The sequence below is a fragment of the Prenolepis imparis genome, unplaced genomic scaffold (genome assembly GCF_030444845.1).
Source record: "Prenolepis imparis isolate NDT839.2.m4 unplaced genomic scaffold, iyPreImpa1.0 SCAF_9, whole genome shotgun sequence".
Taxonomy (NCBI): Eukaryota; Metazoa; Arthropoda; class Insecta; order Hymenoptera; family Formicidae; genus Prenolepis; species Prenolepis imparis.
In genome coordinates this window covers 16,321,404-16,393,492 of record NW_028141167.1, presented here as the reverse complement: position 1 = coordinate 16,393,492, position 72,089 = coordinate 16,321,404, and the positions used below count along the sequence as shown (strand labels likewise).

General features: G+C 38.8%; 2 protein-coding genes and 1 pseudogene across 3 annotated transcripts; 1 reads left to right on the top strand and 2 right to left on the bottom strand.

The window, feature by feature from the left end:
* Positions 1-6,334: 6,334 nt before the first annotated feature.
* LOC145940183 (uncharacterized) lies at positions 6,335-6,877 on the bottom strand. Its single transcript, XM_083045099.1, has one exon. It carries the CDS (start codon positions 6,875-6,877, stop codon positions 6,335-6,337), a length of 543 nt encoding a protein of 180 aa, XP_082901225.1.
* A 28,595-nt stretch (positions 6,878-35,472) lies between these two features.
* Positions 35,473-71,141, bottom strand: LOC145940282 (alpha-tocopherol transfer protein-like). 2 transcript variants are annotated; one of them, XM_083045205.1, is made up of 7 exons: positions 70,935-71,140; positions 68,163-68,328; positions 67,709-67,813; positions 43,265-43,406; positions 43,068-43,178; positions 42,840-42,945; positions 35,473-37,098 (listed from the first exon to the last, which is right to left on the bottom strand). In XM_083045205.1, the coding sequence occupies exons 1-7, from the start codon at positions 71,059-71,061 to the stop codon at positions 36,947-36,949; spliced, it is 909 nt and encodes a 302-aa protein (XP_082901331.1). In that variant the 5' UTR covers positions 71,062-71,140; the 3' UTR covers positions 35,473-36,946. The 2 variants fall into 2 exon arrangements, with proteins under 2 accessions (XP_082901331.1, XP_082901332.1); XM_083045206.1 differs by lacking the exon at positions 67,709-67,813 and having other exon boundaries at positions 70,935-71,141.
* On the top strand, positions 63,897-64,759 carry LOC145940877 (uncharacterized; annotated as a pseudogene).
* Positions 71,142-72,089: the final 948 nt, after the last annotated feature.

The window sequence follows — 72,089 nt, the reverse complement described above, 5'->3', positions numbered from 1 at the left end:
TTCTATAAAATACATTGTTAAAGAGATATTTAAGTTGATCTTTTAAAATGGTACACCCTATATATTATATTATTATTATATTATATATTGCATTATATATAATTTTACATTATTGTTACTATTATTATTCATTATTATTTTATTATTATTTAGGACGTACTAATACGTTGAGTAGTGTTCAAAATTTCATCCAATTTAATCGGAAGGGGTTTTTCTTCAAATGTTTGTTGTGGTTCATATTTGCCTAAATTTGAGATAATTGTATTATTTCTAATTAATAATTCGTACGATATATTTCCTTTATTAAAACTGGTCATTTTACGGTTCACGTGCTTGTACACCATCAAGATGAATAATCTATATTAAAATATAAAGAATAAAATATTATTTGATTAGTTATATTGATGAAAATTTTAAATAATTATAAAAGTGTCAAAAATTGTAGAAAAATATATATATTTTATATATATATATATATATATTTATTTAAAGAGAAATTTAATAAAATTTATATCGAAAAGATTTTCATTATTATAAAATAAGATTGATTTTTATGAATAATAAGAAATATTTACATGATTTGGAATTAAATGATGTATTACGCTGTCAATAACATCATTCCATGCAATAATTTGTATTTTCCTTCCTGTTCCGTTATTTAAATAGAATTTTAATACTTTATATTGCTGCTTATTGCCAATAATTCGTGGTGATTCTATACCATCAATATAACCAACAACTTCACTATAAGAATAATAAAAAGTACATTAATATAATTTTATAATTATTTTATATTTCTTAGTTTTTCTAAAACTTTTAACAAACCTAATTTATTAAATGTTTCTAAATATTCTAATAACTATAATAGACCTTAAGAGTCAAACGCGGATTGTGATGCGTGAGTTACAAATTAATTTTTCGTTTTTTGAAAGTGTGCACAAAGCACGAATTTTTATTTCGTATATCACCAAGATTTTAAAAGAATAAATAAATCTCAATTCGAGATTTTAATTCCTGTATTTCCCTGAAGAATTGTAGGCGATGAAAAATATTGGGCCGAAAGTCACTGAATAATAATTGTTGCATACTATTTTTTTAATATTATTAAAAAAAGATTTTTGAAGAAAATTAAAAGTAATTCAGTCAAAACACAAATTGTTTATAAAAAATTAAAATATCGGAATATGTATTGATATGATATTAAACCACCTATAAATCGATAAATATTGCAATCATATAATAGATAACATTTGCAATCTCTCTTTTTGTTCGATAAAAATAATGGTATTATATATTAATAAAAAGAGAAGAGTTAACTTATTTAAAAAAGGTTCTCCATATTTTTTCTAATAAATGAATATGATCAGAAAGAGCGCATATTTTTAATGAATTGGAATAGAGAATTATTCCTTGTAAAAATTTTTATTAAAAAGTGAAACCTCTCGTAAATATTTATACAGTAATAGAATTTAATGTGATGCCAATAACACACTTAAAATTTGAAGCTAATAAGTATTAGAAATAATATTTTATTGCTTAATTTCTTTTCTTTAATTTTAAATGAAAATCTTACTTCTCTTTTTTTTCTCTTCTCTCTCTATTATTAATATTATTCTTATTAATATTATTATTTTAAATATTATTTAAAACATTATACTTCTGAGCTTTAAAAATAATATAATAATTGTTCACGCACGGGCAGAATTTTGCCAGCACGCAAATTGTTTTGCCGGTTTCGCTCCGAGAGAACGATAGGCGATAAGACTGAAGAAGAGTGCGGGACGGAGCGTGAAAGAAAGAGTTGGAGAGTACTTTTAGAGAGAGAAGGAGAGAGTAAGCGAGAGAAAGCAGTATGTGAATTAGGAGGCAATGCTAGAAAAAATTGAGAGGAAAATCGCACAGGAATTAATATAAAAGATCACGAGAATTGATAGTTGATCAATGTATATATTTATAGTTAGCGATTCTAAAAACGCTTGGATAATTAAAGCGCGATCTTAACGCTCGACTTATTTCGCACTAAACGAAAATCAACAGAACCGAAGTCCGAACATCGATCTCCTTATATACCGCAAAGAATCTAGAAAGTTCGAAGAAATGAGACGGGGAGGACCGAGTCTGCGCGATATGTTGAATTTAAAAGAGTCGGTTTAACGGAGGACAATCCAGTGATCAGAGACAGAGAATAATAACAACTGAGCTAAATATCTCGAACTGACAATATTAGATATTTACCTTCCTTTTGTGTGATTCTTTAGAATCGTCTTCGTCGATCGCTCAAACAAAAACACTTAAACACAATATTCGAGAGTCGTGTATATAGAATAAGACATAAATTCACAAAAGGATAGAATTATAATATAAATTTTGATTACGCTTTAACAATAATAGTTTATTTATAAATGATGAATCTACTTTTGAAAACTTTTTTAATGGTATATCGTATATTTTCTTTTTTTTATTTTATTGTGACTTACTGTTCTATAATATAATGTCTAATACAGTGCTCATTTTTAAAATTTTAACAGAAAGAAAAATATGAATTTAATATTACTCACATGGTTGCATCGTACATCTGAAAGTTATCTATAATCTCGTTTGATGTGAGTAATTCTAATGGGTTAATTTTATCAATTTCTTCTGCGAAACTTTCAAAACCAATTTCGGAATCTTCCGACATCTTTTATTATTTTTTTTCTGTATTGTTTTGAAAATAAAAATAAATCATTAAAATTATAATCATAATTTCAAGAAAGATAGAGAGAGACAGGAAAGAAGTGAGGCAGAGTGTGAACAAGGGCGAGAGCTCTAAAGAATGGGAGAGAGAGAGAGAGAGAGAGAGAGAGAGAGAGAGAGAGAGAGAGAAGGAGGTTAAAATGAATGAGTAAATGGTAAAAAGATAAAATTGTTACGTACATTAATGAGACTCACGAAGATTTAACATACCTTTCTGAAAATATTATTGACTTTCCTTACTATTTATTATTATTTTTATTCTTAATTAATTTTTTAATATCTTCTTTCTTCTTTATTTTTAACTAAAATCGTTTTGACATAATCGTTTAACTTTTTCGTAATAACAAAAAAAATTTTAAATAAAAGAAATATATTTTGAATACAGCTGATTTATTAATTTCACATCGATAATTTAACTCTCGCGCTGATATTGCGCTTATTTCATTAATAACTGGCATTGTAGAGATCTGTCATCACGTATTTTGATAGCTCAATAAGAAAATAATATTCATAGTAAATTATACTATATATATACATATATATATATATATGTATATATGTGTGTGTGGAATACCTTCGTATGCGAAAGAAGTAAACGATTATGTCAAAACGATTTTAGTTAAAAATAAAGAAGAAAGAAGATATTAAAAAATTAATTAAGAATAAAAATAATAATAAATAGTAAGGAAAGTCAATAATATTTTCAGAAAGGTATGTTAAATCTTCGTGAGTCTCATTAATGTACGTAACAATTTTATCTTTTTACCATTTACTCATTCATTTTAACCTCCTTCTCTCTCTCTCTCTCTCTCTCTCTCTCTCTCTCTCTCTCTCTCTCTCTCTCTCTCTCTCTCCCTCTCCCTCTCCCTCTCCCTCTCCCTCTCTCCCTCTCCCTCTCTCCCTCTCTCCCTCTCTCCCTCTCTCCCTCTCTCCCTCTCTCCCTCTCTCCCTCTCTCCTCTCTCTCTCTCTCTCTCTCTCTCTCTCTCTCTCTCTCTCTCTCTCTCTCTCTCTCTCTCTCTATATCTCTGTTTTATATACTGTATATAATTTATGTTTTACATTTACAGTAAGAATAATTTTTATAACAATTTACAGCTATATACGAACAAATAATAAATTTCAGTAAAATCAATTTAAATCAAATATGTGTATGTTAGTAAAATCATTACTTCAACGAATTACTTCGACGTATGATGTAATGATAAGATTTACAAGTTTTTTTTACAAATATAGACAAGCTTTTTTTATAAAATGCATATACTTATTACCTATAAAATCATGTGCCAGAGTTATCTATGGTACATCGACGTGCTCGTTTACGATATGCATGCATTTATCAACACTGGACATTGAGACAGTGGACAAACGTATTGTTTACCGATGAATCGCGATTTTGTTTATTCAGTTCGGATCGAAGAATACGTGTTTGGCGTCGTCGAGGACATCGTTTTCATCAAAATACCATTGAGCCTGTTCGGGCATTTGGTGGTGGTTCCATCATGGTATGGGGTGGAATCTCAGTACATAGACGAACAAACCTCGTCACTATACCACCTCCTGGATTGACAGCGGTGCGCTATGTAGCGGAAATTTTGCGACCCCACGTAATTCGAATGCGTCGTCAAATGGGTCAAAATTTTATTTTAATGCAGGACAACGCTCGCCCACACACCGCTAGAGTTGCCTTAAATTTTTTGGAAGACAACAATATTGAGGTGCTGTCACATCCATCGATAAGCCCAGATTTGAATCCCATCGAACATGTGTGGGATATGATGGGAAGGGCGCTTAGGAATTTGGAGAGACAGCCAACCAATTTGGAGCAATTGGAAGCAGCATTAAATCAAATTTGGGCTCAAATTCCTCAAACAACAATTAGAGCATGCATTAATATGCGTGAACGAATGGAAGAAGTAATCCGAAGATGAGGCGGGAACACACAATTTTGAATGAGAACATTCCTACATTTCCCTCTCCTAACCATACGCACGCACGCACACACACGCACACATACACACACACAGCAGAGAGGGTTTGGAGTCATTAAATACCGCGGAAATGACGAACCGTGGGGTCCTTATCTCTGCTGGCGCACACACACACACACACACACGATGCGCTAAATCCGACCAGCAACCTCCTCGTGGTGCGCGTCGGGTAATGCTAATGCCTGGCGGTAAATGGAAAAAATGTATGGGTAACTTTCATATGTAATAACTCCGCGAAAAAAAATCGTACGGACTTTGCTTTTTTTTTAAATTATAGTAAAAAGTCCACATTTTACGATAATTATCATAAGATTTGCGAAAAAAATTTATTACTCCCCGTGGAGTGCGTTAAAGTACGCAATTTTTTAGAAACGAAACACGTCCTTACTTTTGAAGCAGTGGCGTACGGGGGGGGAGGATAAATTAAAAATCTGACGAATGGTTTTTAAAGTAGAGACTTCAACCTTGACAGTCAAAAAAAATTTTTTCAAATACGATCATTTTTAGCGGAGTTACGCTTATTTGAATTTATACGAAATTTTGACTTAAAATACATATGCGTTAATTTTGTTGACGAGTGTATATACAGGGTGATTCAAAACAACCTGATGTCCTTGAAATGTCATATTCTTGAACATATTCTGAGACGATTTTTCCTTTTGCAAAATTTTGTCCGAAGCTTAGTTTTTGAGTTATAATTGAAAAAAGTTAGCGAATTACGAGTCCGATACAACGGACAGGCAAGGACGGCGCAACGCGTCGCGAGACTAATATGGCCTCACACTTCCCTAGACAGTCAATATTATTGACACAATATATTTGATATTGATTTTTTGAAGTTTATTGAATTATTATTGCAGTTTCTAAACAATATTTTACGATATTTTACAATATTATTTATCATCTAAGAGAGCTATAACATAACGCTTTAGACTAAAATATTCAAACGCGAGTTTTACATTAAGTAGCAAATAAACTAGAAATAGACGAATGAAAAACGAAGTAGTAATCGTAATTTGATTAAATATTCTTATCTTTAAGAAAATCGACGCATTTTTATTCCTTTATGCAGATCGTTCATCACGTAATACAAATGCTACCATTTTTTTAAAGATAAGAATATTTAATCAAATTACGATTACTACTTCGTTTTTCATTCGTCTATTTCTAATTTATTTTCCACTTAATGTAAAATTCGCATTTAAATATTTTAGTCTCAAGCGTTACGTTATAGCTCTCCTAGATAATGAATAATATTGTAAAAAATTGTTTAGAAACTGCAATAATAATTCAATAAACTTCAGAAAATTAATATCAAATATTGTCAATAATATTGACTGTCTAGGGAAGTGTGGGGCTATATTAGTCTCGCGACGCGTTGCGCCGTCCCTGCCTGCCCGTTGTATCGGACTCGTAATTCGCTAACTTTTTTCAATTATAACTCAAAAACTAAGCTTCGGACAAAATTTTGCAAAAGGAAAAATCGTCTCAGAATTCGTTCATGAATATGACATTTCAAGGACATCAGGTTGTTTTGAATCACCCTGTATATATATATATATATATATATACAGAAAAAATTTTGATGTATTATTTATGATGTATTACATCATACGCGAATGTAATTGGCGCGTCTCACGAGAGCGGTATTGCCTTTCGATTCCAGCGATTCGTCCATGCGACTCGGTGTATCCGCGTCCCATAGACATGACGTTAGATGGGAAGTTTTTGCGGGTGAAGAATAATTTAACAATGCCTCGATGTACGCGCGGTACGCGTAAGCGTTGTTTGGAGGCGACACGAGCTTTTGATTGAAATACACGTCGACCTGTTTGAAGATGGAATGAAGAAAATGATTTACGGGACTTACAGCGGTATCTGCTGTTGTGCTGCTTGTTCCTGAAGCTCGAGCCGCTGATTCGTCGCCCGATTTCACGCGTACGCGAAGACTCAGCAGAGTATGCGTGAGATCTAGATATTCTTCTCCGTGACCGGGGACGACGAATTCTATCGGTGAATCGTCCGAGAGAGAGGTCACGGGCTTGTAATGAATCCATTGTGAACTCTCGATACTAGTTTGTGTGGGCGGCAGGGAAAAGAGATCGAGTTTAATCTTTAAACACTCGCTCGAATGTGTGTGAAGAAAAGACATACTTATTCTCCGACAATTGTTTCGTTGTCGCTGTCCTCGTCGCGGTTAAATGCGTGTAAATTAAAATAGATTAAGAAAATATATCGGATACGGTACGTTTCTTGCCGATTTTACGTCGTTTCGTGGACGTCTTTAGTCTTTTTACCGACGTACGGGTTTTCTTCCTCTTATTCTTCGATGATTTTGTATTCGTCTTCTTTTTCGTCTTGCTTTTCGATAAACTTTTCTTACTCGAGCGACGGCGTTTAACGATGCGCGTGTCAAGCCCGGCAAAGGAAAAATGAGCTACGTGCATTTTCGCATCCGATTTATATCCCGAATCTTTCATGAGGCTAGTTATTTTTTCTTTAGCTTGTCTTTTAAGATTGTTATGCGATTCTTTAAAGCGATGTTTGGCCGCTACCTTAAACGGAGTATTGTTTTCTATGTCATCGATTATATTAACGCCCGCGCGTAAAGCTTCTTTACCCACAGCCCGCGCAGCAGTACCTAAAAAAAGGCAGCACGCGGCTGAATAATCCTCCGAGAAAACTCCCGATACAGTGCCCGCGTTGATAAGGCGATTCGACGAAAATTCGTAGAATTCCACCACCGCGAGCTCCTCCGTTCTGTAATTCGTCGTAATACGTCGAGGAATAATCCATCAACAGAGAACGAACGAACGAATTTTTTTTCTTTTCTTTTCTTTTTCTCGTTTCCTCTGTCATAGACACCGAGTATTCTTACGATATCTATTCGATACGTCTAAAGTGCAATGTCACCGTCAGCGTCCCGAATTCGAATGGTATACTTTGGCCCAGCTGATCTCTTATATCTATTTCGATCGTACGGAAACACGTTTGACGAAGCGTGATGTATTGAGCGGGCGAGAAATGTCTTATCTGAGTTGATGCGAACGCGTAATCATTTCGCGACTCAAATGCGACTATTCGAAGAAGGGGAGATTGTACAGCGCCCTCGTGGGTCACGGCCTTGGCGTGGCGAGGGGGCTCAGCCTAATGCAGAGGATAGTCTGCATAGGGTTGCTAATGTGACCCGTACGGCTTTTAGCCGTACATAAAGACCACCCACGCCTGGGGTGGCTCCTCCCTATTTGGGGGGACGGGGCCCACTTCCCCGATAAAGGGCCTCTCCTCCTTTTTCCCGAGGAGATGGACCATAGGTGGTAAGGGACGGCGACCCGGAATTCAAACGCCCGGTTCCGTGGCACCGTTAGAAGGGAACTTGCACGGCGCTGTTGCGCCAGTTCCCTCCGCCATGCGAGAGGTGGTTTTTGGCCAGAGGCATTGCACGGTGCTGCTGCACCAGCCTCCTGGTCAAGTATCATCACTTCGGTGGTGATGCGGGGGGACATGGGTGCCGGTCGCGTCGGTGTCTGGGGTTGGGGTGTCGGGCAGTCTCCCGGCACTCGTGTCCTGGCATCGGTGCGAAGCGGCGTCCCACAATGGGAGATGATCCCTTCTGGCGAGGCGAGCGGTGGGGAAGAAGTGGTCTCTCCCCCCACTGGCGCCCCATCCCAGGGGGATCGGGACGGCGAGGAGATATGCCTGGAGATATCCGGGCATCAGGAAGTCTCCGGACTCGCCGTCCCGTGCCCCCCTCGAGCCGCCTGGAAGTATCACAGGTATGGTTCGAGGGGAGCGGAGATTTACGACCGGAAGTTCGGGACAAGGGAATCCTTGGACTCCGGAGGCCCCTTATTCCGGTCGGTCGCCGGGGCCGCTCGGACGTATTCTGAGGCAGGAACGGCGACGAGAAAAGGACTTCCGGCCGGTCGGGACCGTTTCCCCTTCCGAACCGGCTGGCCGGAAGAGGCGCCTGCCCATCGATGGCCTTCGTCCCCCATCGGTGGGCGTGCTGGTCGCCACGGCGGGCAAGACTGGGTCGGGGAGCGGCGGCCCAGTCCCAACCGTCCGTGGGGCCCCCCGGGTGGCGCCGCCTGGCAGGGTGCCCGCATTGTCGGAGGTGCGGGACCCCCGAAACGGTTGCGGGGGCGTCAAAACCCTCCACACCGGAGTAAGGGGCTGTGACCCGGGGGTGGGGGCTCTTGGTCCTCACCCTTTGGGTGTATGCTGCCCCCCTGGAGTTACCCCGGGCCCCGGCTTGGTGTGTGGCCGGTCATGTTTCGGGGCACACCTGGCCGGGTGGGAGATACACCGGGCAGCGGAGCCCTGCCAGGACAGTGGGATTTAACAAAAAAAAATGAAGAGCACAAATCAAAATACAAATACGGCAGAAAACAAGGAGGTGGAGAGAAGGGTAACGAGATCGTCGAGCAGGGCGTCCATCATAGAAATGGAGGATGCAGGCTCCGAGAGCACGTACACATCAACGCGAAGAGGGGACCTAACGACAACTGGAGCGTTAATCCCGGTTATCAGGCTCCAGCGAGTCAGCCCAGCAGGGAGTCTTGCGTCCTTAAACGCAGAAGAGTACGAGGAAAGGGGATCTCGTAAGGGAGATACCAGTGGGACACGGCAGGCGGATGAAGACGGCCTAGAAAAGGGCTTGCCCAACAAAGCCCGCGAAAACGCGACCCACAGGGACATAACGAAGGAAAGGGAAGGAGAGGAAGAGGAAATTCTGGCGATCCCGAGTAAAAAGAAACGGGGAAGACTGGTAACCACGGGGGAGTTCGAAAAGGAAAAAGAAAGGGTGGAAAACGAAAGGACAGAAGAGGAGGAAAGGAGAGAGAGGGAAATACTGGACCCTCAAGTGAAGCCTGATATGAAAAAATCATATAGGGACTTCCTGAGGGATATCAGGGAAAGAGAGGAGGAATATCGGCACCAACCTATCCCAGACTTGGAGGCAATGGCGGCAGATCAGGCCACCAATCTTTATAAGATAGCCACTAAGTCTGGACAGATGAAGGGGACCTTCAGCAAAGGGGCAAAGGAAGCTGCAGCAATAATGTGTGCAGCGACCTCTGTCCTGGCATTACGGGCGCAAAACCACTCCGATATCCCAGTTAACCAACAACTGAAGGAGATAAGGGTCCAGCTAGACAGGCTAAGGTAAAAAACAGGACTCTGGAAATCCTCTTACAAAAGGCGAAGAGGGACGGGAAGAAGAAAGAAATTGTCGGCAAGGAACAGGAAGGCGATCAATGGGAGGACTCAGGAGTCTCCCAACCGTCGATTGATGGGGAAACGTATGAGTCCTGAGAAGAGGAAATATCGTTATCCCCCCGACCTAGGCGGGAAGGAACCCAGGAAAGGAGAAGGAAGGAAATATGTGAGGAAGCCTCACTTCTGTCAGGAAACAGGGAGGCCTCCCCATACCGGGAAGAATCCGGAATCCCATTTCCGCACATAGGCGGGGAGATCCTGGGCCCCTCGTGGAGAGAGGAGGAAGAATGCATGGAAGTGGAGGAAAGGAACGAACCAGCCATCGAGGATGATACCCCCGTGGCAAGCAATGTGTTCCAAGGGACGAATAAACCTGCAGAGGAAAAGGAAGGAAAGCAGGAGAGATTCGTGGCTCTGTTGGAGGGAATAATGGAGCGCTTACTTGATAAGCGCTTCGGAACCCCTCCAACAAGCCACGATGAGTGGAAGAAGGGGAAACTGAGGGGATACCAAGCGCCACAACAAATCAGCGCTAAGGAAAACCCCCAGTGAAGAAGAAGGGGAATGATAAGAAGGAGAAGGAAGGCGACAGGGCAAAGGCAGCTACCACGCTTAATCCACCGGCCAACTCGGGAAAAAGTATAGCCGCCAAAGTCACAAAGAAGAAGGAGAAGACGAAGGAGCAAGGGAAGGAGAGAGCTACTGGAAAAAGGACACAGCAGCAACAGCAACAGGCTCCAAAGGCCAGACAACAGCCGCAGGCTCCCAAGCCACAGGCGGTAAAACCTGGCCCAAGGAACATGGAGGAGCAGCAAGGAACATGGGCAACGGTAGTGGGGAGTAGAGACGCACGGAAGGAGAAGCAGGCGGCGCAGGATTCCGCTCAATCCAAAGCCGCCCAAAACAAGGAGAAAGGACAGACTCCTCCCAAGTCTACAGAGGCTAAGACAAGGAAGGAGCCAAGGACAGCGGTGGTTACGGTTACGCGTCCACCGAATCGATACGAGGAGGTGATGAAGGAGGCACGAGCCAAGGTAAACCCTATCGCCTTGGGTATCAATGGGGGATGAAGATAAAGAGGGTCGTTACCGGGGCCCTCATATTTGAGGTTCCCGGCAAGGAGAGTGGCAAGTTGGCGGACATATTAGCCGTCAACTTGAAACGGGCCCTTGCAGGGAGGAAAGAGGTGAGAGTGGATAGACCCATTAAGATGGCGTAGATCCGCCTTAGGGGCCTAGAAGAATCAATCACCCCCCTTGAGATAACCACTGCAGTGGCGCAGCAAGGGGGGTGCGAGGTGGAGGAGATAAAGGTGGGGGATATAAGGATGTCCCCCAATGGGGTGAGCACTGCCTGGCTTAGATGCCCCCTCTCTGCGGCAAACAAAATAGTCGCTGCGGAGAGGATACAGATAGGGTGGGCTGCTGTCGGGGTGCAGCTGTTGGAAAATAGACCCCTCCAGTGCTTCAAATGCCTGGAGGGAGGCCACGTCCGACAGCGATGCCCAAACACAGCGGACAGGAGCGGGCAGTGCTACCGCTGTGGATTGGAGGGACACGAGGCACGGAATTGCCGAGAGAAAGTCCAGTGCCCCGTGTGCAGAGATAAAAATCTCCCGGCAGGACATAGGTCCGGAGGAAAGGCGTGCACTTCAGTGCAAAAAGGAACGAGGGGGCTGGCCCTTAACCAAATAAGGAAGAGCCAGACTTCCCCTCAGGAAGTGGTAAGGGATGAAGTGAGGGAGGAAGCAAGGAGGCCCTCCCCTTCCATCAGCAGAGCCTCTACTCCTATCTCGGTAGGAAGGAGAAAGGCAGAAGAGGAGGGCAATCCACCAAAAGGTGGAAGTAAAAAGAGAAGGTCGAGGAGGGATATTGGTGATAGGAACTCTGCCTCCAAAATGGAGACGGAGCGAGATGAGGAAACCGAGGAAGAGGATGACCTGTAGGATAATACAGGCTAACCTGTACAATTCGGGAGGGGCGCAGGACCTCCTGCTCCAAACCATGGCGCAGGAGGATTGCGGATTAGGGATCCTCTCGGAGCCACACAACGTCCGAGAGGATCCCAAATGGGCTGTGAGCCTAGATGACAAAGCAGCCATTACTTGGAGGGGAGCCACGAACTCCCCCCCCCCCATGGAACTACATACCAAGGGGAGGAGATTCGTGGCGGTACTTTGGGGGCCCATCGCGGTAGTGTCAGTCTACCTCCCTCCCAGCCTGCAGCATGGTGAATATGCAAAAAGGCTATGGAGGGTAGGTAGACTTACCAGGCGGCTCTCTCCACGTCCAGTTATTGTCGCGGGTGACTTCAACGCCAAATCTGGCACTTGAGAGTCCCCGCGACAGAACTGGAGGGGAGCCAAGGTCCTGGAATGGGCGGCGGACTTTGGTCTTGGTATTGAAAACACTGGCGCACAAAATACGTGTCTCAGGATGTGGAGGCTCCATCATTGATCTGACATGGACAAACCCCTCTGCATCAAGGTTAATAAGGGATTGGAGGGTGGCGGCGGAGAGAGAAACACTTTCGGATCACGAATATGTGGAATTCTCCGTTGCCACCATCTCTAGGGAGACCAAAGTCCGCCGCAAGGAGAAAGAACTCTAACAAAAGCGATGGGCCCTCAAAAAATTGGACGAAGACGCCTTTAAGACGTCCATCCAGTGCGCCCTCATGAATAAGGGGGACGCACTGGATGAGAATTTGGAGGGAAAGCTCGGCTGGATCTTGGGAACCATGGAGGCAGCATGCGATGCCTCCATGCCAAGATCCAAATTCCGACCACCTAAAAGAGCATATTGGTGGTCGGAAGAAATAGCCGAGAAGCAGAAAGAGTTGGTCCGCGCCAAAAGGCGGGCCAACAAATACCGCGATAGGGATGGGAATGAAGAAAGGTGGGAGGTGTACAGGTCCCTCAGAGATGAACTACGGAGGATGATCCGGGTGGCGAAGGCAAGGTCATGGGGGGAGTTGCTCTCCTCTTTGGATAAAGATCCATGGGGACACCCCTACAAAATGGTGCTGGGAAAGCTCAAGCAGGCGGCGTCCCCAGTGACGGAAACATTGGATCCCCTCTTCGTCCAGAGAGTGATTGACACCCTGTTTCCCTCAATGGAAGACGGACTAAACAACCCGATTCCGGAGAGGGTAATAGATTGGGACGAGGAGGAGGACCACGTCACGAGAGGAGAGCTAAAGGACGTCGTCAGGAGAATCAAGAGTGCCAAGGCACCTGGCCCTGACGGCGACCCGGGAAGAACCTGGCGTCTCGCTCACCCGGAACTCCAAGAAGAAATGAGAGACCTGTACAACAGGTGCCTCCGAGAAGGGAAGTTCCCCTCAGTCTGGAAGAAGGCACCCATCGTCCTTCTTCCGAAAGAGTGCAAATCGCGGGACCAACCTTCCGCGTACCGGCCGATATGCCTGCTAGACGAGGCGGGCAAGATGCTGGAGAGGATTGTTTGTGACCACCTCGTCCGGCATCTGTCCCGGAAGGGCCCGGATCTTAATAAAGATCAATATGGATTCCGGGTCGGACGCTCCACGATCGATGCGATCAAGAGGGTTCGTTCGATCTCGGAGTCCGTTATGGAGGAGGGCGGGGTGTTGTTGACGGTATCGTTTGATATTTCCATCGCTTTCAACACCCTGCCCTGGCGGCGAGTGGGAGCGGCGTTGGAACACCATCGGGTGCCCTCCTATCTCGTCGCCATGATCCGGGACTACTTTAGGGACAGGAAATTAATATACTACAACCGGGACGCGGAAAGGCCAGAGAAAATCATGTCGGGTGGTGTTCCACAAGGCTCAGTATTGGGGCCACTCCTGTAGAACATCACATATGACACGGTCCTGCGGACAGCCCTCCCCTCCGGCAGCCATGTCATCTGCTATGCAGATGACACTTTAGTGCTGGCCGGAGGGAGAGACTGGGGGGATGCGATCAGGAGGGCTAACCTCGTGACAGCACGCGTGGTTAGCGCCATAAAAGCGGCGGGGCTCAAGGTGGCGCCCCACAAAACGGAAGCCACATTCTTCCATAATAGAAGATGCGGGTGTCACCAAGAACCAAAATCAGGGTGGCAGGCACCCCAATAGAGGTGGGGACCCACCTCAAATATCTGGGTCTCCACCTCGACAGTCGCTGGACATTCGGCGAACACTTTAAACAGATATCCCCCAGGGTGGAGAGGGCGGCCCCATGGTTTTGGGTCGCCTTCTTCCAAACCTTGGGGGTCCGATGGAGAGTGTTCGCCGACTTTACGCCGGTACCGTCCATGCCATGTTGCTGTACGGTGCCCCCGTTTGGGCGGAGAAAGTGGTGGCCACTCGGCGCTTGCGCGATGCGTTGCGACAATTACAGCGCCGAGTGGCAATCCGCATATGTAGGGGGTACCGTACAGTAAGCTGAGTGGCAGCGGGGGTACTCTCTGGAGTGCCCCCCATCGAACTTCTCGCCCGCATGTACTCGGAGGTGTACAACCGGGTACGAGAGTTACAGCGGGCGGGGATACTGATAACGGACGGTATTCGGCGTACGGTGAGGGGGCAAGCTCGACGCGTCCTCATCAACAGATGGCAGGGCATACTGGAGAATCCCAGGCTGCCGGACCAAAGGACCGTCGAGGCGGTAAGACCCCATCTAATCCAGTGGCTGGATGGGGAAAAAGGAGGGGTGACATACAGGATGACCCAGGTGTTCACCGGACATGGATGTTTCGGTGAATACCTGGGTCCCATCAGGAAGGAGAGCTCCAGGGTGTGCATGCACTGTAGGTACGAGTGCGACTCGGCGCAGCACACCCTGGAAAAGTGCCCCGCATGGGCGGGAGTGAGGGAGGAGCTTAGGACAGTGATTGGCAGGCACTGCCAAAAGTGGTGGAGAAAATGGTGGTGGGGGAAGCGGGGTGGAAGGCGGTCTCTCCTCCTTCTGTGAGGCAGTCATGCTCCGGAAGGAGGAGGCCGAGCGAGAAAGAGTGAGGAGCGGCAGAAGGGCGAGGGGCTCCCCGGAGCCACTCGACGGAGTCTTTGATGGTGGGTCCGGGCCCCCGTCTCCGCCGCCACCGATGGGTTCGCCCGTCGTGGGCGGGGGTCGGGGGGCGCGGCCCCATCATTCCCGCGTCAGATATAGACGCGGGATGAGGCCTTCGGGGGGGAGCGCTGGACGCTTAAGTCCGGTGTTCTACCCCCGGAGGTCACGCGGGAGGGATAAAGGCGGTTCCCCGTGACTATGGTCACGGGAAGCCGCCTGAACCTCGAGGAAGGCCCCTCGGTTGACGGCCGAATCCGCTGCCCCTTTGGGGGGCGGAAGGTGCCACAACCGGGGGGCAGGGGGGCCGGGGCTCGAGCGGGAACACTCGAGCCCCGACCTCGCCCCCATCTTCAATGGGAGGGCCTGATGTGTAGCCGGTGTCCGCTCTGCATCACGATCGGGAAGAATCCGTACGTTGACGGACAGGGAGAGGTCTCGGTCGCAAGGCCGAGGCACCCCCCCGCCGGAGAAGGCATGGCGGGGGGGCGCGAGGACGGCATGGGATACCAGCATCCCTTGCGCCCCTCACCAACGCCCGAGAAGGACACCCGCTGGGGTTTTAGTGCGGTAGGCTTGGGCCCCCTAGCCGAGCCATTCGTGGCTCGGTTAAGGGGAACAAGCAGTCCCACATAACCCATGACATCATCCCGGAGGCATGGGTATCTATAAAAGGTTTCCCCAGCGCATCAAAAAAAAAAATAATAAATAAAGTTACGGACTACTCCGCGGAAGGGTTCATAGCAGCGTATCGGCGGTTAACAGGACGGCGGGGCATCTGCCAAACTCTGCTCAGTGATTGTGGTACCAATTTCATCGGGGCAGATGTCAATCTACGGCGACTATTCACTTCAGGGTCCAAGAAATTCAATACTCTCTCTCATCTACTGATCAAGGACGAAACTATTTGGCGGTTCAACCCTCCAGCATCTCCACATTTTGGCGGCAAATGGAAAGCGGCAGTAAAGTCCGTTAAGTATCACCTTCGGCGGACGATCAATGAAACCATGTTGACCTATGAAGAACTTACAACTCTTCTAGTTCAGATCGAGGCGGTTCTCAACTCTAGACCTCTGTGTCCTCTCTCAGACGACCCTGAAGATTTGGCGGCTCTCACACCGGGGCATTTTCTGATCGGCGAAGCTCTAGCTACACTCCCGGAAGCTTCTCTCTCAACGGTGCCCACCTCAAAACTTTCTCGTTGGCAACTAATACAGCAACGGGTTCAATAGTTCTGGTCACGGTGGTCCTCTGAATGTCTGCAACGACACCTTTCAATCTCCAAGTGGGATCACCCATCCAATCAAATTCAGGTCGGATTGTTAGTAATCATCACGGACGGTTTCCACCATTAAAATGGCCTCTCGCACGGGTCTAAAACGACTCTGCAGCTAGGAACGGACGAACTCTGCAGGGTAGTAACTCTCAAGACGGCAACAACAGAACTTAAGCGGCCTATCACGAAGTTAGCACTTCTACCAGTGTCATCGGATCACCCAACGACTCCTGAGCACTAATCACCACCTTTTTTTTGTGTGAGGAGAATCTTTTATAAATACCCCCAGTGCCCGGGTAGGGCGCTGGGGGTTATGCGGGACTCCCCCCCAAAGGGGAGGTATACCCACTAAACTCCTCACGGGAGTTCTAGCTCGGGCGTTAGGTGGAGGGCGCCGAGGATGCTGGGATCCCATGCCGACTCGGCGCTTTCCCGCTTATTTTTCACAGGAGGAGATTGCCCAAAAGCAGCCCCCTCCACCCGCCATCATGCGGGCCGTCGCGGTTGTGTCGCGGGGGAACACCACCCCACGTCACGCCCTCCCATTGCGGTTGGGAGGCGGGGTCGGAGCTCGAGTTTTCCCGCTCGAGCCCCGGTCCCCCGGCCCCCGTCTTGGAGCTTCCTCCGCCCCGTAGTGTAGCGGATTCGGCCGTCAACACGGAGGCCCGCACGCGCGCGGTCCAGGAACCGGAGGGAGAAGAACACATCCCCCAAACCCCGTGCCGCCACCTTCCTCACGGCAGAGCCTCTCCGAAGCTTATGCTCCTAAGAGGTTCCTCCCGCGGGGGGCGAGTGTCCCTTCCGTTGGAGAGGGGGCCGGTCGGCAACTGGAAAGTGCGTACTGGCCGGCCCCCCTTCCTTTCGGATGACTCGCTGCACGCCTATCCGCGCGCAGCGTGCCCATCCCTAACCGAGGGATCGCGGGGGGAGGAGCCAGGACCTAGGTCCCGACTACACCCCCCGCCAGCCCTATCCCACATCTATATTTGACGCGGGAATGGACGGAGTTTGACTCACCCTCCTCCTCTGAGGGGGAGGGGGTCATCACCGTCATCTTCTTCTGTACTTGGAGACCGTGCACGTTTCCGTGCACGTCTCCCAGACCTCTCTCTTTCTTTCTCCTTCTCCTCCTTCTGCGACATCACAGTTTCGCAGAAGGAGGAGAATGCCTTCCATTTCTTCTCAGCGTCGATTATTGCGGCCACCACCGCTGGAAGGGACAAGTCCCTTCCAATTGTTGTCCTCAACTCCTCCCTTTCGTCTTGCCAGGCAGCGCACAGCTCTAAAGTGTGCTGTGCGCTGTCATCTCCATCTCCGCAGTGCCAACCGCGTCGTGCGCTCCTTACCAATTCGACTCAGATACCTACCGAAACACCCATGCCCGGTAAATATCTGAGTCATTCTAAAAGTGACCCCCCCCCTTAGCCCTGTTTATCCACTCTTGTAGACAGGGCCGGATGGCCTCGACGGTTCTTTGGCCCGGCAGCCTCGGATCGAGACTGCCAGCCCATTTCTCAATTAAGGACCGCCGAGCGTGAGCCCTCAACACATGCCGACCCCGCTCCGTGATAGCCACTCCTTGCCTTTTTAGCTGACATGTACGCCTGTAGACTTCGGCGTACATATCAGCCAACAGCTCTATTGGAGGTATGCTTGCGAGCACCCCCGCGGCCACCCAGCTTATTGTACGGTAGCCCCTGCACACCCGATTGGCCATTCGCCTCTGCAATTGGTGCAACGCATTTTTGATGTAGCAAGTGGTCATTACCTTTTTTGCCCATACAGGGACTCCGTACAAAAGCATGGCATGAACGGTGCCGGCATATAGACGGCGAACTCTTCCGTCCGGTCCCCCCAGGTTGGGCAGCAGTAGACGGCTAAGCGCCATTGCCATCTTTTCTACTCTGGGGGTCAGTCGACGGAAGTGTTCCCTAAAGGCCCACTTTCCATCCAAGTGAAGACCCAGATATTTAATCTGGGCCCCCACCAAGACGGGGTCCCTCCTACCTTCACGTGGATTACCGGGGGCGCCCCATGAGAGCTGTTGTGCATGAAGACGGCCTCGGTTTTCTGGGGCGCCACCTTCAGTCCCAGTTCCCAAATCGAGCGCACAACGCGGTTTACTGCTGTGTTAGCCCTCGCGGTTGCTTCCCCCCCGTTGTCTCCCCCGGCTATTATTAGCGTGTCGTCTGCATAGCAGACCACGCCACAGCCGGGGGGGGACTAATCACAACCTGGCTCACCATAATTATCACCTCTACGTCATTCGGCAACGCTGCTGCCGAAGGCGGGCAGAATGTTGGAAAAATCACAAAACCCCTAAGCGACCTCTTTTACATTCGTTCTCGCTCCCACTCATTCGCTCTCACTCGATCTCTCTTTCTCTCTCTCTTTTTGAACAGTACTGCCTTCTCACGCATTCTTTCTCCCCTTTCCCACGGCCGTGGCCCACAAATCACGGGCTATCTCCCTGAGGTAACTAGGCCAATCAAGGAGCAACACATCAATATTCATCGTGCGCACATGTCGCCTCGTAAAGGATCTCGCTAGCATCGGCCAGTGTTTCGTTTCCGGTTACCACGAGCAGTTCTCTCTCGGCTAAACGTAAATCTAAGTAAGCGAACGGACAAAGAGGGTGTGAAATCAGGAACTCTACAACGGATCAGTGCAATTCTCGGACTCGCTCTATCTCCAAGAAACGGATATCGGCTTTCTCAATTACAACTACGGACTACGACCAGTGCATTTCGTGGACAGATCAAGTGCGTGTGATATTCGGTGCGGCCATTACCGGTCCCGTTGATCGGCACGTGTCTTAACATTTGTTGGACTCCTCAATAAGCTTCATGTGATCTAGACCAACGACATTTTTCTTTTCCTTAGTTTATTGTCTCTTTTGTTAATTGGCCGAAAGCCAGTATTAATTTTTGCCTTACATTATAGTTTTAATAAATTAGACTTTTTTTGTGTTAAGTAAAACATCGCCTTTAACTCTTTTTTGTGGTTTCCATAAAATATTTCCGCCTCACTCCAAACACCAGAATTTTCACCGGACTTCGATTCAAACATAATGAATCAAATCAACACTATATATAAAAGACCTACGAACAAACGTTGAGGACTTGTAGATGGAATAGGTTCGATAGCGAAAACATTATTCGGGACCATGGACGCAAACGACAAAAAACGCATAAACGAACATCTAGAATTATTGGAAAATAATCGACAAGTAACCGAACACGCGATTCGAAACCAACTAAAAATAATAAATGCTATTATAGCGCATTAAGATAAATTAGAAAACATAATTAAACATAATAAAAAATTATTGCAAAAAACCATAATCGAATCCATTTCTTTAGAAAAAATACATGACTACTTCAGGGCCATACATGCAATTATAACCGAATTAATAAAGGACGCAGAAAACATAATATCTAACATACAAACGAAAAGGCGCAATACACCCTAAATTAAAGCCGATCGATGACATTGTAATCCATTTAAAAGAAGCGGCAGCGCAACTATCGGAAGGATTATATTTCCCCTTTAAAGTCCGCACAGACGACTGATTGGCGATAGAAAAAAATACCACGATGACAGCGTACTGTGATCCGACGACAATACACAGGGTGTTCCGTAAGTCGAGGTAAATCGCTCGGGAGATGAATGGGGAACCAAAAACAAGAAAGATAGTTGATACAAATTGTGACGTTGCCGTCACGACGCACGTCCCTCCAGCCGAACGCGCGGGGCAAGGGCCGAGCGGCCGCGCCACGCGAGAGAAAGAGCACGAGAGCCACCGATTTTCCCCGGAGAGACGGCTTGCGATATCGAGATCACATGTATTAATTCGCGTTTATTTTTATTTTTTTTGTCGTACACGGGGCGTGTCGAGAGGAAAGAGCGAAATAATACCGACAACTTCGAAAGGATGTAAAAACCATCCGAAACAACACTATTGACAAAAATTGGCATTTGGACGAATCAAAGGCACGGCCGTTACAGCGCAGATCGCGCAGATCCTTGAAACCGGGCAATGACGTACATCGCAAGGGCGAGGAAGTCACCCCGGATACACGAGGGCGGATCTTATCGTGCTGCAGTTCGGAGGGACCGAAAAGTAATCTCGGACCCCCCTCCGGAGATTACAAGGCTCGAGGACCGGCGAAGCCGCCAAAAACTCGGCGTAATTGACGCCGACAACAATTATCGCGAATTCTCGATAAGGGCGCTATTGCCCTAAGTACGGCCGTGCGTAAACTGCGCGACGGCAATAAGTCGTGCGATACGACAATTGGGTGGACGCCCACGCAACCCCGTTCGCGCAGGATTGAGTCCTGATATCGATTCGGGGCAGTAGATCCGACACTCTTGTGCTGCCTGTCCTGCGCGTCCGCTCCCGTCAGCTGGTATCGAGGCCAAAAAGATATCCCGAAGTACCGAGGACGAAGAGGTGCCCCGACAGAGAGAATTACCGTATCGGTGAGGCAACCCGTGTCGCAAGTATTAATTACGTTCTTGTATGTTCGGGCCTTAGCCACTCTAACGTCGCGAGCTTTTTGGTGTAACTTTAGATTAGAGGTGTTCGCGAGGGCTCTGCCCGACCTTTGGTGCTTTAGTGTTTGCGAGCGATCGACGTTAAGTGGCGAGAGCCTCCGAGACCGTCAGTCCGTGGATTAAAGTACGCGTTATTATCGTCTCTCCGGGATTCGGTCGGGTTTACGTATCGCGACTGTGCGTTGTCGCGTCTTAGTATAATTGTGTCGTGCGTTTGAATGAATGTCGTTGTAGCGTGAGGATTTCGTCGCGGAATTATTTATCGATCCGATTGAAAAGCGTATGGAAAGAGAATTCGCGTAACGTAGTTATGATAGCGAGAATAAATAATATTCACGACCATCGGCGAGAGAGCGTGAGCGTGAGAAAGATCACGCGAGAGCGCGAACGCGAGAGGAGAGAGAGAGCGAGATATCGGCCACGGGCCGTCGGAAGGATATCGGATGGCGCCGCGCGAGATTATCTCATGATTATTGTTAACCGTCCGAAGTTTCGTTAGCGATTATCGTCTTCTTATTGTTAGTTTGATTACGCGTTAATATTATTAGTCTATTATTTTCTTATTATGTTTTTGTAAATCGCCGTTACCGTTCGTACTACTCGAAGCGAGGACTTCGTATTCTTTTCGCATTGTAATACGCTATTTTCCTCTCATTTTTGTATTAATTTGTAATCCGTAGATTTCTTTATAATTCTTTATATTTCTTGATATTTCTTTATATTCCTTTATATTTCATTATATTCCTTTTTAATAATAAATTTCTGTTATCAATAGTATTAAGTATCTCAAGTCGTTTATTTCGTGTCTCGTCTCGTCCCGTAGATTGTAACACTTGCGTTTAACATTCGCGATTTTAATAGTCTCGAATTTATTGGTTTCGCTGCAACACCACCCTGCCCCTCTATCGTTAGGAGAGCTGATCGGCCTGTAGCGGGTTTTCGGCCAAGATTTCGCGTCGGATTATTTCGCGGATTGACGCGCGAAAGATCGCGTCTGGCGCCCTAAGCATCGTTAGTAGTAATTACGGCCCTTGTCTCCGCTGCGGTACGCGCGGAGCGACCGACACCTTAGCTCACACGCGCGAATTAATTACCAAAGATATCGGTCTCGTTTTTGTAGACGACTCGGCTCCATCCGTCCGGTTTGCCGCGCGCGAATCGGAAGGAAAAAGTCGTCGCAAAACATAGTTCCGAAAATGCGTTGTTTTCGAGTTATCGCCATTTTTATGTTAAAATTTGAAATTGCTTTGCTTTCGAATTTTTTGTCAAAATTGAAATATGAGATGGTTTTTGAGTTTCAAAACACAACTAAAGTCAAATAAAAGTTACGGGCTGCTTTAGCTCTACTCAGGATGCACCACGTGGAAGTACAGCCCACTTAGCATCCCTTGGCAGGACCCTACAGTTCGTCACTCCTGTGGTATTTAGTGACTCCAAACCCTCTCTGCCGTGTGTGTGTGTGTGTGTGTCCGCAGCGACAGCATTATCAGAGCAAATGTAATGTAAGACACTATGTCTCAACCCATATGTTATAGATAGCATTACACCAAGAGCACACTTGGTTATACTCGACGGACGTCGAACAAACGATAACCCTACAATGTGACGGTCAGCTAGAAAATAAAATAATAAAAAATCCCGGCGAAATTACACTAAACGGAAATTGTAAACTGACGACAACGGACACAACAATAGAAACAGAAGAAAAAACATACGAAACCGTTCTAGAACTTTTCTACCTAATATCAATATAACAATTCCACGAGACGGAAATATAACGACATAACGAGGGCACATTAAAAAATATCTCACAATATCGCTTAGAATTAACAAACCTCAAAGCCAAATTGAAAGATATAAATAACGACTTACAAAACAACGAACAAAATTTCTACGCAAAGAAACAATTTATCTATTCAATGATATCTAATGGAATAATAATATTAATTATAATATCCATTACAATATTCTGGATAATAATACGGCGAAGAAATAAAAACAAAAAACGACCATCAGTCAGGATAATCGATGACTTTGACATACCGAGATCAATATTAAAAAGAAGCCAAAGTACTAAATTTTAGGAATAAGAAACAATTATAATACTACATTGTAACCGGGAATTATAATTGTACGTAGCATTAAAAATAATTTTACCTAACGTAGAGTAAAATAAAAAGCGAAAAACGCACCTCCGTTTTTTTTTCAACGTGGAGGGATGTTATAGTCTGAATGACTATAACCAATATTAAAATAGTATTAGAAATAAGAATTTATTATAAAGTATTATAAAATATTTTTACTTATAAAAGAGCACTCTCGCCAAACGCTCGTCGCGCGAAAACGCTAACGCAGCGAGACACGCGCGAAGCACCGGAAACCGCGAGATGCAAGAGAAGACCCGCGACTGCGACCTGCTTCGCTTGCATTTAGAAGAAAAACGCGTGAATACTTTTAACCAATCCGGGGCCTGTTTCTAAGGGTCCCCTCCGAAGGAAATTCAAGAACCGAAAGATATAAAAGATCGAGAGTAAAATCGCGACGACAGTCGCCAGTTATAATTTGAATAAAAAAGGCTTGCTAACCAACCACCGAATACTACGTGTATATCTAACTGCAAAGAAGAACGAAAATAAAGACTAAACCCAAATAAATCAGAAATAAAAGTGTATTTCGAATTAAATAACAATCTTGATTCCTACGACATCCTGTGCGACTCGAGGATCCTCACACTTTGATTCGGCGCAACCTCAATGCCGTACAGCGGCACAACAAAAGTGTATAACAAGTTTATTGATTCAGAGTGAAGAGGAAAATGCTTACTTAGACGTTATAAAAAAATTTTCGTCATTATCGCGATTACAGCGAGTGATCGCTTATTGTTTGCGTTTTAGAAATAATGGATTAAAACATTTTTCACAAAAAACGAAATTGTTAACAGTAGAAGAAAAGGAACAAACCATAAAAGTACTCATCAAAGGTGGCCAGATTCACAGTTTTCCACAAGAATTGCGTAGTTTTCACAATCAAACACAATTGCATTCAAAAAGCAAATTATTAAATTGCACCCATTTTTAGACGAAGATGGAATAATTCGAGTCGGGGGAAGGTTGTGTAATGCGTCCTTAGAATATTTGCACAAGCACCCTATTATTTTGCCTAATAAGCATCATCTTACTAAATAATTAGAGATACACTATAAAAATTTACATGCTGGTCCTCAAGCCGTTTTGACAATGTTACGAAATAATTATTGGCCGATTTCAGGTAAAGAGGCAGTACGGTGAGTATTAAGATCTTGTATAGTATGTTTTCGAGCTAAACTGATAAGCGCAAATCAATTGATGGGTAATTTGCCAGCAGTAAGAGTAACTCAACAGCGTTTTTACATACAGGATTGGATTACGCAGGTCCATTTATAATAAAAATATCGCGTAACAAAAGAAGCAAAGCCTACCTATCTATTTTTATTTGTCTGGTAACAAAAGCTGTGCACTTCGAGCTAGTATTTGATCTAAGTACAGCAGCATTTCTTAATGCAATGAAACGGTTTATCGTCCGAAGAGGTAAATGTATAATTTTTTACTTGGATAATGGGACCACGTTTGTAGGTGCTAACAATCAACTTATAGAACTCAAAAACAATTGATTAAAAACAACGACTCAAGCATCGATATATAGTACTGGATGGAGCATACAGCAAGATTTCTTTGTTCTTTCGTATTGAGAGACCTAAAAAGAGAGAAGTAGATGTGTGGGCACGGATCTCTCTCTCTACTCTCTTTTCATTGGTTGAATTTTGTTTAAAGAGAAGGGGAACAGTACCGTATTCTACAACTTGGGACCATCATTCTAACCTTATTGCTATACGTGTGTAATGTGTATATAAACGTGTGCATGAACGAGTATAATAGCATAAAACTTTAAATATATTTTATGACTAGACTAATGAAAATATACCTATATGTTCATATAATAATACTATAATTTAATAATAATTTTGAAATATTCAGGTTTTGTTCCGATTAACATGAATTATAATGTTATTTACAAAACATCATAATTAATCATATTAATTTTCATTGTAAAGGTATAATTCCTTAAACATTACAAAACATGAAGATTTATAAACTTTTAATATTCATCTTATATTGAATATTCTATCATTTTAATGTGTTGCGTATTAATATTGGGGCGGAACGCTTGTGTGTATGTGTGTAAGTGTGTGTGTGTGCGCGATTATAAGCTGTAAAGAAATTTTCTTATTATATATCGCGTTTGAATAGCGCGCGAGAGAGCCGCGCTACTCGGCCTGCGCGCCAATCGCGCCCGTCCACGCTCTCTCGATCGCGCGCTCCGGCGAGAGGCGCGCTCGACACGATAGACTCGAACGGTCGCTGCCGTTCGAACGCTCGCGCACAAAACAATCATGACAACAATGTTGCCCTCCAACCGTTCCAAAATTGTCACCGCCTTTGTCTTGAGGCTAACATCGTCTTGTTTTTCTCTCGCCGAATCTTCGAGAAGGTCAGCGAGATAAAGCCGCGTGTCCGGGGCTCCCGACTCTCACTACCAGTTTTGCCATCATACGCGTTTGATTAGTAGTTTCGTTGCACACTGGAAAATCTTGTCTCGTACTTCCTTCGAGTCACGGATTAGTTGTAACGCCGCTTATAACCGAACGTCGCGCTCAAATCCAGAGTCCGGTGTAAAATTATTGAAATTATAAGAATAAAGTTGTTATTGCTATCCTGTGTGTAAGACAAGTGCAAGCCAAACTCCCACACTCACTAACGCGCACCACACCGCGAATCGCGATCCCGTGATTGCACATAATGAAAGAAAGAAAAACATTAATACTGTTTTATAATTAAAAATAACGGATGCGTTTTTAAAATTTGTACTTCATTATTTAATTGAGAAACATATATAAAATTTTGAAATGCCTCATGGCCCCGTAGCTCCATGAGCCGCTACTACGTACACATCGTCTTGTCTCTTTCTACGTCTATCACGGTTTTGGTTACATGCTCCATCCAGTACTATATATCGATGGACTCAAGATCAGATACATGAATATTTAGCGGAAGAGTTCATTGATTAAAAGTTTATTCCTCCGTATTTACCCCACATGGGAGGATTGTGGGAAGCAGCAGTTAAGTAAGCAAAAAACGCACGTGCGAAAGGTTATCGGAATTACAGCGTTAAATTTTGAAGAGCTATATACCATACTAACGTTAATTGAAGCCTGTTTAAATTCAAGGCCGATTACGCCATTGTCTAATAATCCGATAGACCTGCAACCTTTGACTCCTGGTCATTTTTTGATAGGAGAAGCTATGACCAATTTCCAAACATAATCTTATTGATGAATCGATGAATCGCTTGACACGTTTTCAACTACTCATTCAAATGAAACAACACTTTTAGAATACATGGTCAAAAGAATATATCGTACAATTACAACAACGTGTTAAGTGGAAACAAATGAATTCTGTAAACATAAGCCCCGAAACTATGATAATTTTAAAAAACAAAAATACATTTCTAATGATATGGCCATTAGGACGAGTTGTAGAAGTACATCTAGAAGAAAATGGAATGGTTAGAGTCACAATAAAAACTAGTCGGGGAATATGTAAGTGAGCAATAACTAAGATATGCATGTTGTCGATTAAAGACAACAATGTAGTTTAAGTTTAGAATAAGCGTTAAGTTTTATTAATATATAAGTTATCTTTGTGTGCACTTATTTCATGAATACATATATAGTTTATTTTAGTTTTGTGTACATTTATTACATGAATATGTATTTTTTGTTTTTTCTCCTTTTATGCATTTGTTTGTATTAAAAGGTTATAGCTTTTAAGAAGGGCAGGATGTTAAGTTTGTTATGTAGCCATAACATTAAATGATTTATTGCACCGATAGCGACATCTGCGCGCGATCCTTCCACTAAACTATAAAAAAAGGAGAGATTTAATATGGCTGCAAGCAAGTAGTATGTAAGACTGATATTGAGTACTGTGTTAATTGTATTATGTATATACCAAGAAATACAGTCAAATTGTTATATACTCAAGTTGTGTCATATAAGGCTTCTACCACACTACCTCCTCTTCCTGTGACAGCTAAACAATCGTTCAAAATTAAATAATAATAGGCTCGTATAAATTAACAAATTATTTGAGGAGTGAAATATTTAGGCCAACTAAACGAGCATTTAAATTTTAGGTTGTTATTATTTATTATTATGAATTTGTATTATTAAAAAATCTTTGTAAACGTTTCGACTGTACTCAGTCTTCTTCAATACCAAAATAACAAGAGTCACATTAAAATCAATAATTTACATAATAAAAAACGTATAAATCTGCGTAAATAGGAACAGCAAAATAACAAAAATAGTAACGAGGTGTCTTTTCGCAATTATAAGACATTATATAATTGTGAGCAACGGACTGTAGCCCGAGAATAATTTAAATCACAAAATACTATTTTAGAATACAGTCAAGATACAAAACAGTCGCTGGACAATGAGTTTGAATGAACAATTGTTAACAAAATTCATCGTTAGTAGGCGAAGAATGTGTTGGTCAATTTTCTTATCTCGTCAATTTGTTATTATGAATCTTATATAATTCTATGGGTCCAAAGTTGACAACTGCACAGCTAGTTAACAATTGTGCTGTGAAATTGTTTAATGTTCTTTATATAATAGGAATTAAAACAGTCAAATTATATATATATAATTACTTACAGATTATTGAAATTATAAATGTTCGTTTTATTTAGCGGTGTTGTATGTATGGTTGAACGTCAGACATGGAAGTGATAAAACAGCCAGCGTTAGAATGTTTATATTTATCCAAGTATTGTTTCTCGATGTTTCCATGGACTATGACTCAGACAATTTTTCAAGAATGTCAAAATAACTCTCGTCGAGCAACTCAGTGTCTTTGTTTGAGTTAATGCTATTTTTTTGTTCTTTAATGTGTATGATTTCGGATATTAACCTTTTATGATAATTTTTCTCACAATCTATAATTTTCGTATTGTCCCAATCAAAAGTGTGTCCTTCGTTTAAAATGTGTTCTGAAACGACTGAATGTCTCGCAGAGTCTAATCTGATATTATTCTTGTGTTCTTTCAATCTGGTCCCCAATTGTCTTTTTGTCTGTCCAATATAGGATGCATCGCAATCATTGCAATTTATTTTATAAATAACATTTGAGTTCTTAGGACAATCATTTTTATCTTTTTGAACTCTTATAATACTATTTAGCTTCCTAATGCAGCGGTATCCCACTTTCATGTCTGGCTTTTTTATTGCTGATGCAACTATTTCGGAAATTGTTTCTATGTATGGTATTACGAAAAATTTTTTATTATTATTATCCTCCGCGACGGTACGGACATTATCTGTATTATTACTAACTATTGTATTTAGTTTATTAATTATAAGGTGTTTTAACCTACGATTTGTTTCTATAAAAATGAGGTCAAGAGAATAACCGTTAGACAATAATATATTTATGGCCATCTCCAAATTCTTTTTGTGAAATCGGGGATGTGACAACAATATAGCTCTATCTATTAAATTGTATATTGTTCCTATTTTATGACAAATAGGATGATTTGAAAAAAATGAAAGTAATCTGCCTGAAAATGTATTTTTGTGAAACCAGTCTAAATGTATCATATTGTCTATTATTATGATGGATATGTCTAAAAAGCTTATACAGCGGTTAACCTCTCGTTCCAATGTGAACTTTAGTCTATCATGGTAGTTATTAAATTTATCCATGATATACGACAGATTGCTTACAGAAGTGCACAGAATAATGTCATCAACATAACGGTAATAAAATGTTAAATGTAGATCAAGCTTATCAATTATTGACGTCTCTAAATCCTGCATAACTATATCAGCAATAATCGGACAGAGTGGGGAACCCATAGGAGCCCCATAAATTTGTTTGTAGATTGTGTTGTTAGAGATAAAACATGTAGATGTTAATAAATATTTTATCACACTAATAAACTCGTTTTTTGGAATTTTTGTGTGTGGTTCTATGAAATGCCATCTATTGCTGATAACGCTCAGTGCAAGATCCACAGGGACATTCGTAAACAACGACACCACATCAAGTGACACCACCATATCAGAATCTTTAATCATTTTTCCAGACAGAATGTTGCACAAATCAAAACTATTGTTGATAAAACTTTCAGCTTTGGGGAGGCTATCCATTAAAATTTTATGAAGAAAAGATGATAAGTTATATAATGCTGTGTTTATCGATGAAACTATTATTCTGAAAGGTATATTTTCCTTGTGTATTTTAGGAAGCCCGTACGCTTTAGGCAGGAGAGAATCGCTGGAATGTAGGTGGTAATATTCCTTCTTACTAATAATGTCGTTTTTCAACCATTTTTTAAAATAATTGTTTAGTTCCCTTTCTATTTTCGCCGACGGATTGTTTTTAACGACAGCATAGGTGGCTTTATCTCTCAACAAATCCTCAACTCCTTCTATATAAAATTCTTTATTCATAATAAATATATAATAAATCATAATAAATAATAAATAATAACAACCTAAAATTTAAATGCTCGTTTAGTTGGCCTAAATATTTCAATCGTTCAAAATATTCTGAGCTGCCCGTTCGATCCTGACAATAACAATGATATGGCACAAAAACAGTAATTACATAAGATACAAAGTCACTATCTGTTTGTATCACAACAGCGGGGAAACACTCAGTATCACACGTTAATAGTTATAATTTGCAAAAGATACAAAGATATTTTCGTCTTAATGTCAAATCACGAAGAGCACAAAGCTCAAGATGATAATCAATTCGGCGACCATTAACAATTTCAATAATTAACACGCGACAATAGTAAGAAATTTTCTTACACGAGAAAGTCGTTAGATCATTAAATAAAGCCGACACACGAAAAACTAATCCGTTCACCACCGTCAACAAATATTGCGATCACGCGCGTCAAATTTTTTTTTTAATAAGGCGCGGACCAATTCCTACCTGCAGGCACGAAAATATTTACTCCGCGAAGACGTAGCTTCGCTGTCCAATCACACTTATGTTGTAGGGAAAGGAGGATGTTTAAAAGTCGTTGATTTTTACCCCCAGCCGGCAAGTAAAATTTGTATGTTTTTTTTTAGTTTTTCGGCTGTAGAATCATGTGATGCAATTAGTTTTCCATAAACATGATGAGAACATACATAAAAATGTGAAAGAAGTGAGTAAATAAGCACGCGGATCTCTCGTTTTACATTCTTCGAGTTTGCGTAGGTTTATTTCTTTTTATATCCGAACTCTATTACAACAAAATGTCATACATTTCATAATTTTTAAGGATTAAAACATTCCGTAAAAAAAATCATTATGTATCTCATTCTTATGGAACATCTGCGTGCTTATTTACTCACTTCTTTCACATTTTTACGTATGTTCCCATCATGTTTACGGAAAACTAATTGCACCACGTGATTCTATAACCGAAAAACTATAAAAAAACATACAAATTTTACTTGCCGGCTGGGTGCAAAAATCGACGACTTTTACACATCCTCCTTTAATTAAAAAAAATATTTTATGTATTTTATTTATCTCACTCTTGAAAATTGTCAGAATAAAGGATGTAATTGTGGGCAAATAAAGTATAATTAAATAGAATGATAAAACGGAGATTTAATGTCTGGGTGGCAAATAATTGTAGTTCGATACGGAATATAATAATTTTTTTCAAAAATCACGGTCATTATAATACTCGAGATAAGATAGGTATGTCAAAGAAATATAAACACGTGTGTCACGGTCGGCTGATCTAACACGACTCTCCGACGGTTTGACTCATGGTCGCGAAAACAAAATCGACCGATCATGCGCAAATGATCTTACGTATGGCAATCAAAACACGCGTGCCCAAATTAATATAAAATACATAATTGCCTACAGAATAAATTGTTATTTTGATAATAGTAAGAAATTCTAAGAGAAATACTGCATCGATGATTTATTTATAATAAATAAATACTATTTGTATATATTGTATGTAAAAAATAATGTGATGTTATGCGATTATTTTATTTTACTTCAATATGTATAATACAAACAAATGTGTGAATAAAAATCAAACATTTCTTGTACGTGATCGTGTATTTATTACATATCAAAGAGATATACCTTTCTAAAAGAGGCATGTTATTGACATTGTTGTCGCTTTTCCACGATTGATTGGCTGTCTCGATTCGCATTGAGCGTTATAATCATAGCATCGAACAACTGTCATCAGCTAAGGGTTAACAATTTGATAGTTCAAAATAAAATTAAATAAAATTACAATTATTAAAAATTTAAATCATTACAAAAAATTGGATAATGGCGCGCGCTAACTACGCGCTTATGCTGTCTAATATTTATAAACAAAATTAATAATATATGGCTCTTTAAATCTAAACTTAAATGAAAAAATAAATGGCAATATGAGCCTGGCGCTGTTGGTATATATATATATATATATATATATATATATATATATATATACCAACAGCGCCAGGCTCATATTGCCATTTATTTTTTCATTTAAGTTTAGATTTAAAGAGCCATATATTATTAATTTTGTTATTATTAATTTAACAAGCGTTAATTAGTTTCCTAAGAATTTTAGAATAAATTTCACAATGTTTTTTCAATGTGTTGTATTATATTAAATTCTGCGCCCTATATATATATATATATATATATATATATATATATATATATATAGGGCGCAGAATTTAATATAATACAACACATTGAAAAAACATTGTGAAATTTATTCTAAAATTCTTAGGAAACTAATTAACGCTTGTTAAATTAAATATTAACAATATCGCGGACGTTTCGGACCCCTCTTAGGGCCATCTTCAGCGCATATTTAATAATATTTACAATATAAATTAGGAATCCAGGTTTTAAACAAATGTACAATATCGTGTCCGAAGGAAATTCTAATGTATTGAAAAAACTTATTAAAACGCATTTTTTCAGCCTGCGTGTAAATAAACAAAATTAATAATATATGGCTCTTTAAATCTGAAATTAAATGAAAAAATAAATGGCAATATGAGCCTGGCGCTGTTGGTATATATATAGGGCGCAGAATTTAATATAATACAACACATTGAAAAAACATTGTGAAATTTTTTTATTTAATATTTATAAACTATATGAGTGTACACACAATCATTTAATAAGAAAGGAAGCGTTTAACTGATGTAACATGAGATGTAATTTGTGAATGGGCTTGTTTCATATTTATATTAAATATATATGTACAATACTTTTCGCGCTGAACCTATTCGTATTTGCCGCGCGCGGTCTCGCTTGTGATTCGCGAGCGCTATCAGCCACCACCGCCGCCTGATGGTCGGGTCAGTTGTCGTTAGATCGTCGAGCGTGCATATTATTATCAAGCGTATTCAACCGCAAGGAGGATTGTAATCTCGCTACAATACAGTTTACAAAATAAAATACGTCAAATAAGAGAGAGCGTACTTCTTTCTCGAGCACGCCCGATCCCATGAGAAAGAGAACCATGGATCCCTGCGTGGAAGCCTCAAGGCTACGAAACAATATGAATATGAAAAACAATTTGTACATATACACTCGGCCAAAAAAGCGGTACACTTGAAAAATAGGAAAATAGAATATGTGATAAGTCTTGCGAAGGAACATGAGAATTTAATAATTGTAAATTTTAACGCAGTTGTAGGAGAAGGTAGAGAGGGACAAATAGTAGGACCTTTTGGATTAGGCAACAGAAATGATAGAGGAGCTAGTTTAATAGAATTCTGTGACAAACATAATCTTACCATCGCAAATACGCTATTTCATCATCACGTCAGAAGACGCTACACTTGGAGGATGCCAGGAGACATAGGTAGATATCAAATAGATTACATCCTCGTTAGACAAAGATTCAGAAATTAAATTAAAGACTGCAGAAGTTATCCAGGAACAGATATGGATAGTGATCATAATATAGTGATTATGAAAGCTAACCTCAAATTTAAAATCCTGAAAAAACAAAATGGTCGAAAGCGTCTGAATCTTAAGAAACCTCTGAGAAATTAAAAGATGATGATACGCAAGAGAAATACAAAAAGAAGACAAACGAACTACTAAAATAAGTGAGTAGGATTAATCTTAGGAATGTAGAGGCAGAATGGAGTTGTATTAAAAATAGAATAGATTCCGCGACTAGAGATGTTCTGGGTCATAAACAAAGGGAAAATAAGAAACCATGGGTAATAGAAGACATTGTGAATCTAATAGAGGAAAGGCGAAAATATAAAAATAGATTAAACGAGGCAGGACAACAAAGATATAAAGTGGGAAATTATTCGAAAATGCAGAAAAGCTAAAGAGCAATGAATTAACAATAAATGCAAAGAAGTGGAGGAAAAGATGACAGTAAGAAAAATTTATGAAGCATACAAAATAATTAGGAAAAATTTCAGAGATATAGGATTTAGTAGCAAGAATATTAGAAATGAGGCAGGAGACATCTTAATAGGAAACGAGAAAAGGGCGGACAGGTGGAAAAATTATACTTTAGGCAAGAATTAGGAGATGCATTAGAGCGGAGGAAAATAGTGTTGAGGCAGATAATCTAGGAGATCCTATAATGAAGGAAGAATTTGAGTTAGCATTAAAATTTAAAAAAACAGGAAAGCGCCAGATACAAATGGATTACAGGCAGAAGTTTTGAAGTACGCAGACAAAAAGAGGTATTGGATCGTCTGTTCAAACTAGTTGGTTATGTACATATACGAGACGGGCAATATCCCGGAGGATTACAAACGAAACCATAGTAACCCTACTAAAAAAGAAAGGCGCAGATAGATGTGAAAATTTTAGAATCATTAGTTGAACTTTCCACGCATCAAAAATACTAACTAGGATCGTACAAAAAAGGATGGAGAAAAGAGCAGAGAAAATATTAGAAGACCAATTCGGGTTCAGACAAAACAGGGGAACGCGCGAGGCTATTCTATCTCTACTCGTAACAATAGAAAAAACAATAGGTCAAAACCAAATACCGTGCTGCAACTACAAAGTTTCTTAGGTTTGACAAACTATTTCCGAAAGTTTATTCGTAACTACGCGCAAAAAACCAGACCGTTGTACAACCTTTTAAAAAAATCTCTTAAATATAATTTTGATCAAAATTGTGCAAAAGCTTTCGAATCGCTAAAAGACGAATTAACAAAATATCCAATTTTGCGTTTGTATAATCCGGCGGCGCAAACCGAGTTTCATACCGATGCCAGTTCAAAAGGCCTTGGAGCAATTCGCTGCAAAAGCAATCCGACGGAAACTGGGCTCCTATCGCATATTTTAGTCAAGCGACAAACAAAGCTGAGTCGAATTACCACAGCTTTGAACTGGAGATGCTCGCGATAGTTAAAGCAGTTGAGCGTTTTCATATTTATTTGTACGGGTTAATTTTCACAGTAATTACAGATTGTAACGCCTTGGTCTACGCGATAAACAAGGCAAACTTGAATCCAAGAATTGCGCGATGGACGCTAATGTTGCAAAATTACAGCTTTAAAGTAGAGCACCGACCAGGAAAGCGAATGGCGCATGTTGATGCATTGAGCCGTCAAATCCTTTTGATAGAAATTATGCCTCTTGAAAGACAACTTGAATTTCGTCAATTGCAAGATCCCCGGTTAAAAGAAATAGCTCGGGAGTTAGAATTCGCCGAGCGAAAAATTTGAGTTGATTGACGGACTCGTATACAAAAAAACGCCGGAATGCGCTCGCTTTGCGGTCCCCGAGTCGATGGTCGTAAATATAATAAAAACATATCACGATGAAATGGCACACTGTGGACCCGAAAAAACAGTACAAGGAATTTGCGCGACGTATTGGTTCCCGTCTATGCGTAAACGCGTAAAAGATTTATATAGAAAAATGTATTAATTGTCTTTTGGCTAACTCGTCAGTAAATAGATTTGAAGAGGAGTCACAAATTAATCCGCCACCAAAAAAACCTTTTGAAATTATACATGTTGATCATTTCGGGCCGTTATAGGAAACCTCGGATGGGTATAAATATGTTTTTGCGGTTATCGATGTCTTTTCGCGATATACATGTCTTTTCGCAACTAAGACAATGAACGCGAAAGAAGTTTGTGAGAAATTGAAATTTCTTTTCTATGTTTTCAGAAAACCGGTAAAATTAGTCTCGGATCGCGGATCCGCATTTACCTCTAAAAAATTCGCCAACTTTTTAGAAGGTTTAAACATTATTTTGCACAAGGTAGCTGTCGCGTCACCTTGGGCGAACGGAATAATAGAAAGAGTAAATTGTTTTATAAAAAGTAGTCTAACTAAAATTATCGAAACTCCTGCCGATTGGAAAAATAAGATTGAAAAAGTTCAATACGTGATCAATAACACATACAATTCGTCAGTTAAAACGTCACCTTCAAAATTGTTATTTGGCTACGACCAACACGGTCATGAAGACAAAGACTTGAAAAACTTTATTGACTCATGGTCAAACATTCAAAACAAAGTCGACGAGCAAAGAAACATTTCTCGAGATATCGCTCTTCAAGCGAACGAAAAAATAAGAGAGTATAATAGAGTTTATTTCGATAAACATCACCGAAAACCAACAGCATACAGTCAAGGGGATTTAGTCTTGGTAAGAGACCTTCAACCAAAAATAGGAGTTAGTCAAAAAACAAAAGCAAAATATAAAGGACCTTATCAGGTCGCAAAAGTTTTAAATAAAAATCGCTACGTAATCACGGATATACCCGGTTTTAACATAACGCAGAAACCTTATAATACTATACTATCTTCAGATAAAATAAAACCGTGGGTTAAGCCCGTAGAAAAACAATAAGACATTTAAAATATCAGCGTATAAAAAACAGCGTATATGTTGTATATATTGTATATATTCGTAATAATTATTAGTATTAAGAATCATTGTATATATATGTGTATATTTGTGCAAAACATTTATTCTATAAAAGTTAGTTGTAACATTTAAAAAAATGTTTTATTTTGCTTTGTGTTCCAGAAGGGAAATGAACTTTATAAATACATTCGGGACGTATGTAATATCAGGATGGTCGAGCTGTAAGGAGTTTTTATATAAAAGATGAAATTATCGGAGCACCGCTACCTAAAACTGTCGTCTGCTCCAACCCCACTCTGTCGTCTGCTCTCCCTAATGCGTCGTCTGCTCTCTCTCGCGGAACGAGAGGCTGATCGAGGAGAGAAATATCGATTCCGAGAGCATTGCGCGTTCAACAGTCAATTTGTTCGGTCGATAGAATTTATTGAGAGTCAATCGTACTTTGATTTTGTATTTAATTGCATCGACCATTTGATATACAGCCGATCCGGTTATTGTTTAACTCATTGTAAAATCTGAATAAGACTTTGTATAGAATATTAAGAAATTCTAACATCGATTGTGAAAACGTGTGTTGAGAATCCAACTCTTTCATTTATATTAAACAGCATATATTAAATTTGGACTTGTTTAATATTATAAAAATCCTGACATTAATCCTATATTATATTCACATTACCTTAGAGGAAATTTTAAATTATTCCAGTAGTCTTACAATATCAAATAAATTGCGCCATGTAAAAGTATAGAAACTTATACCAGTAAAACATTAAAGTTGCAAACCCATATAGAGTTGTATAATTATAAACCTTCTTTCACGCTTAGAAGTTGCACACAAACCTATGTAGAATCCTATAATTATAAACTTCCCTTCACGCTGCAAATTGCAAACTCATAGAGAATCGTAATAATAAAAACTTTGGCTTAAATTTTTAATTTTTAATTTTTTTATTAAATTAAATTTTATTTTCTTGTGTTTTGTTATTCTTTTTTTTTATTCTTTTTTTCATTATTTTTTTTTATTAGTACGACTTTCTATAAGTTTGCAACTTCCAGCGTGAAGAGAGGTTTATAATTATACACGACTCTATATGGGTTTGCAACTTTAATGTTTCACTGGTACAAGTTTTGCTATACTTTCACATGACGCATATACATCTACAAAAATAGTTATATTAGTCAATGTTTAATTGTCGAAATGTTCCTGAAACTCCGAACAGATCGTTTGGATTTATTACAGAATTCGATCGGAGAGATTCATTAACTTTAACTTTTTCTTGCTCCAGAAACCATTTTCTTCGTTCTATCAATTTTGCTTGCCACATATCTGAAATAATATCATAAAAATCTAAAACTGAAATTCTCCAATTATATTATAAATATTATAAATATATAATATATCTAATTATATAATAAATATTATATATTATAAATATTAAAATAAAAAATAGTTCAAGATTCTTAAATTTAAATTCTTAATATTAAATTAAACAAATTTGTTACGAAAAATAAATAATTAATGTTAGGATACATGATGATTAAAAAAAACAATATTTTTTACTATATATAAATACATATATATGTTGAGATATGCAATTTTTCCGCGTATTAATCGTCATAATAGCTTTTCAGTTACTACGTTACTCAAAGTTAATAGATGGCGTGAGGATGGTTCTTTCACAAGTTTATATCCGCTTTTATTGATATAGACTCACATCCGGTTATGTTACTGTGTTAGTCACATGTGAGAAGAGATACTTTTCTATTAATAAATATATATTGCTTCAGTGACTTAAACAATAAATCTGAGTGTCACTACGTTTTCCAATAATCTCCTTAAGATCCCACGAGCGATATATTTAACAGGTTATGAGCCTAGGCTCTTATATTCTGTGAGAAGTGATATTCGTGACTTTTAGGGAGTTATTATTCACCTTAGAGGTTATTATTCGCCACGTGTCGATTTAATCTAGCGAACATGTCTGGCGTTACGATTAATGGAACTCGTATTGAGTTTTTATCTAAAGACAACTAGGACACATGGAAGATGCAAATCGAGACATTGTTGATAAAGGCCGATCTATGGGAGTATGTCAATGATGACAGTCCCTTTCCAAGGAAAACTCCGAGTGCGGATTCAACTGCCAGTTCGACTATGCTTGGAAGAAGAATGATAGGAAGGCCAGATCAGAACTAATTTTGCCGATACATCCTTTTCAACTTGCTCAAGTCCGAAACTTAGAGACTTCACGCGAGGTCTGGCTTAAGTTGGAATCTATTTATGCTTCTAAAGGTCCAGCTAGAAAGGCTACGCTTCTCAAGCAGCTGATTCTTCAACGAATGAATGATAGCGATGATGTGAGGGACATATGGCAAAATTTTTTGATGTTGTCGACAAGCTGGCGGCGATGGACGGTTGAGGTAAATGGAGATTTACTATCTATTATGCTCTTGTACAGCTCTGCCAGCTACCTTTGACAATTTCCGAGTTGCAATAGAATCACGAGATGAGCTTCCTTCAGTTGATGCTCTCAAGGTCAAGATACTCGAAGAATATGATGTCAGAGCTCAGTCTACTGTTAGTAATATTGTTGGAGCATTAGCGGTCAAGAAAAATGCCAAGTCCCGCTTGAGACAGAAGAAATTCAAGCCTAAGGGTAAGGACTCACATAATATATCCAAGAATGTCCACTGTTATGAATGTGATTTGCCCGGTTACAAGGTCGCAAATTGTCCGGCATGTAATAACTCTGATAAGTCTGATAAATCCATGAAAGATCCTGTGAAGCAAGCGAATAAGCCGAGTGCAAATGTTGTGGATGATTCATACTTGGCTTGTCATACTGTATTCCATGAGGGTTATCAAACTTCCAGCAACTGTCCGAAGTCACGTGGTTGGATACTGGATAGTGAATGTACAGCTCATTTATGTGGTGATGGAAACCTGTTTAACACGCTTGACTCGTTTAGTAAAGGGAGAGTCAACCTGTCAAGTAATACATCAACGGTTATTGAAGAAAAAGGAGCAGTGCGACTACCTATTTCAAGTCCTCAAGGTCACAGATTAATCGAACTTCAGAATACCCTGCTTGTTCCTGATTTGAAAACCAATTTGATGTCTGTGGCATAAATTACAGACAAGGGTGGATCAGTAATTTTTAGAAACAATTCTGCCTTGGTTGTAGGTCAAAAGGGGACCGTCAAAATGAAGGCAGAACGTCAAGGCGATTTGTACTTTGTCGAAGAAGATGATGACTATGCCGGTGCATCGGAAGTATCTCACAGTGCATCTGCATTGTGGATGTGGCATAATCGGCTAGGACATCTAAATACCAAGGATTTGACCAAGGTTATATCGGATCATGGACAGTCGTTGTCATCAAAAGCAGAGATTGAAGCATTGAAGCAGTGTAAAGTATGTCTCAAAGGAAAGATGACTGCTTTGCCATTTCCTAAAAGAAATGCTGCAAGTACCGAGAAACTGAAGATAGTACACAGCGATGTGATTGGCTCACTACGCGTGCAATCCATAAATGGTGCTAAATGGTTCGTTACTTTCATAGACAAGAGCACAAGATGGTGCGAAGTTTATTTCCTTAAACAGAAGAGCGGGGAGTATACGAAGCATTCAACCTTTATAAGAATTTAGTAGAGAATCAGACTGGGATGAAGATAAAAGCAATTCAATCTGACAGAGGCAAAGAGTATTGCAATGCGGAATTTGAGTCAATGTTAAATTCGAATAGCATCGAACAAAGATATTCTGTCGCTCGCAGGCCACAACAAAACGGCCTTGCAGAACGAATGAATCATACTCTACTGGATATGGCACGATGCTTTCTAATCGACTCCGGTCTTCCTACCTAGATTTTGGTCTGATGCTATAGCTATATTCGCCTGCCATATTCGAAACCGTTGTCCATCAAGTACTTTAAATGGCATATCACCGTACGAGAAGTGGACAAGTAATGTTCTTGATATCGGTTACTTGAGGACTTACGGATCAGAAGTTTATATTCTTGATAAGGATCCTACAAAAGACAAGTTTGCACCTAAATCTATAAAAGGTATATTTATAGGTTATCCACGTGAGACCAAGGGTTATCGCGTTTGGTTACCCGAAGAGAATGAAGTTGTAATCAGCAGAGATGTTAAGTTTTTAGAAGTCTCACATGCAAGTTCGATCCATGATCAAGAGATTTGTGAATTACTTCAATTGACTGACAATTCAAATGAAATCTTGGTGGATTCAACACCTTTAGAGGAAGAGACTGATATTCTCCCTGCATACCTATCACATGAAAAATTGAGGGCACATATAGGAAAGGATAGTATTGGTCGCTGTGGTTCACCACTTCTACAACAACGAAGCGTGTCGAGGACACCAAAAACCCCGTTACAGAGAGAAGTTCCGGATCATGGTAAAAATGATATTATATTTTTAAATGAATTCTCTAAGCGTGCTCCAGGTCGACCTCGTTTATGCGGACCGGAAAGCCCGGACGACCCAGGAAACTCTACAGGACAAGTAGCACGCTTGATCAAGAAGAAGAAGCTGGGTTGCCAGATGCAGCCGATCTTGATGATGATGTCTTCGCTGATAATGAAACAAATTTCACAGGGGCCGCTGAAGTTGTGGTTCGTGATGCCTTGTCAGGTGATAACCGAGATGATTGGACAGATGCTCTCATCACTGAGATACAAAGTCTAATTAAAAACAACACTTTCGATATCATCAAGAAAACTGATAATCAAAAGACTGTTGGTTGTCGTATTGTCCTAACAAACAAGTTTAATCTAGATGGATTCATTGCTCGTAGGAAGGCTCGGATAGTTGCTAAAGGGTATAATCAGAAATATGGCAGATTACCACCAAATCTTTGCACCTGTGGCCTGAATGGAATCCATCAGATTATTGCTGGCTTTGTCCGCAGAACTAGGTTTAAGGATCTGGCAATTTGATGTGGTCACTGCTTTTCTAAATAAACACCTGGATGAAGAGGTGATAATGGACGTGCCTGATATGCTGAAAAACTCGCTCGAGATATTAATCCTACGGAAGAATACTGAACCGGAAATCAAAAGACGAGCTGAACAATTATTGAATGATTTGCAACAATTATTGAAACAATTATTGATTGAATCTGGTAGTAATGCTTGTAGGCTGAATAAAGCCTTATATGGATTACGTCAAGCAGGAAGACAATCGAATAAACGTCTCAATGAGAAATTAACAAGTATTGGCTTACTTTCTACCAAGAGAGAGCCTTGTTTATATCAGACACATCGCGATAAAGAAATATTACCATTATTGATTTACGTAAATGACATCTTAATCGCTTCAAATGATGCAAATTTAATAAATGAAGTAAAACAACAGTTGATGGAAGAATTTGAGATAAAAGATATTGGTCTAGCTACTAATTGTCTAGAATTGGAGATTTATCAAGCAGATAGTGAAATAAAAATTTCACAAAGAGGCTACACGATTGATTTATTCGCTAAATGCCGTATGAAGGACTGTAATCCTATTAGTACTTTCCAAATTAACTCTCAAGATCTGAAAACATCTGAGAAAAGAGATACCTGCTTGTAAAGAAGACTCGTATCCGTATCATGAGCTAGTAGGTGCCCTTATGTACCTGGCAACTAGTACGAGACCAGACTTAGCCTATACTGTTTCCAGGTTAGCACAATTTAATAACAATTATAGCAAAGAAAATTGGATCGCTGCTAAAAGGGTGTTAAGATATCTTGCTGGGACAATCGACCTTGGATTATCATACAGAAGAAGTAATAATAATTTACTCGGATATTCCGATGCCGACTGGAGCGGCTGTTTTATAGACAGACAATCCTATACAGGATATGTATACCTCCTTGGAAATTGTGCTATTTCTTGGAAATCCCAGAAGCAACGCACTGTTGCGTTATCGTTCACTGAGACCGAATATATCAGCATGAAGCTCTTAAAAGAAGGATTCCAGAAGATATCTCCAGAGTTTACTCAGGGAACTACATTTTTCAGATATGGCTGAGCTGACGCTTTACGTTGATAATCGTGGAACCCAGTACCTGGCAAGTGATCATATGTACCATCCACGAACCAAACATATTGACATAAGGTATCATTTTATACGAGAAGTAATTTCTGGTGGTCTCCTGAGACTCGAGCATATATTTACACAATACATCAGTGCTCGGAATTAGTTGCCCTTTTCGGACCGATATCTGAAGCGTCGCCTTCGGTCCCCCACTACCGTTCGAGGCTCGACGACCGAGCCGCCGATCACTCGGACAACGCTATGCCTTAGGAGTGTCCCTACAAAAAAAAATATGTTAAGATTGTAACTTCCGCGAAATCGTCATTCAATTTTTGTAGACACTCCTGAGGCATAACGTTGCCCTAGCGATCGGCGGCTCGGCTGTCGATCCTCGAACGATGGTGGGGGAGCAAAGGCGTCGCTTCAGATATCGGCTCGAAAAGGGCAACTAATTCCGAGCACTGCAATACATGGTTACTGACTTCCTCACCAAAGCCCTACCGAAGGACAAACATTGGAGCTGTGCAAGAAAGTGCGGGCTTATCTGGATCTAAAGACCCCTCCCTTCATTTTTTGTTGTAACCAAAAATTATCTGTAGCGTTCAAATTGAGTGGGGTGTGTTGAGATATACAATTTTTCCTCGTATTAATCGCCATAATGGCTTTTCAGTTACTACGTTACTCAAAATTAATAGATGGCGCGAGGATGGTTCTTTCACAGGTTTATATTTGCTTTTATCGATATAGATTCACATCCCGTTACGTTATTGTATTAGTCACATGTGAGAAGGGATAATTTTTTATTAATAAATATATATTGCTTCAGTGACTTAAACAATAAATCTGAGTGTCACTATGTTTTCCAATAATCTCCTTAAGATCCCACGAGCGATATATTTAACATAATTTAAGTGTAATATTATCATTTATTTTCTAATCTTTTAACATCTCGCTTTAAATATGAAAATTCGAGATAAAGTCAATGATAAAACTCATACGCATTTTTTCGGAAAGAATATTGTACCTGCAATAATATTCATTGATGATTGTTCACCGCCATACTCTATTGGTAAAAGTGATCTTGGTATAATCCCATATAATGACTCTACTCCAGACGTATAAGTGCGGATCTAAAATGTCATAATAGTAATTAAAATTATGAACAATAATTTCAATCCATACACACAAAATATAAAAATTATGTAATAATTACGCATAAATTTTCATTAATTGAATTTTAATTTATACTTACTCTGTTTACAAGCTTTGCTTTCATCGCTGTTTTAATTATTGATATGAAAATATCGATAAAACTTGGTGCATTTATCATATGAATTGCTTTGATTCTTGCACAATATGAGTCCTTTAAATAAATTAATAGAATAATAAAAATTTATTTTTACAAAATATATATTATGTATATAGTAAAATAAAAAATTTTTTACATACCAAAATAGTCTGCACTCTTTTTAATACAGGTGGTGTAAACTTTATAATATGATTGAAAGTTAAATTGCCACAATCAAAAATGATAACCTCGGAATTAACTACATCTTCCTCTGCACGTGTCTCAAACATCATAAAGATATATCTGTAATATTAGGAAATAGTATATAGTATCTTATTGATTTCATCTTGATATCTTTACAAAGATGGATAAAAATGTTTGTGCGTATATATAGTCAAACCTCACTAATTCGAAATTGAAAGGAAGAGAAAAATTCTTTGAATTGTAGAGGTTTTGACTTATAAAATTTTTCGAATTATCGAGGTGTATAAGAATAAAGTTTGAATTATAGAGGTTTAGCTACTTTGTTTATTTAGCTACAACATAACATTAATCTATAAAAATGATCGCAAATGTACATTAAATTTAAAAGTACATTAAATTTAAGAATATTTTTTACAGTATATATAGTGTCAAATAAGTTTAAATAAACATTTAATATGCAAAATATTAACAGTTTGTTTCGAATTACAGAGGCTTTGCCTTTGAAAATTCGAATTACAGAGGCTTTGTTTTCAAAAATTCGAATTACAGAGATCAAACGCTGCTTTAAAATTTTTAGTTAATCTCGTATTTTTTTCGACTTATAAAGGGTTTTCTCAAGGGAAATGAATATTGTTTCGATTTGTAGAGGTTTTCGAATTAGCGAGGTTCGAATTAGCAAGGTTCAACTATATACATATAGCGTGGAGAAAAAGTCCCGGACCTCTGAAATGTCTCGGAAGGAGTGAAATATAGAAATCTTAAATAAAATTATTTGTTTTCTTTACATCAATTTATTTCTTTCATTATTTTGTGCATAAAAGAATTAAGGTATAATAAGATCATCGAAAAATGAATATTTTACGAGATATTTCATAGTTTATATATAAGATTATATTAAATTAATGTATAAAATAATCTCATAAACTATTAACTTTTTGATTATCCTACTCTTATAACATTTATACAGAATATTGCAAGGAATCGATTTATGTAAAAAAAATATAGTTTCTATTTAGAAATATAGTTTCTATTTAGAAAAATATGGTGATTCTATTAAAAAAAATTAAGTTGACCTTGAAATGACCTTTAAATTTGACCTCTGAGATCAAGGTCACCATCAAGTGCTCTACTTTGAATCCTGTTACTTTTGTATTTAATATTTTTTTTCTATATTTTATTCCTTCTGAGATATTTCAGGGGTCCGGGACTTTTTATATATGGATACACATGATGTTTCAGGAGAAATGGTTAACATTTAAGGACATGTATGTTGTACACATCATTTTAAGTAAAATAGTTTATATAAACATGTGTCCTATTCTGGACGGTCATAAAGATACAACGTATTAAGTCTTAAGAACGAATACATTAATTAACTTATTAGAATCAAATTCTATGAAACAATTACATAAAATTTTAAGCTTATAAAACGTTTGAATAATTAATATTAATTAATAAACAATAATTTCAATTTTAATTAATAATAATTTTGCCATGAGCGAATATGAGCCATTTTAATTACACTAGAAACCAAAAATTTTAAACTAACAGATAATTATCAAACATGACCTAATGTTTATATTCGTAACCATGGTAACAAGAAACGATGAAAATTTAATTGTTTTATAGCATTTGGTTCTATTAAGTTAATAAATGTATTCATTCTTACACTTGAACATGTTGTACCTTTATAATCGTTCAGAATAGAACATGTTTATATAAACTTTTTTGCTTAAAATGATATGTACAATCATGTTCTAGAATGCTGACCATTCTTCCTGAAACACCCTGTATATACAGGATGTTTTTGGACCTTTACGACAAACTTAAAGGGGTGCTAATCTCGGTATCTGGCGATGCCTTTTTAAGACGCTAAGCGTCGTGTTTTGCCTTGTTGAACGCTGTTTGATTTCTATATAGTTAGATTAGAATAAAAAGATCATACGTTTTTTTAAAATTTTATTTTGTTTATTTTATTACAACAAATATTCAAAATGGCAATCTGCAACCTCAGTACATCTCAATATACTTTGCATCTATAATCCATTGACTGACGCATCCTTTAAAAAATTTCAGACGTATTCCATGAATATTCCACAGGAGTGAATTACATCACATGCGTTTGTTATCCTGTCGATGAGCTCATTTCCAGTATCGACAGGTGTCATATGCACTAAATTTTTGTATCGGGGATAAGGAATAACGTAACCATCAACAATGTTCAACGAAGTCTCGTGCCTTAAGAAGGCATCGACGGACACGGATTACTTAACAAAAATTGTTCAATTTGCCGAGATCTAGCATCCCTTTAAATTTGTCGCAAAAGTCCAGAAACATCCTGTATATACATACATTAAGAAACACGGTAGTGTCTCGCGCCAAGTAAAGGCGTAGCGATAGCGAGACGCACCGTGTATATGTATATGTATACGCGAACGGCCTAGTTGCGAGTTCCTCATATTATCGGATCTCATATAACGACTGAACCGATCGAGTTCTTAATGGTCTTAATGGATAATTTGGGTCCTAATTATATAACGAAAATGTCCTTATTTTTGCTTTACGTGGTCTATAACCAAAGATATTATTATGCAAAATCCAAAACAGAAAATATATGATTAAGAAACGTCTTCTTCTCCTTGGTTGTCTCCGGGAAATTCTACATCTCACGATTCAGTCACATAGCGGCGCTTTTGACAAATATCGATATTTTATTTTGACAAATATCGATATTTTATTTTGACAATTATATGTATATTTTGACAGTTTGTGTGTCATGATGTGTGTAATGAGGGTTAATTAACATACTCACGCGAAGAGATATGTATTTTAAATATTATCATCGTTTCTCTATGTCATTATTTTAACAGTTAGGGATGTGTTTTGACAGATTGTGTGTAATTATGATGTATGTAATGAGAGTTAACATACTCGCGCGTCACAAAAGGTATGTATTTTAAATATTAAATTTATAAAATTTATTGATTCCATCGTTTCTTCGTTTTATTTTCTGTCTGTTTTACTGTTTCATCATCTTTCTGTCTTATTGTTTGTAGTATAAATATATTGTGACGTTGCCGTCACGACGCGCGTCCCTCCAGCCGAAATCGCGGGGCAAGGGCCAAGCGGCCGCGCCACGCGAGAGAGAGAGAGAGAGAGAGAGAGAGCACGAGAGCCACCGATTTTCCCCGCAGAGACGGCTTGCGATACCGAAATTATATTATTAATTCGCGTTTATTTTTATTTTTTTATCGTACACGGAGCGTTGTCGAGAGGACCGAACGAAATAATACAGACAACTTGGGAAGGACATAAAAACCATCCGAAACAACACTATTGACAAAAATTGGCATTTGGCTGACTCAAAGACACGGCCGTTACAGCGCGGATCACGCCAATCCTCAAAACAGGGCAATGACGTACATCGCAGGGGCGAGGAAGTCACCCCGGATCCACGAGAGCGGATCTTATCGAGCTACCGTTCGGAGAGACTGAAAAGTAATCTCGGACACCCCTCCGGATATTACAAGGCCCGAGGACCGGCGAAGCCGCCAAGAAAGCGGCGTAATTAACGCCGACAACAATTATCGCGAATTCTCGATAAGGGCGCTGTCGCCCTAAGTACGGCCGTGCAAAAACCGCGCGACGGCGATCAGTCGTGCGAAGCAATAATTGGGTGGGCGTCCGCGCAACCCCTTTCGCGCAGGATCGAGTTCCGATATCGATTCGGGGCAGTAGATCCGACACTCTTGTGTTGCCTGTCCTCCGTGGTGCGTGCCCGTTACCGAGCGTCAGTTGATCTCGAGGCTACCGAGATTCCGAAGTCCCGAAGACGCAAGGGTGCTCAGGAAGAGAGAATAGTTATCGGTGAAGTTACCCGTGTACGCTATATTAATTACGTTCATGTATGTCCGGGCCTTAGCCACTCTAGCGTCGTCGCGAGCTGTTTGTGTGACTATAGATTAGAGGAATTTGTGAGGGCTCGGCCCGACCTTTAGTGCTTTAGCGTTTGCGAGCGATCGACGTTAAGTGGCGAGAGTTTCCGAGACCGTCAGTACGTCAATTGAAGTACGCGTAATTATCGTCTCTCCGGGATTCGGTCGGGTTTACGTATCGCGACTGTGCGTTGTCGCGTCTTAGTAGAATTGTGTCGTGCGTATGAGTGAATGTCGTTGTAGCGTGAGGATTTCGTCGCGGAATTATTTATCGATCCGATTGAAAAGCGTATAGAAAGAGAGTTCGCGTAACGTAGTTACGATAGCGAGAATAAATAATATTCACGATCATCGGCGAGAGAGCGCGAGCGTGAGAAAGATCACGCGAGAGCGCGAACGCGAGAGTAAGAGAGAGAGCGAGATATCGGCCACGGGCCGTCGGAAGGATATCGAATTGTGCCGCGCGAGACTATCTCATGATTATTGTTAACCGGCTTTAGTTTGGTTTTTGATTTCGCCTTCTTAGCATTGTTAGTCCCGTTGTTGTATTATTATTCTTTTGTAAATCTCAGTTACCGTAAGTAATACTTGAAGCGAGGACTTCGTATTCTGTTAGCATTGTCGTAACACGTTGTTTTCCTCTCAATTTTGTATTTGTTAATTCGCATATTTCTTTATAATTCTTTATATTTCTTTATATTTCTTTATATCTCTTTATATTTCTTTTTATAATAAATTTCTGTTATCAATAGTATTAAATATATCAAGTCGTTATTTCGTGTCTCGTCTCGTCCCGTAGATTGTAACACTTGCGTTTAACATTCGCGATTTTAATATTCTCGAATCTGTTGGTTTCGCTGCAACACCACCCTGCCCCTCTACCGTTAGGAGAGCTGACCGGCCCGTAGCGGATTTTCGGCCAAGATTTCGCATTGGATTATTTCGCGGATTGACGCGTGAAAGATCGTGTCTGGCGCCCTAAGCATCGTTATTGATAATTACGGCCTTTGTCTCTCCGCTGCGGTACGCGCGGAGCGACCGACACCTTAGCTCACACGCGCGAATTAATTAATCAATATATCTGTCCCGTTTTTGTAGACGACTCGGCTCCATCCGTCCGGTTTGCCGTGTGTGAATCGGAAGAAAAAAGTCGTCGCAATATATACATATATATAATAAAAAACTGTTATATATTATTTATAATTATTTTTTTTTTGTAATATTAAATTTGTAATAAATATATCAGGAGACGCGGTAGCGTCTCGCTAAGTTATCTTTCGTTGTCTTTTTCTTTGTTCCTCGAGAGACGCTACTGTGTATCTTTTACCGGAACCAGGACGATTTTGGGCATATCTAAAATAATGAAATAAAATATCTCCTAAATCAAATCACTTTTTTTGAAAAATGACTATATCGATTGAAAGCGAAAATTTTTCTCTTTAAAATGAGACCAGAACCATAGTGCTAGCTGCTCTAGTTCCAGAGATATTGATTTTTTAAATAATTTTTCGGCTGAAAATGTGTCATTCTGATTCGTCGTCGGATTTGTCCAGGTTCACGAAAAGGCCGCTAGATGTCGGGCAGCCGCCATCTTGTCCGAGATGGGTGACCGTCCATTGACGTTGCTTAACCGTAGTGATCGGACGAGAACCAGATAGTTGAAAAAAGGGTAGGGAGAGGAAGAGAGAGGGGCATAAAAAGAAAATTATGCGAAAGGGTTGAAGGAGGAAATTATTCTAAAAACCATCCCCTAATAGTAAAAATTTTTAAAAAATACCCTCTAAGGGTGAAAGTGAACATCTCGGAAATGATGCGGAGTAAAAATATGGGACCCACCCCGTTAGTCAATGCTCCTGGGGGGACTAATTTACGTAATAGTAAAAATTTTCAAAATCCACCCCCTAAGGGTGAAAATGAATATCTTGAAAATGGTGCGGAGTAAAAATATGGGATCCACTCCGTTAGTCGATGCTGCTGAGGAGACTAATTTACGTAATAGTAAAAATTTTTTTTAAACCACCCTTAAGTTTACGTAATAGAAAAAATTTTTTAAATCATCCCTTAACGGTGAAATTAAATAACTCGGAAATGGTGCGGAGTAAAAATTTGAGATCCACCCCGTTAGTCGATGCTCCTGAAAAGGAGGGGCGGCTAATTTACGTAATAGTAAAAATCATCCCTTAAAGATGTAACGAGACCCCCCGTTACCCGGCCGATTACCACCGGAAGGCTGCGCCCGGCGAACACCGGCCGGGCGATGCAGCAGGCGCGATGCACCATATTTTAATTATCTAATATTCGAGCCGTTATGCCAACCGTCATTCGACATACCGCGTTTCGCGTCGCGCCGAATCTTGAACAATCCCGAGCACGAGCGAAGTTCGCCGAATAGGCTCTCGATCGAGATCTGGAGCCGTATAAAAAGTGCGGCTCCAGACAAGAGAGATCACTCCGTTTTCCGATCCGCTCTAGAGCTAGTATAGCTCCTAGAAGCGAACCAGAATCCAGAACACTAGCTAACGGCGAGTTACGGGGGTCGGGTGTACTCAGCCTCCGGTGGGCGTTCTCACCACCGTCGCATAGCAAGATCCTACCTCGCATTCACGAGCGAACGACCGAAGGGATCGGGAGTGCCCGGTCTCTACCGAGAGTTCTCGGTTTTCGGAACCGCTCACCTTCTTTGACACCTCGGTACCGGACAATATCTCGAGGTAGGGAGTTCCCTGCCTTGGACGGGAGTTCCCGTCACCGGTAACCGTCCCTGGGGCACCATAATATCCTATGGTCAAAACCGCGACACCATCCCGCGCCCCATACGCGATTACGAACGCTCGAAACGCGCGAATAACGCAACGCGCGTTCGATCTATCGAACGCTCTCTCAGGCATACGAGAGAGCGAACGCCAAAACGCGCATACCGAAGCTACGCGCTCGGCTCCGCCGCGCCCCTCTTCACGCGCCGTCACCGTTCGCGCGTCAACATCAATACGCGCTCGAGACAGTTCACCGGCTCGGCCCTTCAAACTGTTTATAAACACGGGCCGGGGCAATAATCCCGCGTATACACGCGACCGAAACATATGATCTCGATACGAATCACTTTATGTATTTATCCGGAGCATTTAATGCATTGTGTTACGTCCTGTGGACTCCACGATTCTTTTCGCCTCCCCGATTTACATAAATCCGCGTTCCGCGAACGTATTAATTGTAAGACCCGAAATTAATTATAAGAAATAAACGGAAAAAGACAGTGATTGTGAAACAGCTCGACCGGTGAAATTATGAAACCTACACAATAATCGATAAGTCATAAGTAATGATGAAATATCACGCTCGACACACGTTATCAACAGACCAAAGAACAAATTAAGAAAGAACTTCTTACGCAAGAGGGATTTAGAGAACGCCGAACTTGTGACTATGAATCACAAGACAGGAACTGCCCTTTGCCCTACAGGAAGGGCAGACGAATAGTATAAAAGCAACAAATCTTCAAGAAGACTCGTTCATTCCGGCTGCATCTTGGCACTTGCGCACCGTGTAATACACACTCACTGTGACCATCAAACTCAACCAGTTAGCAACCAGCCAGCATTCTACTCATTCGGCAATTCGAGAGAATCCAGCCATCCGGAGAGTCGACTGAACTGTCATCACAGACCAGCCACTTGTACAGATCAAGTAGTGAGTACACTTATCCACATCGCGTAAAAATAATTAAATCCGTCAACGCGACTTAAATAACCACTATTCTCAGTGGAAATCGCTGCCCGCCAAGCGGTCAAACGCGCCCTCCGGTGGAAACAAGATAATTCACGGCCGATGCGAACACTCGCTAGACTGGTGGCATTGCGATACGACTTTCACAATTATCAAGAGTTCAGGGAGCGGTTTTTCTCGTCGGCTCCTAAAAGAAATCGCTCTTCCTCCTCCTATTCCACCTCATTTTCGGGGTCTTTATCCACCTCATCACCCTCGACTTCTTCAACCTCTTTACTCCTTTCCTCGTCTTCTTTCGACTATCCCAAGCCTTCATACTCCCCTCTCCCCCTATCAGAAGACACCTACTCTTTTAGATCCCCTTCTCCCCTAGTAATAACCATAAACGATTCCCCTCCTAACTCTCCTGAAAACCCAGAGGTCATCGACCTCACCGACGAAGAAACCGTAGAAACACGACACATACACACATAAAATTATACAACTATCTATACATTTCAGAGTCAAATGTCTAACTCTTTCATCTCTTGTTTATTTCTGTTTAATATTGAATAAATGCTAAATTGTTACTTTATGCAAATTTAGCGTCTTGTTAAAACCCCTGCGTTCCTTCCTACTTCCCCTGAGATCGCACAAGGTCCTATCCCGCGTAAAAGGGATTTAATTCCCTTACCGAAAAGGGACTGACGAACGGACATCCGAGATAAGCCAGGTAAAAGCGACTATCAAGTCGTTGACCTCCCTCTGGGCCAGACAGTCTGTTCGACCCGAAATCACACAGACTTCGGGAAAAACATTGTTACGACCTCCTTGCGGCCTATCCTTCCCACAGGTCAGGACGTAACATACGTTTAATTGGGGGCTCGTCCGGGATTGAAATGTGCGATCTTTGGGAATAGGAATGAGTAAAGGGACTAAAAGTACAACGAACAAAGACGAAATAGAAGAACTTTATAAGACCGCTTTAGAAACACCACACAGAACACGCGAATCTAAATCGAATATCATAACATCTACGCCTCGACACGTACATTTTTCCTTAGGGAATTCTAATTTAACTGAAATAAGTGAATTGCCCGACGATTCCGACGAAGTCGAGCCTACTAGCTCACAAAATCAGATTGTCAAAATTGAAATCGATCATTCTAACAACGAATCCGGTGAGCCGCTAACAAACGTGGCCAACACTAATCATTTCGCCACTTTAAAATACGCGGTCGAAGCCGTTCTTTTTTTCGACGGTAGTAACATCCCACTAAATTATTTTATTGAGGGATGCGAGGAAGCAAAATCTATGCTCCCTAAAGAGGCAGAGTGTGAATTCGCTAAAGTTATAAGAACGCAAATAGTGGGGGAAGCGCGTCGTACTATACAGGATCAAGATTTTAATACCGTAGCTGCATTAACAACGTATTTGAAAAAAATTTACGGTCCCTCCAAAAATGTCTACCAATTACAAGGAGAATTAGGTTGCGTTTATCAGAAAAATAATGAAGATGTCGTCACTTACGCGAATCGGGTTAAACTTCTCGGAACACAAATACTAGAGGCATATCGAAGCTCAGGGAACGCTATGCCTGAACAGGATATAAAAGCAACTATAGAAACAGATATGTGTAAATGCTTTATTAGAGGACTAAAACCCGAAATAGAACAAAGAATAGCGCGAGACTTAAACGTACAGGAAACCGTGGCCGACGCGTTAAAAATAGAAAGAGAGCTTCAACAAATGATAGATTTACGACAATACGCCAAATCAAGACAAAATTCACCGCTACCCGTTAATCGATCTCGAGAAGTCTGCCAAATCTGTTATAAAGAAGGGCATGCAGCAAGTAGTTGTCGAAAACTCACTCAACCTTCACCACAAAATCAAAATCCTTTCGGAAACACCGGAACGGATATTTTAATCTGTCAAATTTGTAAAAAACGCGGACATAGCGCAGATAAATGTCGGTTACGCGACCCACGATCTCGACAATCAATTAACGTAATTCAGGAAAAGGTCGTTACTTGTCAATTATGCTCTAAGATTGGTCATAATGCAAAATCATGTCGACAGAATAACTTTAATCAACAAACAAATAAATCTTCAATAATTTGCCAATGGTGCGATAAACCCGGTCATTCGGCTAATAATTGTTGAAAGAAACAAAATGAACGCAATACTAATATCGTGTGTCAAATTTGTAACAATTATGGCCATATCTCTGGAAATTGCCGCTCTAAAATCAATCCAATACCAACGCATAAAAACAATTTATTCTGCCGATATTGCAAAGAACAGGGCCATCTTCTTGATACATGTCAATTACGAATTACGAGTAACAATCGCCGCAAAGAAAAAGAGCAGGGAAACTACAACGGACCCTCGACGTCGGGTGTGAAATCGGGGGCCGAGCGGACATCACACCCATCCGCGCAACGACAAGCCAAGTAAATAACTACGAACCCGAAATCTGGCCTGTAACTGTAAGCCTCGACAAACATAGTCGCGTGCCTACGGTGCAGGTTAAAATCGATAAAAATACCACTCAAATAACTTTTATGTTAGACACAGGATCCGGACCGAATATAATCAAAGAAGATTTTGTGCCCAAAGATACGAATATTAATTATTCAAATCTTTTAAAATTAAACGGTATAAACAATTACCCTGTTTATACCCTAGGAGAAATTACACTAACACTCTTTGAATTACCTGTATTATTTCATATCGTGGCCAACGATTTTCCGATTCCACAATCCGGAATATTAGGAAACGACTCCTTTAAACAAACTTTCTCAAAAATAGATTACGCTCAAGGACATTTAGACATTTCTGGAATTAATGTGCCTTTCTTCTCCCCAGAAACCATAACAGTATCTCCAAGATCGGAATCACTATTTTTCGTGAGGATAGGGAACCCTGAGATTAAAATAGGATATATACCGAAATTAAAGATAAAACATGGAATTTTCCTAGGAGATACTATCGTAGAAAATATTTCTGGAAAAGCATATTTATATATCATAAGCACTCTAGATGAAGAAGTAGAAGTTCGGGTACCGACACTCCGTTTAAAACCATTGAATGAGCTATTTGACGACGATGTCGAAACTATCGATAATAAAGAAGAAGGGTCAGATAACGACCGAGCTAACGTTAACACGGACCACGAAGAGGGAAATTACCAAACCTCTTTTGATAATTCAAAAATCCTTGGAGAGGGAAGTTACCAAACCTCTCCTGAAAATTATGATAAATCAAAAATCCTTGGAAAGGGAAGTTACCAAACCTCTCCTGAAAATTATAATAAATCGAAAATCCTTGAAGAGGGAAATTACCAAACCTCTTTTGATAATTCAAAAATCCTTGGAGAGGGAAGTTACCAAACCTCTCCTGAAAATTATGATAAATCAAAAATCCTTGAAAAGGGAAGTTACCAAACCTCTCCTGAAAATTATAATAAATCGAAAATCCTTGAAGAGGGAAATTACCAAACCTCTTTTGATAATTCAAAAATCCTTGGAGAGGGAAGTTACCAAACCTCTCCTGAAAATTATAATAAATCGAAAATCCTTGAAGAGGGAAGTTACCAAACCTTTTCTCAAAATTTCGATAATCCAGAAATTATCGGAGAGGAAGGTTATCAAAACCTCCCAAAGAAAAAAAATTCTAGAATTTCGGAGGAGAATTTCCAAACCTTGACAGAAAATTCTAGCTCCGTCGATTGCGAGGAGGGAAGTTACCAAACCTCATTTCACAATTCGACACAATCCTCTTTCAAAAATTCAAAGGATCTTTTATCCTCTCCAAAATTCACATTTTCGAAAACTAGATTATCTATTAAAAATTATAATAAACTAGAAACCTCTCAAGTTACTATGGAAAATCTTCAAGAAGAAGCTCAAAAATATAATAAAGATATTGAAAAAATAAATAATAAAACAGTTAAGAATAAAAAAGGACCGTCTCCAAAAATCTCAGCATCCTTATTTGACAAATCTCAAGAAATTATAAAAAATTTCCCACGAAAACGAAAATTAAATCATAAAGAAAAACAACAAATTAATGTAGAAAATATCGATCTACATAACTGCCTAGTAGTTTCCGAAAAACCGAAAGAAACTCGATTCATTCAAATTATGGAACTACTTCGGTTAAACCATCTAAATAAAGAAGAACAAGGGAATGTACAAAAATTAATAACAAACAGCCAAGATCGATTTTATGTTCCTGGAGAAAAATTGACCACTACTCACGTTTTACAACATCAAATAACCACTACAGACGACCGACCAATTAACTCGTCAGTATAGATTCCCGCAATTACACAAAGAGGAAATAAACAGGCAGGTAGAAGAACTGTTAGAAGGAGGCATCGTAAAACCGTCTCAATCACCTTACAATACGCCTATATGGATCGTGCCAAAGAAAGAAGACTCGAAGGAAAACAAACGCTGGAGGATGTTTCTCGATTTTCGAGCGCTAAACGACAAAACTATCGGTGACGCTTATCCATTACCCAATATCGTAGATATATTGGATCAATTAGGAGAAGCACAGTACTTCTCCGTATATGATCTAGCCTCCGGATTCCATCAAATAAAAATGGATCCTGCCGATGGCCATAAAACAGCATTTACACTCCTTTCGGTCATTATGAATTCGACCGGATGCCTTTCGGATTAAAAAATGCTCCTGCTACCTTTCAACGATTAATGGACCTAGTATTGACTGGATTACAAGGAGAAGAATTATTTGTCTATATGGACGATATTGTTATTTATGCTACCTCTTTAGAAGAACATGAACGAAAATATAACGCGTTAATAGAGCGACTTCGTAAAGCCAACCTAAAACTACAGCCAGACAAATGTGAATTTAAAAAAAATGAAGTAACATATTTAGGACACGTAATTAGCAAAGATGGAGTAAAACCAGACCCGAAAAAGTTAGAAGCAGTACGACAATTTCCAAGACCCAAAACACCGAAGAACATTAAACAATTTTTGGGACTTGCAGGTTATTATAGACGATACGCTTCTAGAACCCTCACCGATAACGAAATAAAATATGACACATACGAAAAGGAAGCTTTAGCCATAGTATATTGCGTCAAACATTTTCGACCGTATTTATATGGGAGAAAATTTACCTTAATCACTGATCATAAACCATTATTATGGTTTAAAAATGCTCAAGACGCAAACATGCGAATATTACGCTGGAGACTAAAATTATCAGAATACGATTACGATGTCGTACACAAAGCCGGAAAAACTAACGTAAATGCAGACGCATTATCGAGAAATCCAATAAATCTTGAAGAAATCGATTGTAAACTAATAAAAAAAAGGAAAACCTTAAATCCAAACAACCCCGAAGATGCAGAAATAATTTCAAAAATGTTAGAAGAATCAGATAGCGAAGAAGAATAAGAGAAAGAAACATGGAGACGCGGCTTCATCAGAAGCATCAACAAAACTACCTGGATGGTCCAGGTAGTACTAGGTGATTGGGGTAGGACAATCTGGCATCACGCGAATGATATCTACCTCCTGGAAGATAGATTCAAGGAATTACCGTGGCAAGCCATCTTCTTTCGACTATCCCAAGCCTTCATACTCCCCTCTCCCCCTATCAGAAGACACCTACTCTTTTAGATCCCCTTCTCCCCTAGTAATAACCATAAACGATTCCCCTCCTAACTCTCCTGAAAACCCAGAGGTCATCGACCTCACCGACGAAGAAACCGTAGAAACACGACACATACACACATAAAATTATACAACTATCTATACATTTCAGAGTCAAATGTCTAACTCTTTCATCTCTTGTTTATTTCTGTTTAATATTGAATAAATGCTAAATTGTTACTTTATGCAAATTTAGCGTCTTGTTAAAACCCCTGCGTTCCTTCCTACTTCCCCTGAGATCGCACAAGGTCCTATCCCGCGTAAAAGGGATTTAATTCCCTTACCGAAAAGGGACTGACGAACGGACATCCGAGATAAGCCAGGTAAAAGCGACTATCAAGTCGTTGACCTCCCTCTGGGCCAGACAGTCTGTTCGACCCGAAATCACACAGACTTCGGGAAAAACATTGTTACGACCTCCTTGCGGCCTATCCTTCCCACAAGTCAGGACGTAACAATTGCTTTCTTTAGGTTTATTTTATCGCGAATAACTTTATGTATTTACCCGAAACATTTAATGTACTGTTCTCTTGAGTTGTATTTGATCACGAAGCACTCTATGTATTAATCCGAAGGAGTTAGTGCACTGTTTGCTTTTGTTGTACGATATCGCGATTCACGTTATTGTATTTATCCGACGCATTTAATGCCGTGTTTTCTTTCGTTGTATTATATCGCGAATCATTTCATTGTATTTATCCGAAGCATTTAATGCATTATTTTCTTTCGTTGTATTATCTCGCGAATCATTCTATTGTATTTATCCGAAGCATGTAATGCACTGTTCTCTTTCGTTGTATTATTTCACGAATCATTTTAAATAAACTGTGTTCTCTTTATTTAAATACTGAATCACCGTCTTGTGATTTCGCATCCGCCCTTTCCCGAACCTTGTGATCACGACTGAGCGACGTCCGGCCGTATCGGGAAAAGCGGCCCGTTACAAAGGTGAAATTAAATAACTCGGAAATGGTGCGGAGTAAAAATTTGAGATTTACCCCGTTAGTCGATGCTCCTGGGAGGACTAATTTACGTAATAGTAAAAATTTTTAAAACCACCCCCTAAAGGTGAAATTAAATAACTCTGAAATAGTGCGGAGTAAAATATTGAGATCTACCCCCCTCCCCGTTAGTCGATGCTCCTGGAGGGATTAATTTACGTAATAGTAAAAATGTATAAAAACCACCCTCTAAGGGTAAAAATTAATAACTCAGCAATGGTGCGGAGTAAAAATATGAGATCCACGCCGTTAATCGATGCTTCTGGGGGGACTAATTAACGTAATATTTAAAATTTTTAAAAACCACCCCCTAAGGATAAAAATTAATATCTCGGAAATGGTGCGGAGTAAAAATATGGGACCCGCCCCGTTAGTTGATGCTCCTGGGGGGGGGGGCTAATTTACGTAATAGTAAAAATTTTTTAAAATCATTCTTTAAAGGTGAAATTAAACAACTCGGAAATGGTGTGGAGTAAAAAGGTAAGATCCACCTCGTTAGTCGATGCTCCTGGGAGGACTAATTTACGTAATAATAAAAAATTTTTAAACCACCCCATAGGGGTGAAATTAAATAACTCGGAAATAGTGCGGAGTAAAAATTTGAGATCTACATAGAGTTTCTGATTTCTCGACTTTTTTAATTTCTCGGGACTCAAGAATTCCCGTGTGTCTGTTCCCGGGAATTCCCGGGAAATCGAGAATATAAAAAACCTGTCAAAGAACGATAAATTCAAAGAAAGTAATGAATTAAAATACATATTAATCGTTTAAATCAATTTTATTGTTGATAATTTGGCATTCTATAATTATTTTACCTACATTATCATTACATGAATCAGTCTCCTGGTGGATCAATCATTCATTTGGTCTTTTATTTTATTTTTAACACAATAAAAATATTTAAAATATTTAAAAAATATTTAAAATTAAAAAATTAAAATATTTAAAAAACAAAAACAATACTTTTAATTTTAATTTTTATATAATAACATTTTAGATAATATTATAATACTTAATATAACAATATTAGAAATCAGTCACATCTTGAATTAAAGATAAAAATGAAATATTGGCAATATTTAAATAACATAACATTAATTATTATTAAAATAAGCATTTAAAAATACAAGTGCGTTAATGGATTTATCAGATAATCTATTTCTTATTTTTGTAATTATATTTCTTGTTATTGAGAAAACCCTTTCATTTTCAGTTGAAGTAGGTTTTATAGTCAGTATTGCCTTATAAATAGCTTCTAAGTTAAAAGTGCGTTTTCCTGTAGATTCATATAACTGAAACTCTTTCTTGATCATGTTTTTAGTTAGATTTTTTTGCTGCGATTCAATATATTTTTCATTTACCCCTTTAATGGCTTTTTCTAATTGTAATTCAAATGAAATAGTTGCATCATCCTCTACAGATTTGTTAATTTCAGTTTCATGTTGGTCTCGAGATTCTGGAATTGGGAATAATCTATGATAAATTTCTTCAGTATAATTAATCAATGACAATTTGCTGCAATTAGGAGTAAAAAAATCACTTTTTTTAGATAAAATAAATCAGGACTGTGTAAAAAATTTAGTAAAGATATGATATGTAAGTTTCTTCGTTCGTTTATCCTAACTTTAAGTGATTCTATAAATGTTTTTGCTAAATCAGTCCATTGAGTTTAATTTTTTCAACAAAGTGTCTATTACTGCCTCTGATGTTAAAATAGTAGCATCTTTTCTGCTATGTGCTTCAACAGATAATTTTGTGGGCTGTAAGATTTTTAATAGTATTTCTAATATACTGACGTTATTTTCGTTCCATTTAGAAGACATATTGAGATCAATTAAAGCTTTCTTGATGGCATTCTTTAATTTCAGAAATCGTTCAATCATACATAGCATGGAGTTCCATCTCGTTTTAACATGTAATAAATTCAATTCCTGACCAAACTCAGCCTTTACATATTTTTGCAAAGTAATATTTTTCAGTGGACTCTTCCTAAACAGCTTTACCAAAGAACGTGTTTCTTTGAGTACTTTATTTATATTATCATTAGTACATTGTAAGAAGTCATATGACCTCAATACTTTTTATGACGTCCACATCGTCATTAGTTTCTTCGTCATCGTCACATTTACTATTTTCACTAGAAAAATTATTTTCTAATTCCGACTCTTCTGAACTACGCATGTCACTAGTCTTAGCCTTTTCAATATTTTTGCAGAAAGTATCAAGGAATGTACACTAGTCCCAAATTATAGAATTTACCATCTATATAATGGACGCATATATTAAAATATCTTCGGTTTCGCAGGCTCAAACTGAAGCGTGCTCCAGATTCATATAAATTTTTTTAATGTGCATTCATTTCGTTTTTCTTTACTTTGTAATAATCCAATATAATATTCATAACATCAGTTTCATTTTTAGGCAACTTATACCCTTTTTGCATCAGAGATTCGCGTATAAATTCGCTTTTAGTTATTGTTCTTATTGAAAGCCCATCCTTAGCTGCTAAACAGGAAACAATTTCACCCAAAGACTTTTTTTGTATTAACTGGAGCTTGTTGATTATCGGATAATTCAGTTTTTTTAGATTCCGGCTCAGAGCTAGTAGAAGCCTCAGGTTCGTTGCATTTCAAGTTAATTTTATGGACATGTTCAAGGTGCCTAACTAGACCGCTCGTGTTCGAGCCTTTACACGAAATTTGTTTTGGACATTTTAAGCATTGTGCATATGACGTATCTTTGTTTTTTTTTAAGTATTTCCAAACTTTCGAAGTGGATCTCTCCATAATACAACTGTTAAATAAAAGAAAAAAAAACATTTTAGTTATAAATCTGCTTTTCAGATCACAAAGCTTGGTTATCGGAAAAAAACTAATTAAGTTTATAATAAAAAATATATCTTACTTTGTGTCGTCAATGCACGAGACAATATTGTATGACGTGCAGCCGCACCATGCGATTTTCTTCTACGAATAACAATGTGCGACTGAAGACGCGGCGAAAGGAGAGAGAACGCAGACAGCGGAATACAAACAAACGAGCATCGAGAAACAAGTAATTTGCAGTGTAGAGATTAAATATCGCTAGTCTGTCGTTGCGAGTTAATTATTTATATATTTATTACGCGTTTTAGAAATTTCTCGATTCTCGATTTCTCGATTGTTTTTTTCTCGGGATCAAATTTGACAAATCTCCCGGGAAATCGAAATCAAGAATTCCCGGGTCAGAAACCCTAGATCTACCCCGTTAGTCGATGCTCCTGGAGGGTCTAATTTACGTAATAGTAAAAATGTATAAAAACCACCCTCTAAGGGTGAAATTAAATAACTCAGAAATGGTGCGGAGTAAAAATATGGGACCCACGCCGTTAATCGATGCTCCTGGGGAGACTAATTAACGTAATATTTAAAATTTTGTTAAACCACCCCCTAAGGGTAAAAATTAATATCTTGGAAATGGTGCGGAGTAAAAATATGGGACCCACGCCGTTAGTCGATGTCCCTGGGGGAACTAATTTACGTAATATTTTAAATTTAAAAAATCCATCCCCTAAAGGTGAAAACAAATATCTCGGAAGTGGTGCGGAGTGAAAATATGGGACCCACCCCGTTAGTCGAAGCTCCTGGGGGGTGGGGGCTAATTTACGTAATAGTAAAAATTTTTAAAAACCATTTCCTAAGGGTAAAATAAAATAAATCGGAAATGGTGCGGAGTAAAAATATGGGATCCACGCCGTTAGTCGATGCTCCAGGAGGGATTAATTTACGTAATAGTAAAAATTTATAGAAAACACCCCCTAAGGGTGAAATTAAATGACTCAGAAATGGTGTGGAGTAAAAATATGGGATCCACGCCATTAGTCGATGCTCCTGGGGGGACTAACTTACGTAATATTTAAAATTTTTAAAAACCACCCCCTAAGGGTAAAAATAAATCCGTTTCCACTGTCTGTTCTCAGGTGAAATCCGAAAAAAGACATCACAGATGTAAAAAAAAAAAGATCGCCAAGTTTATCTTTCGCAAAATTGACCTTTATTAAAATTAGTCGTCTTCAAAAATATTATATTTTCAAAAAAAATTAACTTGTTGACGATTACAAACTGATAAATGTTTTATTCATGACATTTTTTTGTCAGATTATTGTAAAATATCTCGTAAACTATTCATTTTTTGACCATCCTACCCTTATAATTTTTTATGCAGAATATTGTGAGGAATCGATTCATATAAGAAAAATATGGTGGTTCCATTTAAAAAATTCAAGGTGACATTGATTTGTTAATAAAAAAAATTTTGTTTTTAATTTTTTTTATTGCACGTTATAGCTTGCGTAAAGCAGATTAATTTTCACTATATAAACTTTTTTTTAAACTGGCGGAAATGTCTCAAAAATCGTGGCGACCGTTACGTGAACCACCCTGTATATCGGGTGAGGCAATAATTATTAGCACCTTAAATACCTTTATAAATATTGATTTTAGACAAAAATGTTTCAAACAAAAGTTGTAGGATTTCGAGGGGGACATAACATCGTAATCAAGAATTGCCCTTGAGTTGCGTTTTTCAAGGTCATTTGAAGGTCATTTATGTTTTTTTAAATGGAATTATCTAAATTTTTTATATAGATCGATTTCCCGCAATATTCACTATAAAAAGTTATAAGGGCAACATAGCCAAAAAATGAATAGTTTACGAGATATTTTATAAATTAATGCAAGCATGTCAAACACGCGGCCCGCGGGCCGCATGCAGTTCGCCAACAAAAAGACTGCGACCCACCGAGACTTTCTAAAAATCTTTCGAAAAAAATTACAATTTAATATATTATTTACTTAAAAATAATTAATTAATATTTTTTGAAACATTTTTGTCTAAAATCAATATTTATAAAGATATTTAAGGTGCTAACAATTATTGCCTCATCCGGTATATATATATATATATATATATATATATATACAGGATGATTCATTTTAATCTTAACAGGCAAATATATATGTATATGTATATATAGTGTCCCATTTTAAAGGACCCACTCAAATATCTCAGAAACACTGCGTTAAATCGAAAAATGTTACCTACAAAAGTTGTAGGGTTTCGAGGGGGACATAACATAGTAATATTCATATGACCTTGGGCGGCGTCCCCAAGGTCAAGTGAAGGTGAGAATGAATTTTTTAAATGGAAACCCATATTTTTTATTATAACATCTTTTTCCACTAATTAATTTGAACAACTTTTATCCGAAGCATTTTTTTATTTTCCTAATATTTTTTAAGATATTCAAGAAAAACTTGGTAACTCTTTCAACATGTTTTTCTATGTAAAAATTCCGTCTTTTTTATTTAGAGATTTATTAATAAAATTTTCTTTTCTGAATCTTTTTCTTCTGTCATTGGACTTTCAATCGTAGGATTTCGAGGGGAACATCCGATGGTGACCTTGAGGTCAAATTTGAAGGTCATTTGAAGGTTAACTTTAAAATCTTAAATGGAAACCCCCATTTTTTATTTGACATTCTTGTAGCTGACATCGAGAGCTTTCCAAAACATTATAATTAAATGTTTTTTCATTAAGTACTTTTCGAGTTATAAGGCTTGAAAGTTACAGTACCGCCGGCATTAGCATTACCCAAGATGATCGACCGACCAAAGGCTGAAACCTCTTGAACATTGTTCAAGATCATAATCTTGATAACATTTGTTAAGATCAAGGCCATTGGAAGTTGTTTTTCTTATTTCCATTTTGACGTAAAAATGCCGAATGGTGAGATATGTTTCAGAAGTTAGTTATCAATCTGCCTCATCCAAGGAGGATTAACTGGAGCTCAATAGCAATTGACATACTGACTCTTAGACAACTTCTTCGGCATTCGCATGAAAGACGTCACGTGTCCTGAACCAATAATCCTATTCAAGTAGCCTGTTGCAGATACGGAATCTCATCTTAAGTAACTTATCTCTCACTTGTTCCCAATCTCGAGACATTCTCAGACATTCCTGGATTTTTTCGATCGTAAAATCGGAATTCAGAAAAAAATGCCTGATTACTCGCCTAACGAGATTGTCGATATTCTTCTGATCTTAGGAGAATGTCGGCGCAATTACAGAAGAGCAGCAGCATTGTATCGTAGACGATTCCCTCGACGCCAACACCCGGATCATTCTAGGATACGCAAAATTGAAATTAGGATTCGGAGAGGAAATCTTCGTCGTCAACGAAGAAGATACGACAACAATGATCACGTAATGAATCCTTACTTTATAGCAGTTGTGGCGATGGTGCATTTTAATTCACATGTAAGTTTGCGTGAAATTCAACGTACGCTGGGCATTCCGAAATTGACTGCTGGTAGACATCTAAAAGCCGTGAGATATCATCCTTACCACATAACTTTTAACCAAGCCTTAATTGAGCAGGATCACAGAGATCGGCTATTGTTTTACCAGTGGGCATCACAAAAAATTCGAAACGACAACGAATTTTTTAATTACGTACTTTTCAGTGATGAAGCTATTTTTCACAATACTGGGATAATGAATACCCTGGGAGATATAATTGTCACCATTGGAGTTCAGTTAATCCTCATTGGATGAGGTAGATTGATAACCAGCATCGTTGGAGCCTAACTGTCTGGTGTGGAATTGTTAATGGCTATTTAATTGGTCCTTATTTTTTTGATGTCATGGTTAATAGTGCAAATTATTTACAGTTGCTGAGAGACGATCTTCCGGGTTTACTTGAAGATGTTGACCTCGATACAAGGAGGAGAATGTGGTTGCATCAAGATGGCGCAGGTCCTCATTATGCCAATACGGTCAAAGCTTTCCTCAATAATACCTTTCGTAATCGATGGATTGGCAGAGGCGGTCCAGTAAGATGGCCAGCAAGATCGTCCGATCTAACATCGCTTGATTTTTATTTGTGGGGCTACCTCAAAGATGTAGTTTACCGGAATGCACCGACCACAAGAGATGACATGAAGGAAAGAATCCGAGCTGCGTGCAATATTCCACGTAATGTACTCTTGCGTACTGTTAGACATTTTGAACGCCGTATTCAGTACTGCCAACAAGTCAACGGTGCGACCTTCGAACATTTAATTAATTGAATTATTACTATGGATCAACCACCGATCTTGCCTTCATTGGCTGGATCAACCACCGATCTTGCCTTCATTGGCTAGATCAACCACTGATCTTGCCTTCATTGGCTGGATCGTTCTCCGAACACAAAAGAGGTGTAAATCCGACTGGGCAACCTCCGCGCGGTACACTTTGGGTAATGCTAATGCCGGCGGTACTGTAACTTTCAAGCCTTATAACTCGAAAAGTACTTAATGAAAAAACATTTAATTATAGTGTTTTGGAAAGCTCTCGATGTCAGTTACAAGAATGTCAAATAAAAAATAGGGGTTTCCATTTAAGATTTTAAAATTAACCTTCAAATGATCTTCAAATTTGACCTCAAGATCAAAGTCAAGGTCACCATCGGATGTCCCCCTCGAAATCCTACGATTGAAAGTCAAATGACAGAAGGAAAAGATTCAGAAAAAAAAATTTTATTAATAAATCTCTAAATAAAAAAGACGGAATTTTTACATAGAAAAACATGTTGAAAAGTTACCAAGTTTTTCTTGAATATCTTAAAAAATATTAGGAAAATAAAAAAATGCTTCTGATAAAAGTTGTTCAAATTAATTAGTGGAAAAAGTGTTATAATAAAAAATATGGGTTTCCATTTAAAAAATTCATTTTCACCTTCACTTGACCTTGGAGACGCCGCCCAAAGTCATACGAATATTACTATGTTATACACTAAGAATATAAAGGCTCGATATATATTAAATATAAATCGGTAATAGATAGGCTATTCGAGCCGTACGCGGATGTCGGTGCGTCGATTCCAACGAAAATTAATTTTTTCGTTGGAAATAACTAATTGTGCACGGGGCACTCATTTTGCTTGGTACACCGCCAAGACTTTATTAACGGAACAATCTCAATTCGAGATTTTTAATTTCAAAGATCCCCTCTAAGACCCCCTTTTTCTCGCCTATAATTCTGTAGGGGGGTTAGATGGGATCTTTGGAATTAAAAATCTCGAATTGAGATTGTTCCGTTAATAAAGTCTTGGCGGTGTACCAAGCAAAATGAGTGCCCCGTGCACAATTAGTTATTTCCAACGAAAAAATTAATTTTCGAATCGACGCACCGACATCCGCGTACGGCTCGAATAGCCTATCTATTACCGATTTATATTTACTATGTTATGTCCCCCTCGAAACCCTACAACTTTTTTTGTTAGAAACATTTTTCGATTTAACGCAGTGTTTCTGAGATATTGACTGGGTCCTTTAAAATGGGACACTATATATATGGTATATGTATCAGAATGATGGAACTGTAGTAGTAAAGGAAAGAGCAAGGCGTGAAGATATCTTATTTTTATCTCATTATCGATAATAGGAAGCACAAGAGAAAGGAACTTGCATATTAAACTTATACGCAGAGAAAAGGAGAAGGGAAATGTAAACCGAAAAAAAGATTTCAAAGATTGAGCGGAATAAAGTGCGAAAATCGATCCGTTATGATCGGCTGGATAGCGCCTTGTGAAACACGGTATAATAATGTTAAAGGTAATTGTTTACTTTTAGAGGAACACTTCAGAACGACCTTGACCTTGACATATGTTGTCAAGGTCATGACTCTGAGTAACATTCAAAAGGTTTTAGCGGTCAGTCATTGTTCATTAAAAAGTTATTAACAAAAAAGTTAACAGTATAGATGTGCGTTTCATTCTATAATTTGAACTTTACTCCTAACGTAAATGGCATATTATTTGCATATTTGTATATTTAAGTACATGTTTGGACGGGGGGATGGAGTCCGATATATTCCCACGCGAAGTGAGGTCCATTCCTATTACCCCGTGCTTTCAGCGCGAAACGAGGTCTACATTTGCAAAATTTCCACATGGGTTTGCAATTTTCCACGCGAAGCGAGGTCCACCCCCATCACTTCATGCTTTCACAAAATGAGGTTTATATTTGAGAGAAATTTGACAAATATAGACCTCGTTTCGTGCTGAAAGCATGGGGTGATGGGGACCTCGCTTCGCGTGGAAAGTTGCAAACCCATGTGGGAATTTTGCAAATATAGATTTCGTTTCGCGCTGAAAGCACGGGGTGATGGGGATGGATCTCGCTTTGCGTGAAAAATTGCAAACTCATATGAAAATTTTGCAACTATAGATCTCGTTTCGCGCTGAAAGCAGGGAGTGATGGAGGTGGATCTCGCTTCGCGTGAGAATATATCTATTTCATCGCTACGTTAGGTAAAGTTTAAATTATAAAGTTAAATGCACATTTATAATGTCCACTTTTTTGGTAATAACTTTTTAATGAACAATGACCAATGGCTAAAATATTTTGAATGTTACTCAGGGTCATGACCTTGACAACATATGTCAAGGTCAAGGTCATTCTGAAGTGTTCCTCTAAAAGTAAATAATTATCATGTTAAATAATAACTTCGTCAGTAGTGCGAATCATATTATCGCGTGAATCATGATAATATGGACAGTCATGTCGTGTTTGTGTGTAGTGCTGCGTAAACAATTTTTTTTCTTTTTTATTATATTTGGTTTTATCATCGCCGGCTATATATTGTCTTGGTTTTATCATTGCCGACTATATATTGTCTTGGTTTTATCATCGCCGACTATATATATTTTTATTTTTCTTTATGATATATTTATATTGTCTCGTAAATTTAGCGTCTTTACTTTTACTTTTACAACATCTCATGATTTGTGCATAATTTATTTCGTTATGCTCGATCGCGAAAATACGTGATCCGATAATTCACAAATTTTTTAAAGAAAATATTGTGAGAATATATATATTCACATGTTCACGCACGCTACAAGAAAAAAGTATTTGTAAAAAGAAAATTGTTCTATCATATTAATACCGGTCATTTAACTGCATATGTATGTATATATAGCGTTATCATATATTTATTATATGTACATTATGTTACTTAAACATTATACGTACTTTAAATATGCATATACATCAAGCACAGAGCCATCATTATGTATAAACCGATGAATAGTTATTCTATGATTTTCCGGTGTTAATTTTGGTAGAGCTACCCATTGCCTGAAGTAAATAAATATTTGTTAGGATATCTCTTTCTCTCTCTCTCAGACACACACACACATATGCGCGCGCGCACATACACTTTCTATCTCTTCCTCTATTTTCTTTCGATTCAAAAGTAATCGATTATAAAAGATTATACAAAAAATTAGTAATAAAATTAGTAAAAAATTAGTAATTTATTTGTATATGTTTCACTGTACTACTATATTAAACTATCAAATGTTTTTGATATGAGATATTTTACATTTAAAATGTCATTATTCATCATATTAAAGTATATTAAATAAGAATTTGACATTAACTCGTGATGTGCTGTTCAGACATCTATGTATATTTAGTTACTTACATATATGTAGTTGGTTGAATTACATTATCGTCTAATGGATCACGATTGGTGTAAACTTCCGGAATCAGATTACGAATAGTATAATGCAAATCTAAGCGTTTTTTGGCTTTTTCTAAATCAAATTTTGCACCGTATATGTAGAACTTTAATCGTTGTTCAGAGATATCTGTGAAACAAAATAATGTTGGTTATTACAGCATGCTAAGATTTTATAATAAAAGAAATCATAAATAGATGCAATGAAAAGTACGTTGAAACCTTACTATCTGTCAATATACATACATATAAAAATATGCGATATGTAGCATATTAATTTGATCAATTATTAATAATTAAACGCGTAATAGCTACGAGATTCGTATTTGGAAAAGCTACGTGAAATAATTCATTTTTATCGAAAAATGTTTCTTACAAAAGTTTTATGATTTTGAATGGAACATAAGATCTTATTATTGATTTGACCTTAGATAATCATTAAAAGGTCACGTAAAGGTTATCTTCAATTTCTAAAATGGAAACCCCTATTCTTTAATGCATATTCTTGTAGCTTATCTTAAGAGCTTTTCAAAACACTATTATAAAGTTATTTTTCTTTTAAATACTTTTTGAGTTATAAGGCTTGAAGTTTACAATTTTTTACATATAATGTAAAATATTCAGTTTTCGGTAATATTACTCTAATGCACGAAATAATGAGACCAATCAACTGGTGTAAAGAAAACACAATTGTTTTTAAAAAAAGTATGTAATTTGCAACCTGTAGCTGCATACTTTTTCTTAAAAGCAACTATGTGTTTTCTTTACACTAATTGATTGATTTCATTATTCTGCGCATAAAAGTATTAAGGTAAGATTACCGAAAATTGAATATTTTACAAGATATTATACATTTTATAAAAATTTTAAACTTTAAGCCTTATAACTCAAAAAATATTTAAGAAAAAAAAAAAAAACTTTATTATAGTGTTTTGGAGAGCCATTTGGAAACATTTTCCGATGAAAACCTTGGTTTTCGAGAAATTTCAATCCAAAAGTTAGAATGGGACACTCTGTGTTATAATATATATACAGGGTGATTCATTTTAATCTTAACAGGCAAATATCGAAAAATATGGGAGATACGAAAAAATGTTTCATACAAAAGTTGTAGGATTTCGAGGGGGACATCTGATTGTGACCTTGACTTTGACCTTAAGGTCAAATCCTACAACTTTTGTATGAAACATTTCTTCGTATTTTTCGAGATATTTGCCTGTTAAGATTAAAATGAATCACCCTGTATATACATATATATGTCACGGGCAAAGTTGCAAGGTCTGCAGAGCCGACATTGCCCGGACGATGTCAGCATTGCCTAACGTTTTTAAGCAAAGCCCGCTGAAATGATTTATTAGCTGACATGGCCCGATTTAATGTGGGCAAAGTCGACACTGCCCACTCACCGATGGCAATGTTAGAAAATACTATTTTATTGCGAATTTATACATATATTAATATTAATATATAAATTCATTAATATTAATATTAATTAATATTAAAACATAAAAAGAATATAAAATTTAACGTGTTCACTGAAACTTCACAATGTTGTGTATTTTTGTACGTAAAACGTGTAAATTAAAATTGTCACTCAAACAGGAAAAAATTATATATGTATTTAAAATACATGCGTGGACACAGTGGATTCCGCCCATAGACATATTAAGATAGACTGCTTATGAGGCAGTGAAACCGGGAGTGGGGGCGTCCTCCTGAGGAAAAAAAATAGCATGAATTGACTTGGCTTGCTGTCTTCTTCTAGTGGATGTGGCTTATGACGTAATCTGCGCACCAGTATGCGCAGTATAACATTAGAAGAAAACAGAAAGCCAAGTCAATTCATGCTATCTTTTTCCCTCAGGAGGACGCCCCCCACCACCTTATAAGCAGTCTATCTTAATATGTCTATGGTTCCGCCACCCTACGGGGGGGGCCCTCCACTTCCAGAAGATATAACTTAACCCAAATCTATTTCTGATTGAAAACTAAAATTTGGATTTAGGTTATATCTTTCGGAAATAGAGCTTGCCTGTAGGAAGGACGGAACTCACTGTGTCCACGCATATACTTTTAAATATATTTATTTTTATGCGAGATCGATTCTGCCCACAAAAATTTAGCAATGTTAATTTTGCCCACTTGAAATCGAGCAAAGTTCACAATATAATAGTAGTTGCTGACATTGCCATTGTTGTGGGCAGTGTCGACTTTGCCCGGACAATGTTAGCTCTGCACACCTCGCGGACTTTGCCAGTAACACATACACACACATACATACACACACAATAAAAATATTAATATTTTTATTAATATTATATTCAATAAAACGTATACGTTACATTCGCAATGCATAAATAAGTATATATATTAACATTTAAAAAAAAATTGCCATTTATTATTGTTGTATGTTGCATATTTTATGATATTGAAATAATTGTCATCTGTCTATTATTCAAGAGGTGAAAGAATTCGTGACATCTAACATGTATTTATTATAAAACAATTTTTTTTTCAAATATTCAATATTCGATTTCTAAATATTTTATTGAATACCTTCCATATTCTCTTCTAGTGCATATACTTACAATTACACTACATATATTATACGTTATATGTTTTAGTTATAGTTTTCTTAATGCATTAGTATATTTAAGGAATGTGTTCTCTAGAGTTGAAGTTATATGCAATAAATTGATCAATAAGATTATTTTTTTGAAATTTTAGAATGCAAACCTTGAGGAAGATGGAGTTGCTGTTTCAGCCATAATCGAAGTTTATCCAGTAGCTCTTCTAGAAGTTGTTCGTTTCCTCCTATCTCTTCTAATATTTCTTTCAATGTTGGCATTTCAAGTTTAAGCATTTTCGTGATGTTGTTTATTTTTCACAAAATTAGATGGACACAACCTAAAATTATTGCAAATACTTTACTATATAATAGTCATATATTTTGATCTTTTAAACAGTATCGATCTATCGAATAGTATTAAGGAAAGCAATTGTTTTTAATATATGATTATTGAAAGCAATACTTTAGTATGAATTAAAGAGTTAATAGTTAACATGAATATATAAATAATCGATAATTGTATAATATTACGAAATGAATAATTGTATATATACAGGGTGTTAAGAAAGTGTCGCATACGCTCAACGCCATTTGATAGAGAATGAAAATCTAAGAAAAAATGTCTAATACTATTTTTTGATACGATGAGTAATTTCACGTTGTCTGAATTTAAAAAACGAGACCTAAAGTATAAATTTTATGAGGCCAAATTCGCACTTGAGCAAGCTGCTTTCCTTTAAATAATTTTTTCGGAAAATTCTTTCCCACTTTGCGCACTCCACCATTTGCTTTCTCTTGTAGCTCCGTGCTGATTGACTGATTACAATAATTAATTGCAGCGAAACTATTCATCGCATCGAAAAATAGTATTAGCCATTTTTCTTAAATTTTTATTCTCTATTGAATAGCGCTGAGCGTATGGGACACTATTTCAACATCCTGTATATATATGTATATATATTATATATATATATATATATATATATATATATATATATATATGGGGCATTCCACGCCAAATCAACGACTTTTTTCCCGACCATTTTGATTTATTTCATTTTTTTGTGTACCTATTGAAAGTAGCTTTCATGAATTTTTTTAGATTTTTATCTCTATCGATTTCGGAGTTACATATTTTTCTTTTAAATTGATTTTAACAATTTCCGAAAATTTCTCAAATATTTATAACTTGAAGAAAAATAAAAATATTGTCATTAATAAAGTAATCATTTTTTTCGTTTTTGAATGTATTTTTCGAAAAAATATTGAAAAAATTAAAAAAAGAAAATTTAACAGTGTTTTAGTTAATTTTAACCAAAATT

Bases quoted from the DNA above. Each gene is read 5' to 3' on its own strand.
- LOC145940183 (XM_083045099.1), bottom strand. From the start codon at position 6,877: ATGTCTTTTCTTCACACACATTCGAGCGAGTGTTTAAAGATTAAACTC.
- LOC145940282 (XM_083045205.1), bottom strand. From the start codon at position 71,061: ATGCTTAAACTTGAAATGCCAACATTGAAAGAAATATTAGAAGAGATA. The intron at 67,814-68,162 runs GTAAGTAACTAA...TATTTACTTCAG, and splicing joins ATTCAACCAACTACATATAT to GCAATGGGTAGCTCTACCAA. The intron at 37,099-42,839 runs GTACAATATTCT...ATATTATTTCAG, and splicing joins ATCAATGAATATTATTGCAG to ATATGTGGCAAGCAAAATTG.